At 32.2% G+C, this 65319-nt stretch overlaps 7 protein-coding genes across 10 annotated transcripts; 5 read left to right on the plus strand and 2 right to left on the minus strand.

Annotated features, from left to right (window-relative positions):
- Nucleotides 1–2202: 2202 nt before the first annotated feature.
- PNSL1 (PsbP-like protein 2) lies at nt 2203–5961 on the plus strand. Of its 3 annotated transcripts, none has more exons than XR_848619.3 (9): nt 2203–2338; nt 2425–2515; nt 3657–3758; nt 4027–4100; nt 4179–4301; nt 4389–4460; nt 4660–4756; nt 5429–5695; nt 5767–5961. XR_848619.3 is itself a non-coding variant. In XM_011093184.3 (9 exons), the coding sequence occupies exons 1-8, from the start codon at nt 2285–2287 to the stop codon at nt 5530–5532; spliced, it is 717 nt and encodes a 238-aa protein (XP_011091486.1). In that variant the 5' UTR covers nt 2203–2284; the 3' UTR covers nt 5533–5575; nt 5767–5961. The 3 variants fall into 3 exon arrangements, 2 of the variants coding, with proteins under 2 accessions (XP_011091486.1, XP_011091485.1); XM_011093184.3 differs by having other exon boundaries at nt 5429–5575; XM_011093183.3 differs by lacking the exon at nt 5767–5961 and having other exon boundaries at nt 5429–5712.
- Nucleotides 5962–9384: 3423 nt separating this feature from the next.
- Nucleotides 9385–12547, plus strand: LOC105171922 (glutathione S-transferase DHAR2-like). The gene is given in 6 exon segments (NM_001304412.1): nt 9385–9499; nt 9614–9704; nt 9822–9965; nt 10974–11091; nt 11209–11349; nt 12248–12547. Coding segments are annotated over 6 exon segments (639 nt in total). The 5' UTR covers nt 9385–9441; the 3' UTR covers nt 12335–12547.
- A 4276-nt stretch (nt 12548–16823) lies between these two features.
- On the plus strand, nt 16824–28196 carry LOC105171921 (sulfate transporter 4.1, chloroplastic). The gene is made up of 17 exons (XM_011093181.3): nt 16824–17248; nt 17340–17388; nt 17663–17864; nt 18348–18516; nt 21472–21537; nt 21630–21737; nt 21884–21991; nt 22118–22183; nt 22553–22613; nt 22741–22868; nt 23238–23279; nt 24531–24647; nt 25969–26020; nt 26928–27066; nt 27184–27272; nt 27485–27561; nt 27647–28196. The coding sequence occupies exons 1-17, from the start codon at nt 16946–16948 to the stop codon at nt 27947–27949; spliced, it is 2079 nt and encodes a 692-aa protein (XP_011091483.2). The 5' UTR covers nt 16824–16945; the 3' UTR covers nt 27950–28196.
- Nucleotides 28197–28494: 298 nt separating this feature from the next.
- On the minus strand, nt 28495–34901 carry ERCC1 (nucleotide repair protein). Of its 2 annotated transcripts, none has more exons than XM_011093178.3 (10): nt 34659–34901; nt 33214–33513; nt 32962–33046; nt 32370–32473; nt 30977–31076; nt 30821–30897; nt 30201–30300; nt 29974–30045; nt 29819–29887; nt 28495–29241 (listed from the first exon to the last, which is right to left on the minus strand). In XM_011093178.3, the coding sequence occupies exons 2-10, from the start codon at nt 33486–33488 to the stop codon at nt 28912–28914; spliced, it is 1212 nt and encodes a 403-aa protein (XP_011091480.1). In that variant the 5' UTR covers nt 33489–33513; nt 34659–34901; the 3' UTR covers nt 28495–28911. The 2 variants fall into 2 exon arrangements, with proteins under 2 accessions (XP_011091480.1, XP_011091481.1); XM_011093179.3 differs by having other exon boundaries at nt 28495–29229; nt 34659–34895.
- Nucleotides 34902–39426: 4525 nt separating this feature from the next.
- LOC105171919 (exocyst complex component EXO70H1) lies at nt 39427–41551 on the plus strand. The gene has a single exon (XM_011093176.3). It carries the CDS (start codon nt 39583–39585, stop codon nt 41419–41421), a length of 1839 nt encoding a protein of 612 aa, XP_011091478.1. The 5' UTR covers nt 39427–39582; the 3' UTR covers nt 41422–41551.
- A 2662-nt stretch (nt 41552–44213) lies between these two features.
- On the plus strand, nt 44214–48284 carry ITN1 (Ankyrin repeat family protein). Its single transcript, XM_011093175.3, has 4 exons — nt 44214–44438; nt 45220–45714; nt 46412–46821; nt 47243–48284. The coding sequence occupies exons 1-4, from the start codon at nt 44417–44419 to the stop codon at nt 48068–48070; spliced, it is 1755 nt and encodes a 584-aa protein (XP_011091477.1). The 5' UTR covers nt 44214–44416; the 3' UTR covers nt 48071–48284.
- A 2674-nt stretch (nt 48285–50958) lies between these two features.
- On the minus strand, nt 50959–56867 carry LOC105171917 (ubiquitin-conjugating enzyme E2 7). The gene is made up of 6 exons (XM_011093174.3): nt 56652–56867; nt 56430–56532; nt 53486–53583; nt 53296–53396; nt 51521–51598; nt 50959–51176 (listed from the first exon to the last, which is right to left on the minus strand). Exons 1-6 carry the CDS (start codon nt 56698–56700, stop codon nt 51099–51101), a joined length of 507 nt encoding a protein of 168 aa, XP_011091476.1. The 5' UTR covers nt 56701–56867; the 3' UTR covers nt 50959–51098.
- Nucleotides 56868–65319: the final 8452 nt, after the last annotated feature.

Raw genomic sequence — 65319 nt, forward strand, 5'->3', positions numbered from 1 at the left:
AATTAATCTTTTAATAAGATTAATTAAGACTTAGTTTGATAGTGATGGAGAAAAGAAATAAAAAAAATGAAAGGTTGACATATTCAAAAAAAGAAGGTATCCAAGAAGGAAGTGAATCAAAGATAAAAGAAAAAGTCGACATTATGAAAAAAGGAAGGTATTAAAGATGGAAAGAAATCAAAAGAAAAAAGAAAATGTTAAACTTACCAAATCGATTCTAATGTGTAAATTACTGAAATGACTTTGATCAATTAATTTTAGTCATATAATAGGAATAGGCAAGGAATAAAGTAGTACTTTACCTTATCTACCTAAATAATATTGTATTAGTATAAATACCCTATTCATCGTTGAGAGGAGGAAGAGAAAAAAAAAAACTTGTATTGAACTCTATTCTTAATTTCTAATGGTGGTGAATTGCATCCCAAATAATAAAATTTAATTGATCTCATTTTTTTATTTTATTTTTTTTACTATAAGATAGTTTAGAAAGTGAAAACAATACAAACAAAACTTAAGTTAGTCTAATATTTGAAATAGATTAAAAATGTAACTTGAATGATATAAAATTATTAAATCAAAGTTGAACGAAATTCAAATGGTTAAGAAATTTAAGCAAAGTTAAATATATTTTCATACTAAACTTATTTCATTTTTATTTTGAATTTGTACTGATATCATAATTAATTAATAACGATTTATTAATTAGACAAAGTTAATATCATTATTCAAATTTCGATGATGATTGGACTTTTATTTTATCAATCGTAAACTCAAGAAATGCTATTAATAAATTAATTCAACAACATATTCTTATAATAAATTATGGAAAATACATAACAAAAAATACTTAATTTGCTTCTATAAATTTTATTTTTCGAGATAAACTTAAGATTTAACTTTTTGCAATCCATTAAAAAAAACACCCCAAAAAATTAATGGGTAAGGCTCTGACCCTATTCGATTTTTTAGATATATTACAAAAGGGCTCTATTGAGGTTTGCTTTAATTACAACTATGAAAAAATTATTTTTTTGTCCTTTAATTTTACCCCCTATTAATTTTAATTTTATAAGTGTGCATTTTATTTATTTAGTCCTGTAAGTTACATAAATGATGAAAAATAGTCCTCTAATTATCGAAATTTTAATTTTTGGCTGAAAAGATGACATGACAACTAAGTTGGATAGCTTTTAGGGGATTTTAATTCTATGTGGTTTTGAATACAAGTTAGAAGACATGTTGGACATATTTCGAAGAGGATCAAAATTAATAAATTTTAAAGTATATTATATGTATATTTATAATATATAAAAATCATATTATTATTATTTCTTTTAAAAAAATTACCTTCTCCCCACCCCACCCCACCCCACTCCATCTCCGTCCCTCCTCTCCAATCCTCCGACATTCACGCAGAGTGTGACCGCGATCGCCCAGTCACTCTCCTCTACAACGGCGGCCGCGATCTAATCGTTGTTGCTGCAAATTAAAAAATATATATATTAATTAAATTTATAAATATAGTTAATATTAAAATATAATAAATAATATAATTACTAAAATAATTTAAATTTAATTTTTTAATTTAAATTATAAAAATTTTAAATTTTAAATTTTTTTTGTTGGAATTTTGGCATTTAAATAATACCTAATCAACATTGATGTCCATGGGTCATTACACGTGGCTAAATTGCCCAAAATTCAACAAATTGTCGCCTGTCACTTGGAAATTTTTTGTTGATTTTCAAAATCACACCAGAAAATTATGTAAAAAATCATAATTCGGACAATTTGTTATCATTTTTGTAACTTATAAGGCTAAATAAATAAAAAATATACTTATATGGCTAATACTAATAGGAGGTAAAGTTAAAGGACGAAAAAAATAATTTTCTCTTACAACCATCGTTATTCCAAAAATTACAAATATCATTAGAATTGACGGTTGTTTAAAAAATACCCCTTACAATGGGCTGTCACGAGAGGATATTTGTTAGACAATCATTAATTTTAAGAATATTTATAATTTTTTAAATAATAAAAGAGTTTGTAAATGACAGATATCATAGGAGTTGGATGGAAATTATCTTATATTATAATTATTTTATTAGGTATAAACCTGGACAAAATAAAATCCATGAATTGACAGATTTACCCTTCCATTTATTTTAAAGACATCTATACAAATGACAGCTCTTTGTGGCCAGTCATAAAGTGCAGTATATATCCATAGCAAGATAGAGAAATCAACAAAGCTTGGGCTGTCAGTTAGTCTGCAGAGATGGCAGTTTCATCACTCTCACTCACCTTCATTTCAGAACCGTTAACAAAGAAGGTCATCTCCATTATTATTCATATGCCAAATCTTGTGTTTTTGCATATCAATTTGCTGAAATTTGAAGTGGTTCGATATTCTCTCAGTTACTCGTCCGCAGTTGGACGAGCTCAGCTGAGTGCGGTGCAGTTTCTTCGCATGGTGTTACTAAGTGCTCGAGGAGCGCTTCAGATAAAAGTACGAATTGATCTTCATTCGTGGTTATCTCTGTATTATGATCAATTTCGATTTTAGTAGTTGCTTTCTCGGTTGTTTTAGAAAGGTGATTGAATTTCACCAGCTGATATGATAGTTTTGTGTGGACTACCTAACGCATTTATGTTTCGTGGACGATGTGTTACTGTGATGAGACAATTTTAGTACTAATTTTCATGTGAAAATTGAAGAAATTGTGTGTCTCAGTGTGTGTGTTAATTGTGTGACAACTGACGAATTTCGTTACTGAGATCTTGAAACATGTCTTTGGTGTTATGGATGCTTTTAATTGTTTGAGTCAATAATAGAAATTAGTCCAGTGAAAATCTTATTTGAGGTGCTGGAATATTAGTCATTTGTTGGCTTACTTTCCAATTCACGGGCTACTAAACTTCTTTCTTGGTGTCTGCAACTTACTGACTTAGAGGCTGCAAGAGATAAACAGGCAATTTAGTTGATAATATTCTACATCGAATGTTTCAATTGTTCCAGTTTTTACGTAGTGCCAGCAAGCTTTAGACTAGCTTGTGTTTGGGTACTCTTAATTATGACTTTTATTTGAGTAAGAATTGATGAAAAATGATTCTAGGATGGATTTTTGTTGTCTTTGTTTGAGGCTTTGGACTCTGGAGTTCTGGAAGTGTTTAAAGATTTAGAGCGTGCGTTTGACCCATAAGACAATAAGGTCCTTAGGGGCGTGGAGTCTCCACCAACTGAAAACCTTCTCATACCTAAGTTGGCTAACGTTATGAGATCTTAAAAGTATCTGGACTTGTGCTGAATAGAGAACCTACATCTTTTGTTGTAAATGAAGTATATTTATAATTTTCGGCAAGGGTAGTCTTGATTGCTGCACTATGCTCTGGTGAAAAAGTGTGCACTAGGTGCAGTTGTGTCATATCCCGCGCTTCACATCCTGTATTATTATTATTATTATTATTATGATGATGATGATGATGATGCTGCTGCTGCTGTTGTTATTACTGCTATTATTTTATTGTTGTTGTAAAACCCATGCACATCAGGGATTTTTATAATTCCTTGGCACCAACTGTAGAGAACGCTAAATTGACAAATTAGCAATTCCATATCCGGAATAATTGTTTGTTTATTTTTGTAACAGCTAACTGTACAGTTTCTGGGAACTGTAGAAGGAGGGAACTTATACTTGGGATAGGAGCCCTGACTGCCAATTCATTACCTGCAAGCCCCCTTCTCGCAGAAGGTATTGGTACTTGGTTTGTAATATCTCCATGGCAAATGTTCTCAGTAACCTACTTAACTTGTATATTATCAACCATTCAATTGGTTGTATATATTTTCATTTACAACATGGTTTCACTTTACATTCTTTATTTCAAGCTTAAATCAAATTAATTCTCTTTAGTTCCATTACTTTCTACGACAAAAGATAGCAGTCATTTTTGCGTCATCCTTCAAGCTATTCATGTCTTGCTAGTTTGTGAACTTAACTTTATTATTTGGCCATGCAGGAAAACTAGAGAATTATCAAGTTTTTGTTGACAAAGTTGATGGTTATTCATATTATTATCCCTCAGACTGGAGAGTAAGTTCTACTAGCAACTGAGTTTGATAGCAAATAGCATGTTTCTAATCTTTCTCGACTCTGTAATTTCTATTACAGGATTTTGACTTCAGAGGTCATGATTCGGCATTCAAAGACAGATATTTACAACTTCAAAATGTAAGATTAAGTTTTATACCAACGGATAAAACTGATATCCATGATATGGGACCAATGGAAGAGGTGAATACAGTCATCTTTTGTTCTTTCTTTCATCTTGATAAGGATCCCATCAAAATCTCTAATAAGATTTTACTTTATTGCTATAAGGTTGTGGCAAATCTTGTAACAAATGTATACTCAGCACCAACTCAAGTAGCAACGATACTGGATATGCAAGAGGTAATTTGGGCTCCATGATCTGAAGTCTCATCTCTCTCTCTCTCGCTCTGCCTCTGTTGGGCTTGCATCTGTTTCTTGCTACTGTTACTCTGTTGGTTGCTTGTAAAACTTTTCGATGATGACCACCTATGTTCTTATTTTACTAATGTAGTTATAGGAAGAATAAAGTCATTTATCTGGGTCAATCTTCTGGGTGCAGAGAAACATGGATGGCAGGAACTACTGGACGTTCGAATACATACTCACGTCCCCAAATTTTGCTCGAGCAGCTTTTGCAACAATAGCAATCGGAAACGGTATGATAACTGTACCATGGCATCAGTATTGAAGGCATTTCTTAGTCAAAGTTAAAATCTTATATGAACAAGAATGACTGCTAGAGTTCTTCTGTCAAATGCTTTCCTTCATCTGTACACTAAGTTAGAATTATCCTTGTGTCTCTTGATATTGTGAAAATTCCTGCTTCATATCTTCCATGTTTCACTTCTATTTATTTTTAATACCTGCAAGAAGGGCATGTACATTAAAGTTTGTCATAAATAACACAAGTGAGAATGGGTAGGGGAACGAGGGCAAAGTGAAAACAATCAAGAGATTGTTAAATCATGACATCTTCTAGCGCATATATATATGATACTAATCTTGGTCGAGATAACATGATTATACATTGAAGAAGTGTAAAATTTCCAACTTTACAGTCTCTTAAGACATCATAGTATTGGGAGTCATTGTCATTATATCCACATATAAATTTTAATGAAAGAGACTGAAAATGTTCTTCTTCACACCAAATACATGAATTGCCATGAGCTCAAATGTGCTTTCAAAATGTGTAAGATACAAATATGTTTGGAATTTTTAGTTTCTCAAAACTAAAACATGTACTTGTAAAATATCAAGCCCAGTACATATACTTTTGCATAAGTAACTCGGATTAGCACTCCTTAACGATCTCTGCTTTTCTGCAGGAAGATACTACACATTAATCGTCGGAGCAAATGAAAGACGGTGGAGAAAAGTCCGAAACAAGCTCAAAGTGGTGGCCGACTCCTTTAAAGTGCTGGACATTTGAATGCTCTTGTGACCACAATCTTACACGGAGCTGTTGTTACCAGGTCTTTGCTCTATACATAACCAATGAATTCGAAAATGCGTGAACACAGACACGTCTGTTTTTGTAAATGATGATATATGTTTCCTTGGCTCTTCCTCTTTCGAGTCAGAAAGAATATGAGGTATATATTTTGATGTTTCTAGGTGCTTCCGACTATAAAACTGATAACTGATCTTTGCTATCTTCATGCAGGCAAGTTTTCATACTTGAGATTGTAAAACCGAAACTTCACTTTTCCATCTTCTTATAGTCCATTCGAAATTGTACATTCGCCAGGAGTTTGAGGGAATGGAGAGATGTGCATCTCTTGTTTTGTCTGGTAAGAAGGAAAGACAGGGAAAGAACAGGGCTGAGACAATCCCTCTATAAGAACAAATTTTCTGTCCATCTTGGTTAGGCCCGTTAATGGACGGGTATTGCCCTACCCGGATTCGAACCCAACAAATACCGATAGCAATTTTTTCATGCCCTACCTATACCCTAGCCTATAATATAATACTCATAGGTGCTTACAAAAATTATAACTTAATATTTATAATATTTAAAAATATAAGTAATTATAACAATAGGTAAGAGACCCTACCCTATTCCAGACTCCTTTCTTAGAAGAAGTTTCTAACATAATTTTTTTGAACAACTTCATCTAACTATTTTCATGTTAAATACAAAATTATCTTTATCAATATCTTATTTTATCTAAAAAGAATAAATACCATAGTCCCTTATGTTTGTGTTTAAAATCACTTAAATTTCTAATTTTTATTTTTTTATCTTAGCATCCCTAAACTTCATATTTTATTTCAAATTAGTCCTACTGACCACTTTCTGACAAAAGTCTAGCCAGAATTGCTTTTTCAGATTAGTCCCTTAAGTTTTAAAAAATATCATATTGATTCTTATTTTTTGTGGAAAAATTGCTCTAGCTTCCACCTAAAATGCTGGTTGTTGGTGCTTTTTTAAGGGTTGCTCCGTTGGTAGCCAACAACACACTAAGAAAAAAAATTAAAGCTAGAAAAGTTGAAAACGAGAAAAATGTACCATAGCACTGTGATGTTTACCCATCTAAAAACATCAATAACTTATTTACAAAATATGATATAACATCTTATAAAATGTACGAACTTATGCAATATTTTAAATAAACTTAGCAAAATACCCTCTAAAAACACAACCTTAAGACCAAAAAGAGCAGCAAAATATAAGCAAATCTCAAGATCTATATATGATTGTACAAAAGTAGTAGTAGTAGTGGTGCTTGATTTATATAATCTAATAATAGGGGGTGAATAGCAATTTACTCCTATGTGATATTAAAAATGAGCACATCATTCCTTTATGAAAATAAATAGCAATTTACGCTCCTATATTTTTTAAAATGAAGCAATTTACCTCTTTATACATGGAGGTAAATTGCTTCATTTAAAAATCATAAGGGGGTAAATTGTTATATTTTAAAGAATACAGGAAAGTAAATCACTATTTATTTTTTCATAAAGGAGATCATTTGCTCATTTGCAATATCACAAGGGAATTGCTTGTATTTTTTCCTAATAATAGGAGTTGTGATGTTCAAGTTGTGGTAGAGAAAGCATGGATATAAAGTAGAAATCTTGTGCACCATATTTGTGGGGAACATCTCAATAAAGGTGCATAGTTGCTGGAAGATAAAAGGCGACAGCCCAATAATTCGAGCACAAAAATTCCCTATGAAGGTCTTGTATTTAAATATTGAGTGCGTGAATTTGAATAAAAAAAAAAGGCTAAAATTTATATAATTCTCATCATGTATTTTAAAAAGTTCGCTAAAACTCTTTCTCTATTTTCTTAATCTAGCTCAATTGTGCCTCTTCGTTAAATTTAACGAACGACATTATTGCAGAATTGTGGATGTTCTTCACTGATTTAAATCGTAATAAGAGATTTATAGTTATACCACCAGTCCTGGCGCACTTGATGTGTGAATTTTAAAATTTATTTTATATGGTAATTTTTTTTATTATAAATAAACTTTTTGATTATTTATGTGAAAAATATGATTTAGATAGAAGTTTGATTAATAATAAAGTTGGAGATGATGGAAGAGAGTGAAACTTTAAATTTGAAACAAAAGATAAGTTATTGGAGGTGTAATTTATATACTAATTTATTATATTGATTTTTTATTTGTTTTGAATTTTATAATTAAGTTAATTATGAAATTAAATAGTTTATTAAATTAATATATAATATTTAATTTCATTAGCGTATTAAATATTGCTAGATTCTGAGTTGAAGTATTCCAACTAATTAAATTGTTTTGTAATTTGATAAAATAAAGTTTAGTCAAATTGCAACACTTTGGAATACATTCTCTATCCATCACATCAACATAAATATTCAATATTATCTTTCCTATGTACATAAAAATAAAATATGAAAAATATTCAAGTCCCAAAATTCTCCTACTTCTACTTTATGGAATTCTAGGATGAATAGTAATTTATTTGCCTGTGATACTATTGTAAATGAGTAAATTATCATTTTTTATGGAGAAAAATAAAATAGTAATTTATTTCTCTATATTTTTCAAAATGAAATAATTTACTGCGCTATGTCTTTTCAAAATGAAATAATTTACCTCTTTATACAGTGAGATAAATCGTTGTATTTTACAAAACACAAGAGATAAATTGCTTTATTATTTTTTTTTTGTATGAGGTAATTTGCTCATTTACAATATCACAAAGATTGCTTCCATTTTTCCTTGAAATTATTTATGAAATTACGTAATATATGGTTGAGGATATGTGAATTTTGAAAAGGGTTTGCCGCTACTATATGATTGTTGTCGGGTTACTTAGACCCAAAAGTTATAATCTTCCAAAGAAAACGTAATTTTCCGATCAGATGGTTCTGAAAGCAGCACAAAAACATATTTCAGAAAATACTATTATTATTTGCAATTTCTACAAAAGAGTAAAATAATTCTCAAACATAATTTTTGAAAATAAAATAAAATATTGGGTCTCAAGAATTTCCAAAGAATTCAAAATTGTATGCCAAAATTTTGCTCCCCTTTTCACACTCAAATTAGCTCAAAAGTTCATGATATTCAAGCAAAATGCATGTCATTAAAGTTTAGTGTATAGTTTAAAAAATTACGTTTAGTATTTTTTTAGGTTTGCTTCCATATAATAAATAGATATTTTAATTAGTTAAATTTTATCGAATTTGTTGATATTAAAAAATTTTTTGAATGGAATTCGACATTTACCTCAATTGAGTTATTGCAAACAATTTTTTCCTAATTAAACTATCATTTAAGGGTGAAGATATACCCATTCACGTGCATTAACGTGTGAAAATATTTAAGGTTAGTTTGACCAGTAATAAGTTAATTAGGGATAAATACGGATTTCAACTATTTTTTTATTTAATATCAGCAAATTTAGTGAATTTTGACTAATAGAGAGATTTATTTGTCAGACGAAAGCAAACTTCAGGAGTATTAGATGTAATTCCAATTACTCAATACTTGATTTAAATCAATTGATAAAAAGTTTGTTTGAATTTAATTTGTTAAATATATCAACTCCAACAAAAAAAATTATGAAGTTTTTGAGTTGAACTTAAAAATAGTAAAATATATTTACAAATATTTTATGGCAAAATAAAAGTTACCCAAACATAAAATATGGTCCAAGTTGAAAGTGGGAATCGGTTCTTGCACTCAATGCGTATGGAAGGGACCAGATTTCACTCTTTATGTTGCACTTATTGCGTATATATACACATCACTTGCCGTAGTGGTTGTAGCTCAACTTCAACACCCCACACTCTACGTTCGGCGAGACGATTTCACAAACACCAAACGCTCACAATCCGGCCATGGCTGTGGAAGTATGCGTCAAGGCTGCTGTAGGCGCTCCCGACATTCTTGGAGACTGTAATTTGCTGTTCTTTTCGACATTCCTCTCTTAATTGCAACCATAAACACACACAGGAACGAGACGAATTATGATCGTTTTAGTTTGGACTCATTACTTCTTTTTGACTCCAGGTCCCTTTTCCCAGAGGGTTCTTTTGACTTTGGAAGAGAAGAAAGTCCCTTATAAGCTGCATTTAATCAACGTTGACCAGAAGCCCCAATGGTAAACGCCTAAATGCTGCTGGATTCAGCGTCGTTGTAGTTTTCGGTTAATTGGTTTGGTTCTTTGAACTTTTGTGTTTGTTATGTAAATTCAGTCCTTTCCATTTGGGATTTTTAGGTTTTTGGAAGTGAACCCAGAAGGGAAGGTGCCAGTGATAAAATTCGATGATAAATGGATTGCAGACTCTGATGTGATTGTTGGTCTTCTTGAGGAGAAATACCCGAACCCTTCTCTATCTCCTCCTCCTGAAGTCTCATCTGTGTATGAATTCATTCTTCCCTCCTCCTTCTCAGAACTATATACATCTAGATATTCCTTGGAGGTGCTAAAATTTTGATGGAGCTTTTGCTGATGGAGTCTAATGATGATCTTGAATTTGGTGGTTTAAGTCACTTTCTTATTCATGTTTATTGTTTGAGGTGATGATTTAAAGATGGGTCTATGAATGGTTGTCTCATAGGCACATCTTTCAAGAAATCTTTGGACAAAATACGTTCGTGGACATTGAGAATTGTTTCAAAAGTGACTTTTTGTTTACTATTATGCTAAGTCTTTAATAAAGCAACTGGTTTACATTGGCACCTGTGTGAAACAGTTTTCTTTAAAACTTCTTACTGGAAATTAGGTATATTCAGATATCTTCTATTTGAACTAAATATTCTGACTGTGACTATCACAATAGATGTATGTTGTAGATTCTGAATATTTGTAACAGTGGACTAGTGTTGCCGAGAGCAAACTAATTAATCTGAGCCCATCATTGACCTATTAGTAGTTTATAATATAAATTGATGCCTAATGCATGAAAACTCCAAAAAATGGTCCTATGCTATGTAGGACATGGGCGGGACACTATGTCGGCTATAAGAATTGTTTTATAGCACATCAAGAAGAAAGTTTGACTTCAACATGGAACTAGGTGTGTCCAACATGCTATTTCACAGTTTCTGGTAAAATTATAAAAATATGAATGGTTTTAAGTTTTGGGTTTGTCTTTACTCCTTCAATTGAGATTTTGTACTGCTCTCTCATTTTATCGCCTCTCTGTTTCTCTAAAGAATCACCTCAACATATTAATCTAATCACCATTGGCAAGCATCAATGACCTTTAGACTTCAATTTATAGTATGCTACTTCAGTTTTTCACATTTGGCATGTTTAATTTTTTTTATCCATATATATACGTCTCATAGCTTTATATATGGATCATCATCTCCATGTTTAATGATGTGCTTACAGAACAATTTATCTTTTGACTTCCTGTCTTAGGGGCTCCAAAATATTTCCTTCTTTTGTCAAATTCTTGAAGAGCAAGGATCCTACTGATGGATCAGAACAGGCTCTGCTTGATGAATTGAAGGCATTGGATGAGCACCTGAAAGCTAAGGTGTGAGTCTTATATTAAGGACCCTAGACATTAAACATGAGATAAAGATTATAGGGCAAAAACAAGTGCATATTATCTGCATTTGCTCATGAAAGTTTCTTCCACATGTGTGATCAGGGACCGTATGTCAATGGAGAAAATATTTGTGCTGTTGATTTGAGTTTGGCACCAAAGCTTTACCATCTTGATGTTGCTCTTGCCCATTTCAAGAATTGGATTGTTCCTGAAAACTTGACCCACGTGCACAACTACCTGAAGGTATTATAACGTGTTATTCTTAATTTCTTTTCCCCTTCTGTCTTCCTCTCTTTTAATGCTCCAATTTTATGGAAGGCTCCCTTCCAAGTTACAACTAGATCAGCAAATCAACATAAACGAGATGTTTCGATATAAGACATAGAAGATTTCTCTCTTGGTTAAGAGGAGCTGACTTAGGACAGGTCAAGTAAGAAATGTATGGAAGATTCCGACTCAGGTGAACTTATGTTAGTCAGTCAAAAACAGAGGAAACTGGTTATAATAACATGTTTTAGTAAGTATTGCTCTACAGAAGCTGCCAGTCAAGCAAAATCAATAAAATATTTATGTTGTCTCAGTATTAATATGTTCGAAGACCAACCAGCTAACTTCTATCAATTCGAGCTAAAAACCATGGTCTATGTGCAAGAAGAGACATATGCAAACATTTGCCTTCAATTGTCATGTGCTGTGGAGCCCGCTGCAACAATGCTTTTCATACACCAGGGAAATTAGAGGCTGTTGCACTTTCTTTCTGATGATGTGAGATAACCTTTTCCACTGCCTTTAAACAACTTGAACGGATCATGCTATGGATTTCGGTTCCACCGCACAAACCAAAAGAAGCTCAAAAGCTCTTAGAATGTCAATAAACTCATCTGCAGGTCCAATCCTATCAACCAAGATATTTTTGAAGGTTTTCTTGTTATGTTATGCTCTGTGAATACATAGCACATGCAAAGCGTCGCAATATGGCAAGGAAATGATTGTTCATACGTATATCTTATGTGCAAAGTCCTTGTGCATATCTGCCAAAAGATGCCTCTGTTTGTGTAGTTGAAATGTGGAAGACCTTGAATTCTTAGTTATTACCGTCAACTTAAATTGGCTAATATGTCTTCTCCTCCTCACTTGGCAGTTGCTCTTTTCTCGGGACTCTTTCCAGAAAACAAAGGCTGCAAAGGAACACGTTGTCGCAGGCTGGGCACCCAAAGTTAATGCATGAACTTGTTGAAATTTACGTAGATCAGGCTATTACTCTTTTCCTGTGGCGAGTTTGCTGTGAAAATTCTAGAGTAATTTTTCTCAGCAATGCTCGCCCTGAATTATAATAATACATGCTTGTTGTATGTATAGTTTCTAGGGATGTATTTGATGCTGAGTCCTGATGGATTTGGCAAGGAAATAAGATTCCGAGGAGACTATCAATTTTATGCCTAAAAGTATTGGATGGTTGTGACTCTTATATCATCTTTACTAGATTAGATTTAATTCTTTTGCCTTTGCTATACTCAAATGTTCAATGTAGAATATATCAGGTAGTTAGATGCTTGACATAAATGAAGGGTATATATCAATTATAAATTATATACATTCAATGCCAAAATATTGAAATTAGCATAAATTTAGCGGTTATTAATTTGTTTAGACCTCACAGTAGTCGAGAGGTTGTGAGTTCGAGTCCTATGAATATGGGTATATGGTTTACTTTTTTACAATAGTGTCTAGTTTCTTTGTTTATTTTGAATATGTTTGTTGATTTAGAAATATTGATATGTTGAATTACGAGTCTGAATGGAACGAATGATATAGTAATAAATTGAATTTTATTTAAAATTAACAAAAAAAAAGGTCTTGTTTGGCCTTCACATTTGCGGTTCAATTTTATTCTTCCTACCACTTTCCCAAACCAAATTTCTCTCAAACGAAAAGGATATTTTGTTTTTTTCCTATTTTAAGTCAAATACGGGTTAATTATATCCAAACCTTCTTAAAAAACGCTAAATTATCAATTCTCCCCTCAAAACTCTTAAAAACTCATAGTTAGATTAGATTCGCCACGAAAATATTTTATTTGTAAAATTTAAAAATTGGAGGGTCTAAAATTACAATTTTACAACATATTTCTACAAGATCAGTATGTTGATTGGTAATATTTATATTTTACAAAAGGCGAATTTGTAATAGGTACAAGTCCGACTAAGAATCATTAAATTATGTACAATAATAATATCCGAGTCATAAATTTTGAGATAATTACATTTATACCTCTAAATTTATTGTTTTTTTATATAAATTATTCCTGTCTTCTCAAAAATTATAGAAATCACACCTAACAAGCCTTTAAAACTCCAAAATATCCTTATTGACTAAGTCAAACTTTAATTTAATTTTTCAATGACAGAAATGGGTGTTTTGTAATTTTTGAAAAATAGAAGGGGTGTAAAAGTAATGTTTATGGGATAAATGATATGAAACCCATATATTCTTTTTATTAGTATAGTTTAAATTTAAATTATTTAATTAATATATTAATAAAAATTAATTACTAGATTATAAATTCAAATTAAAAAATTATCACACTTGTATTTTTTAAATTCTTATAAAAATTTAAAAATTTATTTTTTATTTTGTTTATAATTAAATTTTATTAAGATTAATAAATTATAATTCAAAATAATATATGCAGTTTATATAAATTATTTTAGAATTAGTAAAATAAATAATGTATTTATCAAAAAAAAATTTAAGGTGTCTTTGTTTTATAAATTTTTAAAACTATTCCCCACCTTAAATCTATTTTATAAATCATCACATTTTCATAAATTTTTAAAAACACTAAAATTAAAAAATTATTTTTCCTCTATTTTTATTTATAATTAAATTTTAACTAAATCAGTAAATTATAGTTCAAAATTTTTATTTATGATTAAATTTAATCAAAATTAATAAATTATAATTCAAAATAATTTATTGAGTTTATATAAATTATATTAGAATTAGCAAAAAAAAACTGTTTATTAAAAAAATATTTTAAATTATTAAAATAACTTTTTTTAAAAATTATCCCTTCTTCCTAATCCTGTCGCTAAGCCCACCCTCAACTTCTGCCTATCCTCTCATTCCCACCGCCCCATTGCGGCCTCCGGCCTTACCCCAACCCAACCTTTTACCCTTCTCTGCTTTTATTGGCTATCAAAATATGTATATATAAATATATACATATAAATATGTAATTTATTAATTTTAATAAAAATTAGTTGTAAACAAAAATAAAAAATAAATCTAATAAGTTTAAGTATTTAAAATAGTTTATAGAAGTGTGGCAACTTTTCAATTTGAATTTATAAGCTAGTAACTAATTTTTATTAACAAAATTAATTAAATAATTTGATATTTTAGTTATTAAGATGTGTAAATTTATATACAGATTCAATAAAAAAAATTAATAAAATAATTTAAGTTTAATTAAAAATTAGTATAAATAATAATAAAAAAATATACGGGTCATATTATTTATTCTCATAAATATTATTTTATAAAACACTTTTAAGGAAAATTTTTGTTATTTAATAATTAAATTAAAATTTAACCTAATCAACGGGGCATTTTGGATGTTTTAAAAACTATTGGGGATAATTTTTATAATTTTTAAAAAATAAGAATAATTTATATAAAAATAATAATAAATAAAAATTATAAATATAATTATTTATAATTTTTTTTAATTCAAACTGTTGAGCTGTACCCACGAAACTAATAATATTAAGATTTGAAGTTATTCAGAGTCGGAGTGTAGCAAATAGCGACATAATGAGTATAGTATCATAATATTTAAGGTGGCGTAGCAGAATCGTGCTCGTGTCATCTCGCACGTCTCTTCAAATCATACTGCACCTGCCCCATAACACGTCCACATACATCACGACCGCACACTGCCCTCTTATCATATCAAAATAAAGAGGAAAAATACAAATACACAGTATAAGCGTTTGAAGGGTCTTTGCGATTATTGCTTCCCTTTTTAAATTGTTTCCACAACTCTTACAACCTCATTTTTGGTTTTTTCTTCACCGCACAATATTTCTTCTTAAAAATTTTAAATTGCATTTATACCCTTAATTTATAAAGTATTTATACAAATTATTCATATCTTTTATATAATTACAAGAACCATTCGTAGTCGAAGCCTGCTCAAAATATAAACATAAATTTATAATTATATTTTTGGTTATAATTATAATGTATTTATGAAGAAAAAAGTTTATTTATGTCAATACTTGGTGCTATATTTTTTTATTCAAAATAGATAATATTAATAACCATAACAAGATTCGCTTACATACACAACGTTGGATTTAGTACTCTGTGGATTTACGTGGATCGATAATATTTTAGTTTAATAGTTAAGGTTAAAATCGAGATTTTATAAATAAATTTAATATCACAGGTTTGAATTTTATCGGACATGTGGGTATTTGACTTATTTTATATGAGTTACTTTAGTTTGATGTATTAGTTGAACAGATGTATTGCTGAGTGTTTGTCTGGCTTTTTGTGAATTATTATAGTTTATTTGTCATTATTAATTATATTGATGTATTTATTGAATAGAGATTTTGTTAGTGTTTTTTCTACTTTATGTGAATTATCGTAATTTATTTACCGTTAATCATATTGATGTGTTGGTTGAATGGAAACACAGCTCAATATCAAAATGGGGTATTGTAATTTATTTTACTATTATTAGTACTAAGAGCTATGGAATAACTATCTCGACATATATTTTATGAATGGACTAAATTAACCCTCTACGAAATAAAAAATGACGTGTAATTCCAACCAAATTGAACACAGAGCTAAGTAAGAAGGGAGAATAGTCATAGAAGATAAGTAGCCGGATCAAGAAAAAATCAAGTCAAATTTTGCATGTCCATATTACTTTTAAACTTTAAATATTAATATCCAAAATAACAAATCACAATAATTTTGAAATTTTGAAATTAAATAATTCTTAAAATTCATAATTACAACTGCATAAATTAAATTAAATTATATTGTTACATATGATTAAATTAAAGCATTCTAGAATACTTTTGTTAATTTTAATCCAAAGTCTATATATAATAAAATAATATTATTGATGTAATTCAAGTAAGTGTCCAACTGGTATATTTTTAACCAAATTGTGATTGGTCGAACTAAATCATTCAGAGAGTACATATAATACACTTAGTACGTGATTAGTTAGTTTTTTTAAATTATACACCAATCACACTGTAAATGTATTTTATTTGCCATATAATTAATTAGGCCAAAATATTTGCCATAAAGTATCATTTTTTTTGTATTTCCTCCCCTTAAACTTGATTTGTTTATCTTTATTTAAAAGTTCTATCATTTTTTTTATAAATTACTTTTATTTATATTAAAATTGAAATTGGGCATGATTATTTATTTTGATCCAATATTTATTCCATTGTTTTATACTATAAAGTTATGAATTCGAGTTTCACTTACATGCGTATTTATGTGGATAGATTTAATGATCGATTTAATATATTGTTCAATTTTGATATGATAATATAATTACAACTTCTAAAAAGAAAATAGGATGAAAATGAATTTAATCCTAAAATAAAAATTGAAAGAACCCTAAGACAAAGATTTTGACACAATTAAATTTACTAAAAATGCCTAATATGGAATTTGAAAGTCACAATTTCCATATAAAGGACTGAAAGAAACAATTGGTCCATGTTCTTTTCCGCCAATCGGAACAATTTTACTCAGTTGTCCGCACGCGCCACCGGTATTCCCGGCGGCTGCCTACGTTATGGCGGAGATAAGCTACTCCTCGCCCAGCGTCGGTGACCTCTCCTCCTACTCCGCAACCGCGCCGCGACCTGTCAAAATTATCCAGTTACAGCATCCGACCACGTCCACCACCAGCACACCGCCGCAGTCGTCGTCGTCATTTTTGGGGAAATGGAGGGGGAAGATGAAGAGGATGACTTGGGCGGAGTGGATTGAATTGTTCCTACCATGCTACCGCTGGATTCGCACCTACAAATGGCGAGAGTATCTGCAGCCAGACCTCATGTCTGGCATCACCGTCGGCGTCATGCTCGTCCCACAGGTCTAGTCCAACTTTTGGTTGATGATTTAAGTCCTGCCTATTCTTTCTTCTTACTTGTTATTGACAATAACTTGTTGATGTCGAAAAACAGTCTATGTCGTACGCAAAGCTAGCTGGACTTCACCCAATATATGGACTTTGTAAGTTTCCTCTTTGCTCGTGGTGCTATTGTTTGTTTTTGTTGTTCTTATCTTTTTGGTTAGTTAGTTGAGTTTAGCTCTCAATCTTGTTCATGGTGTTCCAGATGTGTGATGCAATCGGTAATTACTAGTTGATGATGCTGTTAGAGTTATTTGCGATGGCTGGTTTTGTTTGCTTTTAAATTGACTAGTTGAGGCGGGATCATGTTGTTCTATTCAGTTATGGATGCATCTATGTGGCTAACTCGACCCACTTTCTGCACTTTTGATTCAGACTCCGGTTTCGTACCTATATTTGTGTATGCTGTTTTCGGGTCGTCTCGCCAGCTTGCTATTGGGCCTGTTGCACTGACGTCCCTTCTGGTGTCTAATGTACTGGGAAGCATTGTTGACTCATCAGAAGCACTATACACCGAGCTTGCGATACTATTGGCACTTATGGTCGGTGTTTTCGAATGCATTATGGGGCTTTTAAGGTGCTGATTCTTGATTCTTTATTCTTCATTTGAATTTGTACATCATTCAATGTAAATCGTGTGCATCAAATCAGTATTTACTGGTTTAACTTTTGCTTCTGATAGGATATCATTTTCTCAACTAGTCACCTTTTTGACATGGTTAAATATTTAAGGAATGTATGATACTAATGGAGTGTTTACTGACCATAGGACTTAATGGATATCATAATAGTGCTTTTTCTGGACTTTTAAGCTTTTGAAGTCAATAGGCTTGCAAACATTAATAGGAAATATGCAGTCAGGCAGATATAGGTCCCAATGTGCAATTTTCTTGAATAACTCAACACAAATTGAGCAAATGTAGAAATGGCAGCAGCAATGAAGTTCTATTCAAATCTCATTGCAAACTGCCAGTTTGATATCTTTTTTTTTTTCTTCTTAACTTTCATTTGATATTTTTCCGTTAACAAAAGTTCTTATAATGATTTTTTCTAAATTTAGGCTTGGATGGCTTATTCGATTCATCAGCCATTCTGTGATTTCTGGTTTTACTACTGCTTCAGCCATTGTGATTGCGTTGTCTCAGGCAAAGTATTTCTTGGGCTATGAGATAGAACGTAGCAGCAAAATTATTCCACTGGCCAAGAGCATTATTCTAGGAGCGGATAAGGTATGTTTGTGGCGAGTGTTATAACCACTGGTTAGGAAGAACTCTGTTCCTCTGTCTCTTTATCTTTGTAAAACTTCAATTGGCACGATTATTTCTCCAATGAATTATTTAATATATAGTTCTCTTTTGGGAAGCATGCATTGTATTATCTTATTTGACTGAAATTATTTTCACTGAAAATATCCCATGTTTTTATCTGCTTTCTTATAGTGAAATGAACGTGCATTACATCTTTAGCTTCATCACTATATGCACATATACTCAATATCATATTTGCCCGAATGAGGTCAAGGAGTTAAGAATTTAGTTTTCTGTATGAACCAACTCGCTCTGGTTTATACCCATTTTATCTACTCGGCATAGCAAGGAAACTCCCTAGGACGCTGATCTGATCAACAAGTCTATTAGAGATGATTAGTACTTTGAGGATTTCTACTTCTAGTAGTTTTCAGATTATTTGCCCTTTGCCTCTTGCAAGCGTCTGCTCCAATATCAGTTTCACACATAAGTTTGTTATGTTGCTGTTCTCGACGTCAAGTAGAGTAGTCATCTATGATCATTCATTTTTGCAAAAAATTATATAACTTTTTGCCATGAAAAGCCAATTGGCAGTGAGGGGAGAGGTAGCCTAGGCTTATATATTGATATGCTCATTTCCTTTATTGAGCCAGTATTATACAAGTGCAGGAAATGAGGGATTTGTCAATGTGATATAAATTATAATCATGATGAACCTTGTCATTATGAATTAGATTAACGATTTGGCTTGACTTTAGGCTCTACTTCCAAGTTTATTCTGTTGAGACCAAATGCTAATTAAGTCCCTCTCATGGCCTTAAATCACTTGAGTGGATATCCTTGATTGGCCATGATTATCACTAGGGATCTTTGTTCGTTCAAGTCTGAAATCCGCCTAGCCGCTTGCCTAATTTATGATATGTTTTGTGTCTCTCTGGCATAAGCAAAATAAAATGGGTTGTAATAGTGCCATCAGTATCTAAGATGATGTTTCAAACTGTTCACGGTATCCTGCATGGGAAGGGAGAAAGTATGCCCTATGTTATTATGACGTGTATATAGAATGCACTAGAGCAAGGCATCAGCTTTGTTTATGGAAAATGTGTGTGGAATTCCCCAAATTTGTCTAGCTCTTCTACTACTACCAGAACATGTTGGGTGTGGTTTATTAAACTTGTGGGTACAAAGAAGTATGGGAGAAAACATGCTGTTGGAAGTTACAGACTGCAACTACAGAAATGAGGCTGGTTGGTGGGTGGCATAAGCGTGTGAAAGAGCAGTGTTCAAAGACATGTTGCTTTGTTCTTCATTATTATGCAACAAGGGTTAATCTTTATATGGAATTAAACAATTCATTGAAATATAAGAAAAGTTCCTGAGGAACATTGCACCTAGTAGGATTACTGTGGAGAAACTTTGAATGGGATACAGCTGAATAATTTATTCTAAAACTAGTTCTGTATTATAGGACTTCAAACAAAAATCAAATTGGAAAAATCCTTACATGAAAAAGTTTGAAATCTGAAAATTACTGGCATATCTGTCTCCCAAATTTCATAAACTGGGGCAAGAGTTAGTTGATTGCTCTAAAATCACCTAGGACTCGCACTCTTTTAACCAAAACTACTTCATGGTCATCACATAACCATCTTGGATCTTCACTTCCTAGATTCATCTCCATAGATGCCACTCTGCCGATCTATGGATAATTTTAAGCCATCATGAGGTACAAGATCTAACTTCTGAATTCCCTGAAACTTTGCTATTTCTAAATGATGCCAATCCAGCTTAGGGTTATGAAGAATATCCCTATTTTCTTCTGTTTTATTAATTGTTTATTTACAGGTATGAACTTCTTAGCCTAAGCTGCAAACTTCTTTGCTGTAGAGGATTAGCTACCGTGGCTATACTGCAAGTGTAATTGTATTACATAAGATTTTCCACATGCCTTGCATCTGACTGCACTTACCAGTTCCAAAAGGGGTATTGAGTCTTGCTTTTTTTGGGTACTTTCAACCTAGAGCTGAGAAACATATTCTAGTTGTAGATAAAGAACCCAGCAAAGCACAACTAAGTTGCAGGTAGAGCATTTTGTGTCAATCACGGCACCAATAGTAAAATGATTTTTATTGTGAAGCTGCATTTGACATGTTTCTCACATTCAATCAGGCTTGCTTTATATTTTAGTTTATGCATAGGTGATCATTAAATAAATTGAACATCAGAATTATAGAATAGTTGTAGTTCACACCTTCCATTACAATTTTTATGATGCAAGAAGCCTGGTTTGTTTAAGTAGACAATTGTGCCCAGTCAAAAAAACTTGGAAACCAAGTTCCGCATTAGAGGTTGCCAAGATGTTTATATTTAATTGCTTTGTAAAAGGAAATTCTTTCATCTTATTTTGGATATCTAGAAGATAATTTGTACACTTAGCTTCTGATTTGTTTTTGGAAATATTTCCACGATTAGAAAAGTGCCAAAAGATATTGCAACCTCTTTTTGCTTCTTCCTTTCCTTAAAGCTCATATTTAGATTTTGCAGTCTCTACCTGCAAGGCCCTAGAGAGAAACATGTTGATTTACCTATGAAACAGGAAAGCAAGTCATCCTACTTTTATCTTTAAAGCTATAAGGGTCAATTATGTTGTGGTAGTCTCTACATAATCTAAAATCTCGAACAAGATAAACAACTAAAAACGGAGTCCCTTGTTATCCCATGGCTCTATATTCTAAATGAAATTATGACCCTTTATCTCTATTTGTTTTCTTTCTTAGTGGATGATGGATAGCCACCAATATGCACTTTTTCAAGTTTCAATAGACAGATATATGCCTTGATTTATGTTTATTGTTATGTTTCATTTGTTGTTTTATGCTAGCTTGCTATTCTAACTATGAATTTCATCTTTACTCTTGTTTCTTCTTTTGTCTTTAGTTCTTATGGCAACCTTTCGTCATGGGCTCTATCATATTAACTATCCTTCTGACCATGAAGCATTTGGTAAGTCTTCTGTTAGCTTTAGGTCAAGTATCTGCTTTTCAGTGTTTGTGCCTCTTTATTTTGAAAATGCTTTGGCTAATCTTTGTTTACAGGGAAATTCTAGGAAATCTCTGCGGTTTTTACGAGCATCTGGTCCCCTTACAGCTGTAGTTCTGGGTACAACCTTTGCGAAAGTGTATCATCCATCTTCAATTTCGTTGGTGAGGACTCCATTAATTGATGAGCAGTCCCGATATAGAACAGTAAAGAATAGTCTGAATAATTAGTTACTGTCTTAAACTGTCACTCCGAAGAATTTAGGGTGAATAGATTTAGCTATTTGTAAAGCTTTTTGCTGCTATTCTAGGTTGGTGAAATACCTCAAGGGCTGCCAAAGTTTTCCGTCCCAAAGGAATTTGGGTATGTACAGTCTTTGATTCCTACAACAGTTCTCATTACTGGGGTGGCAATTTTGGTAAGAGAAAATAATAATCATTTGACATCCAATATTACTCTATTTCTACAACTTATGCCTAGCACTTTTTGTTAATTACATGCATTCTTTTGGTCAAGGGATTGATGAGCATTTTTTATGTGATAGGAATCTGTGGGGATTGCCAAAGCACTTGCAGCGAAGAATGGATATGAGTTGGATTCCAATCAAGAGGTCTGTTTTCATTGAATTTAACTCTACTGCTCTTTAAATTACTGCATTTTCATATTCCTTTCAGTGGAACAAAGGAGAAGGCTCCTTTCTATGATTATACTCTCTGAAAGTGTATGAGTAGTTATCATTGACTGGGTCTGTTGAGCAACAAGGGCTCTGGACTTGGTTACGAGGTGGATGGACCTGGTTAAACATGTCACATGACTTCTATATATATGCATCCAACTTGAACTTGTATAAATAAATTAACACATTGCAATATGGTGCATTCTTCTATTCATTTGGAATCTCATAATTATAATAGTATTTGATATTGAAATGGGAATTATTCGCGGATATACTGTTTTACATGTGATTTGTTTCTGGCAGTTATTTGGCCTTGGCGTGGCAAATATTGTTGGCTCTTTCTTTTCAGTCTACCCTACAACTGGTGAGTTTTCTTTTCCAAGCCAACAAGCTGCTTTCTGTGGTGGCTCAGATAGTGATGCTTGTAAATTGCATAGAGCATACTCCAGTAGGCTTCTGAAATTTCTTCTTTGCAATTCTCGTTGATGCAGGATCGTTTTCTAGGTCAGCCGTGAATCATGAAAGTGGAGCCAAAACTGGTTTATCTGGAATAGTTATGGGAATTATTATGGGATGTGCACTTCAATTCCTGACCCCATTGTTTGAGTATATACCCCAGGTTGATACGAAGACTTTCTATTTCTTTTGCTGTTGATGTTATTATATGAGTGAGGTGCTAACTGAATATCTTGGGAGACTAGTCTAGTTGACCTTCTTCATTATAATTTAGAAATTTGTGTTCGTCGTGCCATGGTTTAGTCTCTGGGCTTCCGAAAGCACGTTTCCAAAAGCTTCCACTCTATGGTGCATAAGATCCTAGCAATTGTATGAAGCCAATATGGCATAGTTTCTTGGAACCTCGCAAGTATACTTTAGTTTAGAATATTTGAAATAGCAGTGCAGCTAGAGTTATTTTTGTTTCTGATTGTTAACTTAGTTTGTATTTTGTTAATAATTCCATTTTCCTTCATTCCCTGTCTCTTTGCAGTGTGCTCTGGCAGCCATTGTAATTTCTGCTGTTATTGGACTGGTGAGTTGTACTATTGTTTTGAAAAATATACAGGGGACGCACTCAGGCTTTTTTACTGTTGAAACTATTCTGTTTGCCTTCTGTATGGTTGGTCGAGGATTTGGATTTGGAGAGAACATAGACTTTCAAGTGAATGGTTGAAAATTTAACCTAATGAGAGCGAGGGAATTTTTAAACAAATTGTTGTGGATTTCTTGGAAAATTCAGTCAAAACTGGCACAATTTCTTTTTGTAAATTAAGCAGAACAGGCTTGTGCAGTTCATTCTTTTTTACTTGAGTTAATGTAATGTGCCTAGCTTAGGGGTTTGGCATGGCCCCACATTTGTTAATCCAATCCTGATGAAAAAACTATTGCAGAGGCGGTTTATCTGACCTCCAGATTTAGTAGGAGAGTTCACATTATGTATGAGGATAAAATATTCTATCTGACCTGTCCATAAAATTGATATGGCCTACACTGTTTTTTCCGGCAATATTATCTATTGCATTCACAAAGCACCTTTCTTGATGAGATAGACTGTGCAAGTTCAAAGGCTTCTGTAGTTGTTGAGCTGTTATTATGATCTTAAAGAGTATATGATTTAACTGTTTGTTTGACTTAGTAGTTCATTGACATAAGTGAGAGTGGATTGATGAATGAATTGTTACATTACATGCATATTCTAAGGAAGGAACTGAGGGGTTCAAAGAATTATTTGATTATTTATAAAGAATAGACTGGTGAATTAACAACATCATCTTGCTTATTTGCAATTTCAAATATTGGTTTCCACTATGGTACTAAACAGAGTCCGGTTTTCAGGAGTCCACACTTATGAAAAATGAAAAAATGCATGTATCATCAGCCATCACTTGTTCCCAAGTTGACCTTTCAGTCAAGTTGACTGTCAAATGCCCCCTTTGAGACTTTTTTTGGATTAATTGTAGTTCGTTTTTTTTCTTTTACAAGGCTTATAATGGTTATTACCTTGCTTTTATCCTATGAAAGTGTGTGGATTTTCAAATGAATAGTCTTTCATTTTGGGTGAAGTTCTTTTGGTGTCTTGTTAAAACCCATTTCTAATGGGCATGGACTCATGATGGATGGTTGAAGCTTGTCTAAAATCTAAACTCTGACTCCTTATGATGATTGTTATTTGATGAATAATTCTCTTCACTAAATTAAGTAGATGGAAGATAATTGTGTATTGTTTTTGTTTCTTCTGATAGAAACATTTGTTATCTATTATTATACACTTCATTGTTTTCAGGTGGATTATGATGAGGCTACTTTCTTGTGGCATGTGGATAAGAGAGACTTTCTCCTCTGGACCATTACCTGCACTGTTACCTTGTTCCTTGGCATTGAGATTGGTGTCCTTGTTGGTGTACGTATAGATATCATATTTGATGATTTCTGGAAATAATTGGAAGTCTGATCACCGGTTCCTTGTTTTTCTTTTTATTACCATTTGTGGTAGATTTTCCTTGTAGTAATGATTCTTATTTCTTAACACTAGATCTGCCGCATATGCATAAATGGAAGTACTCCTCCAAGGACTAGGATACCATAAAAACTTATATTTTTAAAATGATTATATGGAAGAGAGTGGATTATTGGGACAATGAAAAAGAACTTATTTACTCGCATCATTTCTGTCAAATTAAATCTCTTTAAAATTCAGATTGCTGTAATATCATGTAACCTTCTAGAAACAGCCATTTGCTTTGCCACATTTTTAGTAGATCATTTTCATTGACATAATTTTTTGCTTTTAAAGTGTATACAGTGTTACTACATTGCTGTTAAAATAAAAAGAAAAATTTTAAGCTCAAAATTTTGGCTATTCTGAATGCCATAGAGTATCTAATAATTTAAGGAGAAATATTTATGAGTTTAAAATCTACTTTATTCCATGGAATTGATAGAGCATCCCTGAAGATGAAGAACCGAGTAGCTACTTCTTAAACCTTGTGTACTTCTCTCATGCCATTAGAACTCATTTGGAACAATTGTTTTTGCTCCTTCCTTTCTCCTTTTTGATTTTCTATGTAACATCTTCCGCATTGGTTTTATTTCTAGAAGTTTTTTTTATCTTTTCAAAAACCTCTCACATAGATAAACATAGCCACGAGCATGTCTATAATACAGTATAAAAATCTTTTGTCCTGCAATTGTTTGTAATAACTTGATTGTGTCCCATTTACATGGGTTTGCCATAAATTTCATTAACCATCTTAAGACACATTGTTAAACTGTGACCAAGTTAATAGATCGAAACAGATATCCCACATTTCATTTGCTTTTGAGCATGCTTTCAGTTAGAACCTGCTCAATCCATAGAGAAATGTTTATTATGCTTTACACGTAGAAAGATTATTAATATCTCAAGTTTAGTTTTGGGCTATCGTCTTCTCTGTCTACATCTTTTTATATTCTACCCTAATTGTTTCTTCTGTCCTAGATTATTAATATCTCAAGTTTAGTTTTGGACTATCGTCTTCTCTGTCTACATCTTTGTATGTTCTACCCTAATTGTTTCTTCTATTCTAGCAATAGTTCGTTGTTATGTATATTGGTAGCTTATGTGCCGGATAATTAATTGCACTCCATTATGTTTTAAAATCTAACTCTTGTGCAGGATGTTTTTGCTTATATTAATTTCCATGTACTATTTTTCTTATTGCTTCCCCTCAATTGGTATTTAGGTTGGTGTTTCACTTGCTTTTGTCATCCATGAATCAGCGAATCCACATATTGGTAAGTCTTGCTCTAATTCACAAGGATGTGCTATGCAGTTATAGTGAAAGCTATATCTATATTTGGTAATCTAGATGTGGAATACACCTTACCTCCATTCATATTTGGCTTCTTATTTTCAATGTACAGTCCTCTATTAATTCTTTGTTCCTAGCTCCCAAATTTTTGGGTTATGAAGTATTGTTTATCAGAGCTATATTTGCCTTCCGATCCTAGCTGTAGGAACATGTGGCCCTTGTGCAAGTTTAGCCAAACCATGAGTTGAAGCTACTGTCTGTATACAAAATCATTACTAGAACTAGCAATACAAGCTGCAGTTTGTGGTTATTTTCTCTCCTGAACTGGGCTCTCTTGAATCTTGTGTAACCAAGTGAATGTGCAAGCCGCTTCTTTATCTTTCCTATTGCAATGTTTCCACTGAACTTCCATTGCCCTCGTTACTTAGTTCCAAGTTGCCTAAACTTATTTAGATGATCATATGAATTTTTACATCTAATCACATGTTTTTGAATCCAATATGATGTTAGATATTATTTTTCAAATAAACTCCTAATATTTTTGGACAAATAAGACCCATGAAGTTATGAGATGTTTTCAGTTAACGAGGATAATGTTGCATATGTACATTATCAAGCTAAAGGAGTTTATTACATCTTAAAAGATAGTCGGGGGTTCCTTACTTTGTCTAAGGAGCTTTAAACTCCACCAAACATTATGAAGTATGTTATCAGCTCTAAAACTTTTATAAGATGGTCAAACACACCCTAAGTTGTGTACTTTGCAGTTTTTCTGTTGGTCGGTTTTGGTTTGTTGATAGATTGTTTTCTAGTAGAGGAACTCTGAAACTGGTTTTGGTATTGTTTCATGGTTTGTTTACTTGTTGCGCTCCATATAATTTGTTTTGCAGCTATCTTGGGACGGCTGCCTGGCACTACTGTATATAGAAACATCCAGCAGTATCCAGAAGCATATACATACAATGGAATAGTGATTGTTCGGATTGATGCACCAATCTATTTTGCCAATATAAGTTACATCAAGGACAGGTGAGAATAAGCTTTTCCATTAGATTAAATTGCAGGAACATTGTTAAAAATTAATTCCTCCACCATATTCATCTCGTATTTTAATGAACTCTCATGCCATCCAAATTCTGTTCCTAGGCTCCGAGAATATGAAATTGAATCTGATGGATCTACACGACGTGGCCCTGAAGTCACAAGAGTTCATTTTGTAATAATCGAGATGGCTCGTGAGTCACAATCTATAACTTGTCTAGTTTGTCAAGTATTTTAGCTTGCAATGACTTTGTTTCCCTGTTGTCATCTACTTGAATTTGACTTGTGAAAATCAGTTTCTCTGAACTTCTAACATCAGCTAGACTCATTGGTTAACTGAAAATAATGTACGTTCCCTGATTGCATCTCTTGTTTGTATATTTTACTAATCAGTCTTTTCTATCAGCCACCACTTACATAGACTCTAGCGCCGTTCAAGCTTTCAAAGACTTGCATCAGGAATACAAATCAAGGAACATTCAGGTGCGCAGCCAAGAATTCACAAATAATGTGTATCATGATCATTTAGATATATCTCACCGTAACATTTTGGTTTAAAAATTTCTAGATTGCTATTTCCAATCCAAATGGGGATGTCCTGCTGACCCTAACAAGATCTGGGGTGGTCAATCTAATAGGCAGAGAATGGTATTTTGTTCGAGTACATGATGCTGTCCAAGTTTGTCTGCAACATGTTCAGAGATTAAACGAGTCCCCTAGGACCCAGTCGTCGTTGCTGGAAAATAAATCAAGCCTTTTCCAGAGAGTACTGAGACAGAGACAAGAGGAAGTGTCTCTCTCTCAGTTGGAGTCAGGTAACAGGGAAATTGATACCAGTCATCTGGAGCCCCTATTGTCAAAGAAGGCCTGAAGAACTCATTCTTGTGCTCTTTGTATTATCAAGTTTGGCTATGGCTATGTATGTATAATTGTGTATCCATTGTTTGAATTCACTGATTATGATGTATGTTGCTGTAATTGTATTCATATTGATTGTAGTACGGATGGGCTGATCTGTTTCAACCATCCAAGTGTTCATATGGTACTTCCGTTTTTGTTCTATAATGGTGCTTTCTGGTAAAACAGATGTGGAATAATAATTCTATTGTTCTTTTGGATCTCAGCTTCAAATTCTAGACTCAATAAAATTTTTACAATTTTGTAGCAGTAGAAGGGTTAAGTACAAACATATCCCCGTATACGTAACTTATACCTAAACCACCTAATCAACTTGCCAATTTGTCATTCAACTATTTTGAGAGAAAGTACTTGTAGTGATATACAAAAACAAGGGCCATAAATATCTTTTTGAAGCATAAATATTAATATTTTCAATGACCTAAAAGAAGATCAATTATCATCACATGCATAATTTTTAAACTTTATATAACAAACATAATACAAGAATAGGGGCTATTTACATATGAAAACAAAAGAAAATAAGAACTGGAACTATGTTAGACTGCGTAATCCACACAAATGATACTTCTACATCAGTGGTACCAACATGTATAAAAGCACAAGTACACTGAACTACATGCTCACAAGCTTAACATGCATTTCCTTTATAAAAGTCACAGATGACATAAATCAGAAGAGTGCTCCAATGTCAGGATTGCCTCAGTGGTTTGTAATCCATTTTATCTGGGAAAAAGAAGCAAATTTCAGTCATTGGTCATATGCTAATATACAATACGACCCAGAGAACCAATATCTATGATTTATCGGTGTGAGAACAACTTGTACTTGATAAACGTGTCGTCTCGAAAGCTACCATTTTCCTGAACATGACTCGCCATGGTGCATTAACTTCATTTTCATGAATAAGATGAACTAACATGCATAGTCGTCCTTTTTATCAATTTGTTGAGCAGCGACAGTCTTCTCTTCCTTTTTATCTTGCACTATGGTATTGCTCTTTTTACCAATTGCACAGGGATACTTCGCGAATGCAGCCTTCAGTGCAGATCTTACACTTACTTCTGCTTCTTTCTTTTGCCGTTTGCTTGCATCTAGAGTTTCCTTCTCATCCTCATTTCTTTCACTTTCAGATGTATGTCCATGGTTATCAATGGGATTTTCAGAAACAGGTGCATGGTTGGGAACTGCACGCTTGAATGGCTCATGGAAAGTGTCGTACAAGCGTTTTACCTGCACAATCATCTGGTCAAATGTACTTCCACAATTATGAGGAGAAAATGATGGGTAATAGTAAATGAAAGATAAATACAGGAATCGTCATGCAACCACATAAATAGTAATATAACTGCAAAAAAGAATACAATAAAAATGTTGACATTGTGATCCTGTTCTACACACAGTAAAAATGGCATATGAATATAGCATACTAATGCATCCACATGAACAATAATATAATTGTCAAAACAGATGCAATAACTAACTGGCAATATGGCCTGGTTCAGCCAGAGTAAAGAGTTTACAGAAAGCTATTCGAAATGTGGTTCTTTTGCAACATGTTCAATCAGTACAATGTCTAAGATTCACATAGCTAATCTCCAGAAAGCATGAGAACAAGGATTTGCAGAAATGACTTGATATTTTCACAAAAGATTTACCTGTAACCCCACAAAAAAAGAATTACGACTAAACTTTACAGAAACAGCGATAGATCAAGTACAATCACCAAACTCCGTGAGATTACACTGAACAGGAACTTGCCTCAAATACTAAGCTGCCCAGCAAATAAACTTTTATCATAGACAAAAACAATGAAATTTACCTTTCTTTCTCCTATGCCAGGGCAACGAGCTAAATCTTCCATTGACGCATCCATGATATGAGAAAGAGACTGGAGTAGTAAAATTAGCTTCAGTATAATGGAAGGAAGTTACTGGCAAACAATAATGCACTGTACAATACAAATAACAGGCTTACCCCAAATGTAGACCCAAGAGTGACAACATCGGTCTTGTTAACATGTCGTACTGCTGTAAGTGCATGGTTTAACTATGATAGAAGAAAAATTGAATTCTGGTTAGATCATTTTACCAACAATTTGACACAATTAAGTTACCAAGTTCTTTGATGTAGGTCACTGATTCTACCATGAACCTCTCAATAAAAGAGTTGATTGCTGACCAAAAATTATATAAGAGTTATACCCGTGATTGGTAGTCCATATCCATTTGGCCCTGAATAAGATCAGCAGATTTATTTTCATAAACTTTAATGGTCTCCAAGTACCGACCGCATTCTTCCAAGCTAAACAAAAATGCCCAAACCAGTTAGCAACAGAAAACAATAGCTATTAATGGATGACAGAAAATAAAAGGAAAAACAAAATTTAACATTTTAAGGCTTTCCATGTGTGGTAAGCAGAAAACAGCTGCAACCAATTTCTTGCAGAGTGGTTTACCAGTTCGTCTTTTCCTACCCATCCAAAAAGCATATGGAACTGGCGAGAAGTTTTCAACAATCAATTTTCTCAAAAAGCCATTTTCCTTTGGCTCCCCATACAAAAATTGAAAATCTATTAGCTTATCGTTCGTATTAGTGAGTCCAATAGGTAGTCTCCTGTGTACTTATCCTGGCAGTCAGAAAAGCTTTTCAGAATTCACACAACTGAAGAAGGCTATGCCAAAAATGTCAGGCTCATATATCTTTGTTTCCCCATCAGCAAGCAAAACTAAAGAATGACGAAGAGCCAATTATAATAATTTACTATATACCATCTTATTGCTCCTAGAATTATGAAATGTATTACTCAGAGAAAAAAAGATACCTCCAACCACATAAAAGAGTGCAGTCATGAAGTAGAGCTGTTTTTGTGACTTCAAGTAAGGGCTTAACAACATCTTCCTGATACCGACAGTGAGAGAATTAGAGAACGGAACAAAGATTAAGTCATATAAGCTGATAGATTTTTTTGAAGGCTTACCACATCAACATGGCACAATACAACACGAAGCTTGAAGTTCTTCTGCAATTCCCTTATCCGAAAATACAGGTAATCTGGGTGTAGAAGATGATATCGGAGACTGAAACGAACAGAACAAATCCTTAGGATGTTGATAACGTTCATGTTAAATTTCATGAGTCATGCAAGAGGATCACTTCGCAAACCAAATACACGACCGAAAGCTACACCTAAATCTGAGTTCCAATGCCACAAGCTCCACTAAGGCATGTGATTATTTCACCATGACATGTTAATGGTATGAAGCTGGGTGACGAAGCATCAGAAGCAAGGGAGATAACTATTTACTTTTTGAATGCTAAATAAGCAACTATCAAGCAAACCATGCAAAATATAGCAAAAGGTGGAAGTATGAGGGAAGACATTGCAATTCACACAATGTCGCACAAACCACAACTCTTGGGGCATAAGCCCCAGAATTTTGATAGCATAATGATTCAGGATAAAATTGACAGGATGCTTTAAAATTCACGAATGCAAAATATTATCAGGAGTTGAAGGGCGGAAGAGCAAAACAATAACAAGGTTATTTACAAAAACAGTGTGGAAGAGCAAAACAATAATAAGGTCATTACAAAAACAGTAGGGCATATGTTTACACAAAAACTATGGAAACAGAAACACAACACTGGACTCAATAAAGATATGGAATTTCAAGAAATGAATGAGATTTTTGTTTTGCAAAAAATTTACAGGCATTCTCCCAGAAGTATAAATAGCTTAAAGATCAGGCCAGGTTCCATATAATTTTGTCAAAAAATAAGAGAAACCCTCAAGAATCTTAGTAGGCTCAAAGCCAACAAATATAGAGAGAAAACCACTATGAAGAAACTCATCAATTTTTTCAATTTCTCACTTGAGATGGTTATTAGCTGAGAAAGCAGAAGTCAGACTACTACAGCTGGCTTTATGATGTTAAAAAAATTATTGCAATTGCATTGGAATGTCTCTTTGGTTTTTTAAAGTTAATCCGCCTTTTGAGAATCAACTTATCACGCATAACCACGTCCCTCATGTAATCCAAGGTATAGGGAACCAGCGCAATCCAACTTATGCCCTTCATCATCCCACCAAGGCCAAATATTAGATGTTCATGCCCTTGGTCACATTTTGAGACATGTACTGAGGATGACTTCTAACACAATGGTCCGAAGAGATTCTTAACTTAAACTCCATCGAAGAATCATTGAAGGAAAAATAAATGTACATATCTCAACAATAACAAATAGCGACTAATCTAAAGAACATTGGTGTTCTCCAACCACCCCAGACCAGACAAAAGTTTGACTTCCAACATATAAAATCCTATAATTGGTTAGACACTAACTGAAATTAAATAAGTCAAACTTCAAACCTCAAGTAAAGAGCACAAGCATTCTGGCCCAACAAGTAGTCACAAACAATATCGGCAAAAGCCCATCGAACATTCCTTATATGTTTCAGTAAAGGGTTCCCCTTCTGCATTACAAGACAAACAAAACAATACTTTAAAATCATTTCATCAAGTTTGTAAAACCGGCCTTATTTCAGGTTCAGGGAAGTAGAAGGCAAGGTCAGCAATCTACTCCATTTTGAACTTCAAACGTTAACAGTTTAACAATTCAAGAAGCCAAACTAAATGGATTTAGCATACAACATCTAGCAGCCATCAATTCCATGGCCAGAAATAAGATTTTTCAAGTGCAGATGCATATCCTCAACGGTCGCTCTCATTCATCATTGCTAGCTAACCTCACTTACCACATTGCTAATCCGACAAATTTGTTAACATATGACCAAATACATAGTCAAAACTTAGTTGCTTACTTTACCAGCTACATTTAGCCATTTGAGCTATCTACTCCGATTGGTATCTCTAAGTTAAAAATTTGTTACCAAATGCATAGACATGCATTAGTTCCCATAACGATAGGACCAAAGAGTGCTGCAAATATGCAATAACTGACCTGTCTATGGCTGACAAGTATGGAATTCCGACTCCCACCAGCTGAAGAAACTGATGTAGATGGAACTTCAGACTGAACAATTTGTCTACCCCAGTATAAATAGCCATCAATATGACGTCAATCCAAACATAAAACATTGCTCTGTAGAAAGAGCCCATATAATCGTACACACACACACAAATAGTATGTATAGATATATGTGTGTATATATATATATATATATTTAGAGAGAGATAGAGAAAGCACCAGGACCTTGGAGGGTGCGCTTGAGAAGGTGAAGGGGAAACTTCGGAGGGTTGAGAGGGAGATGGAGGCGGTGGAGTTGTGTAAAATTCAGTGTTCTTGATGAAATTGAAGGCCTGAGAAAAGGATGGGGAAGGATTGAAGAGAGAATGCTGCGTTGTCTTGGGTTCAGAGCCCTCGACCACTTCTTCATAAGATGGTATTCTTATGACGAACGATGTATCGTTCTGTTTCTCATTGTCGTTTTTTTGTTGCCTGTTTTCAGGGCCGCCGCTGTTTTCCATTTCATTCCTCTGCTTTCTTCATTCCCTGAATTTTGAATTTTATTAAATGTTCTTTGCATTCCAATTGAATTATTGAAAAGCAGACCCAGTCAATGTACTTAATTTGTGCATTTGAATAAAACTAATGTAAATATTTTTAAACCCTCTGACTATACTTTCGTAAACGATGCAACTGAATTGTAGCGGAACTTGTTGGATTGGGGAGAAAGTACAGATAAAGTGACACTGCAATTATGTTGAGAAGGCGGATAACCAGAAATTACATTGATACAATGAACAAGACATAGTTTGTCGCGTTTCATGATCAATGAAAGATAAAAGTACAATTGTCAAATTGACCCCATAAGACAATAGAGACCAAAACTTGGTCTGCCCCCTAAGAACTAAGCTCAGAAGCAAAATTACAATAGGAAAATGTGTTCTGACCTAAAGCTTCATCTTATACCAAATTGTGAAGCATAAAACAAATCAAGTATCATGCCAATTCTTGTAGGATATACCACAGCTGTAATTCATTCACAGTTTCATAATGTGGACAATAAGTTAGATCTTTCCTGAACAGAAAAAGGAATTTCATGATGAATCAGAGATAAACACTGAGATTGTGAAATCTGACCATCATAAGTATGAGGCAGAAGAAGACCTGCTATTTAGCTTAGTTTTTGTTACAACATGAGGCAACAACTATGACCATCATGATACAAAATTTATGTATTCTAACAAAATTCTCAGTAGGAAAGTAAAATATAACTGATATTTTGACACGACCCAGATTCCCAGCTAGTAAGAACATATCGCACTTATATTTCTCACATGCCAGAACAAATGGACGAACTTGCCGTTTATTGATGAGAGGAGCAACACAAATGGGTTCTTTTACATATATATCGGCAACATAAATACTTCCAGTAAATTTAGCCATCAAGTACAGAAATTTTCAGCAAATTCTAACTGATTTCAGTGCATAATCTCCAAAGAGAAAAACAGTCCATAAAACCACTTCCAAAAGCTCTTACTAAATACACTAAGTACAGAAAAACCTAGTCTTGTAGAGATTTCTTAAAAAACAAGGAATAAAATGAAATGAATTCACCAACCTTGAGGATATTTATTATATTTCAAAACTTTTCAGCGCATTTGTATCTAATTTTAATAAAGAAGCCATAGTACCTCGTTGAAGGCTCTGTCAGCAACGGCGAAGGAGCGGTGACGGGATCGGACGTAGCTCGGAGGAGGAACGCGGGAAAGAAGACGATATTTTTCTGAATAAGTAAAAGGAGAAAGATGTTAATTGAATAAACCCCCTTGATATGGAGAATGGGGGGAAACCCCAAGCCCATGTTTACTTGCAATGATCAGGTTGTATATACAATTCAATTTCAGTAGATGGGCCTGCCAGAATTTCACTGTAGCACTTATTACAATTCATCCCTCATTTGTTGTTGTGCAGAAACAACGTAGGCAACAGATTAAGCTGAAAGGTTGGTTTGGTCGTTTGTAGTTCATGGGCTAGTTTATTGACTTCTTTTTCTTTTTTACAGATTATTGTGGTGCTTATGCTAAATTTTTATTATTTTAGGATGGGATTATTGTTATATATTTACATTTATTTTGAGTATTGTTTTTTTTATTATTATTTATATTGTATTTTTTGAAATTAATATATTGGTACATGGTATAGAAACGTCTTTGTTGGATAGTAACTACATCAGGTCCATAATCTTTTGACGAAATAAGGTTGGTTTTGTAGTGTTACATTTTATCCTGTTAAATAGACCTAGTGTTTTTTGGTCATGGTTCATGGGAACCATAAACAACATCAGAAAAATAATATCAGAAATAATACAAGTATAAATAAAAGCGTACGCTCGACAGTATACGCCTTGCGCAACTCGGCACTTAACACTAGAACTTCCTCAAGTTTCTCCTCATACCCATTAAGCTTTTTTAGTGATCCAGGAATGACAAAAAAATTCCGGACACACATTGGAGGATCAATCCATTCGAACGTCCCACAATAAGTACCCTGCAATGTCACAATATAACAGTGAAAGTCATATTAATGGCCGTCCAATAAACTGTGGCTTGTTATATACATGTTGCAATTTAATTATGACTATAAATCTTAATAAAAAAATAATAATTAAAAGATACTCAACTAACATTAGAACCTAGGGAACCACGAAATCTCCGTCCAGAACTTGATGTAATCCATAATGTTCTTGTCACAGCATAATAACCACATCGACAAACAACGTCCAAACCACTGCTGGATGTATTATAATTTCGTAGTCATAACAAGAATTTTGCTTAAATTATCGCTACGAAATTATAATAATTAAACTACAACAAAAATATAATTATAACTATGTTTCTTTCACTAGCTTTTTTTATACATTTGTCACTAATTATTTTTAATAATAATTTTATGGATACATATACATATGTTATCATTAGTTCTTGCTAGTTAAATTTAAAGATTGTTTACTAATTAGTTCATTGTTAGTAGAGAGTGAGTCATGTAGTCAAATATACATCTTGTGGAAAGCACGACATTTTATCTACTTGACTTCGACCAACACTAAACAACATTATTCATCAAACGCGACTTTATCCCCATCAGCGTGGCAAAGGCTAACATAACCTCTTGGGAGACGGAGTCTACTTTTTCATTATAAAGTTAGATAAGTTGACTGATTCACTATTTCCAAGTGTTTACTTTATATTATGGGAATTTAATTTTTTATCCTCATACTCGATAGAAATTAATCTTTTTCAATTAAATATAATGTAATTAATACATTTTTTTTAATTTTATCGATCATCCAAATAACTCATATTACAAATTAAATGGAGCCCGAGTCTTTTTTACAAGCACTTCTTTATTAAGAGAGATATTTTGTTTATTAATATTTTAAAAAAATTAGATACATCTAACATAATAAAAAAATGTATATATATATATATATATATATAGTTTTTTGACCAGATGTGTGGTCAACTCACATTGGAGATGGACTTTTAAAGATGGGTATATTATAACGGGCTCTCATGAGGTTTGTTATAATTATAATTATTATTTTATTATTCAAAAATTATAAATATTCTCCCTTGGTATTAACGATCATCCAACAAATACCCGATTCTGACTGCCCATTATTGAAGGATATTTGTTATACATCCATTCATTTTATAGGGTATTTATAATTATTAAAATAACAATAAAATACTTTTAATTATGACAAATTTTAAAAAAATTCATTATAATGTACCTTTTAAATAAAGAACAACACAACATTCTCAACATAGGAGGTGGGCTTTTTTTACAAGTTGAGGGTATCATTTCATTTTGCCTTTTGTTTTAAAGCAAGAGAGATTTTATGTATTAATATTTTTAAAAAAAATAAAATATAATTAAGATGATGTAATATGTGTATTTATAATGGAGGACTTTGAGTCTTGGTATGGGGGAATAAGACAAGTGGGGGTTGACTAGAAAATATGATAGTTTTAAGTTGTGGATGGAGAATTAAGGGCCATTTCTAGATGGCTGCCAAGTCATCCATTCCAGAACTACTTAGTGCTGTTTGACTTAACTTATAAGGTTTTTGCAATTACTTAACATTTATTATTCATTCAAATTTCAATTATAAAGAGGAACAAAAATATAATGTAATGAGGAAGAATTATGATTTTGGTCCCCGTAGTTGACTGCTTATTTATTTTTGGTCCTCATCCTATTGTTATTGACAGTTTTCTTTTCTCAAACTTATCATTTTTTAACATTTTTCGTCCTTACCGTTGATTGAAACGTTAAAATAGACGGAAGTCAGGGTTGGAGGGGAGAAAAACCCCTCTCCGACCTGCTAGTTGGCTGCTTCCTTATGGGACTTCAATAATTCAGTTTTCACTATTTTTGTAAAAGCAGAACTTTTAGTTGAGAAAAATATGACATCTTAAACATAATTTCTGTCGAAACATGAATGTGAATGTGACACAAAATTTGCCTATTGACCAAAACCTGAACAAAGATTTGGCGGTAATTTGATCTCATAAACATTCATAAAAATCTGTCTTTGAAAACATAAATACCATCCAACCAACTTTGTCTGAAAAGAACATCCATCAACAGTCGAGTAATTAAACATCCAACAACAGGCACACCATCCCCATCACTCTCATTTCACTCTACCTCACGAGTCTCCTCGATCCCCTCCATCCTATCCAAAGCCTCAATCATTTCAAGTTCTTTCACTAACCCTAGAAAGTTAAAAAACGAAAATGTTAAATAATTTAAATTACGAGACAAAATATGTATTTAATAGTGCTTAAATGTTAAGTCTCGTGTTGTTAAATTAGTGTTATTGTGCAAATTAAAATTTAAACACCTATTTAATTTTATTATTTATAAGAGTGTTGTAATACATTGAATTAGAAATTCTTCTTATTATAGTTGAAGGGTAGGTCTTAGATTTGATGTACCACTATAACTTTATATTAATCCTTAAGAAGAAAGTATATAAAAGAAAAGAGAGGGAGGAAATGAATTTAGATGAGGTAATTTTACTTTTCCTCATAGTTTTAGGGTTTCTCTTAATTTTATAGTCATTGAACTCATAAATATGCAAAAAAAATTTAGGGTAAATTACAACGATCGTTTCTGAGATTTTGTATAATTACGACTACCCCTTTGTTATTTAAAAAATCATCCATATCTCTCTAATTTTAACGGCCGTCAAATAATTAACCTAATTCGTTAGGTTTTCATCAACTTTTTTTGGTGAACTGACCAAAATACTCTTGTAGATCAAAAATTATAATTTTATTTTATTTTTTAAAAGTTTCTGATTTTTTTATGGCTAAGTGGATAAAAATTGGATAAATTTTTATAATTTTTAAAAAATTTTCATCCACTACGTTCGATTTTTTGTAAGTTTTTAATTTTTAAAAAATATAAAAAAAAATATAGTAAGGACAAAATTGATAATTTCATACCTCAACTAAGGATACATAATTTCATCAAACACTAGGAGATATTTGTAATTTTTCAAATTATTATAATTGTGAAAAATCTTAGGAAATGTCGCTGTAATTTACCCAAAAAAATTATTGTATGTGCATCCCACATGCTAATGTCAGTCCTTTCTGTTATGAATTTTGATTTTTTGTTTTAATTATTGAACGCTCTAAGTCGTATGAACACATATTGCACGGGTGATTTTTAGAGTGTACGGAAATTATAGGATCTTATTATAAAGTATTTAAATAAAATAAAGTCATGAAACTTGTATCCTAAAGAAATTTGTAATGAATTTATTGGATTTTAATAGGTAAACTTTTATAATTATTAAGAACTATTCAAAGACTTTTCCTTGGTGAGGAAGATATTATTTTCACCATATTACAAAGTATTTTTCTGAAAATTCTCCTAACTTGTAAAAGCTCATACAAACTTTTAAATATTAAAGACCCAATAGGAATTTATATTACGAATTATTTTTATTCAAATTAGATTTCATAGAAGGGAATTCATTTAATTATATTAATAGGTGTAAGTGTAATTGAAAGTATCTCACCCTTATAAAGGTAGTTTATTCAAAAAAGATTTGTTTACCCAACAATAAATCATAATAAATTAATTGATGGTAAATATGAATTTTCATTAAATTTTTTTGCTAATATCAACAAATTTGATAATTTTTTGCTAACGGAGAAATCTATTTATTATACAAAAATAAATATCAGAATACTAGATATAATTTTTTAAATTATAAAAAATTTACGTACAATTATACTAAATTACAGCAAATGGTGGTGTAATTATACATTAAAAAAAAAAAGGAAAAGAAATTGTCGTTTACATTTGCATGTTGTCAATATCCAAGAGTCAGTCAAATCTAATAGGTCCACAATCCTCAGTCAGCCGTTTTGGAAACTGCGGCCTCTTCTTGCTCTGCTATATTTTAAATTAAACCAACAACTACTACTACTACCACCATATCACCCTCCAGAGTTCAAAACAGCTGAAATTTTCAGCAGATAAACTCCATAATTGTTCACAATCAAGATCGATAACTCAAGGGAGGTTCATCAAATGGAAATCCATGAAATCCCAACAACAACTACGCCCCGCAAAGCCATGCCAAGTCTCATTCATTCATCAAAAACCAATGATGCAAATCAGTTCTCTCCTCCAACAATTTCAACCACGATGCAGGACGTAATCGTAAATGCAGATACCATCATCAGTAAATGGGATCCCAGCAGACCTTCCTTGGAGAAATTCACATCACTCTTCCAAGAAAACCGAGAAGAGGCCGAGGTATTTGTCAAGTGCGTTGGGGACTTGCGCAGAGTGATGCATTTCTTGGTTTCACAGCATGCAGGGTCCAGTCAGCTGGTGCTGGCGAACAAGCTGATGAAAATTGCGATGCAACGGCTTGAGAAGGAGTTGTATCATATCTTGTCGACAAGAAGGGAGTGCTTAAATCCTGAATCAGTTTCCGGGGGATCCTCCTTGTTGTTGAGTAACTCAGATGAGGAAGAAGATGATGATCATGTTGGCTCAGATGGTGTGTCGGATGTGGAACGAGCTTTGTTGGACCTGAAGCTGATTGCTGGAAGCATGATCAGTTTTGGGTACAGCAAGGAGTGCAGCAAGATATACAGAATCACCAGGAAATCGATCGTCGATGAAGAACTCTACCGTCTTGGAATCAGAGGCTACACTGTGTCGCAGATCAGCCGGATGGATCAGGATGCTCTGGAGCATCAAGTCAGGAAGTGGGTCAACACAGCAAAGGTTGCAGTGAGAACACTCTTCCGTGGCGAGAGACTGCTATGCGATCACGTATTTGCTGTCTCTGAGACAATTAAACAAACATGTATCGCTCATACAACAATGGAAGGAGCCATCAACCTGTTCAGATTCCCCGAAACCGTGGCCAAGAGCAAACGATCCCCTGAGAAGATTTTCCTTGTGATGAATCTTTTCGAGACCTTGTCGGAGCTGTGGCCCGAGACCGAATCGATCTTCTCCTACGAACCTCTCTCGCCTATCAAACTTCAAGCTCTTTCCTCTATGCACAAACTCAGTGACGCAGCCCAAACAATCCTCTCCGAGTTCGTCTCATCAATCCAGAAAAACTCATCCAAAACGCCGATCCCCGGTGGTGGGATTCACCCCTTGAACTGTTCGGTGATGAACTACGTATCATTACTGGCAGACAACAGCGGAATCCTCTCCGATATCCTCGCCGACGAGCCCGAAACCGTAGCCCGGTCCCCTTTCCCGGAGTCCTACTTCGACAGCCGGAGCCCAACCTCCCGCGTAGCCAGCCAACTCGCCTGGATCATCCTCGTGCTGCTCTGCAAGCTCGACAGCAAAGCCGAAATCTACAGAGACATCGGACTATCTTACCTCTTCTTAGCGAACAATCTCCAATTCGTGGTCGAGAAAGTCAGCACCAGCGCGCTGAAACTTCTCCTCGGCCAAGACTGGCTATCCAAACTCCAAACAAAAGTGAAACTCTACGCCGGAAACTACGAATCGGTGGCTTGGGCTAAGGTACTCTCATCTCTTCCGGTAGAGACCGAAGAATCGGCCCACAAAATCAAGGAGCATTTCAAGCAATTCAACTCAGCCTTCGAGGCGGAGTACCGCAAACAAAGCTCGTGGGTGGTTCCAGATCCCAAACTCCGGGACGAGATCAAAGTGTCGATAGCAAGAAAACTGGTGCCGGCGTACCGGGAATTCTACGACAGCAACTTGGCGATACTGAGCGGGGAGAAAAACCTGGAAATCTTGGTGAGATTTTCGCCTGATAATTTGGGTAATTACTTGTCGGACTTGTTCGACAGTGGTGTTGTGATTTCCCGGGATTCATCTTTATCATCATCATCATCGCAGTCCGGCTTGTCACGCTGTCTTTGATCCTCTAAATGTGCTAAAATGACATGCACATCATCTATATAGACTTCAACTCTTATTAATGTTGTATGAAAGAGTTCAAATTGTGGCTTTCAAAATTAATCTATGGAATAAAGACTTTCTTATTTTTTAAGGTTCTCTCTTTCTGTGTTTTTCATTCTACATTTGATATGGTTCCAAATTTTTAGGTAAGTTTGGTAGTGTTCATGTAATGGTTACCAAAATAACCAAATACATATAAGTATAATATATAGAGGATGTAACGAATTATTTAAAATAAATTATAAAGCGTCATCACGAAAATAGCCCATCAATTTGAGCTCAAAATTTTCTAAAAACGAACATTGTATTACAATCTAAATGTGTATATAAAAATAAATTATAAAAAAAGTTTTACAATCACATATTTTGATGGTGGAAGCATTGCGTCCCATGCTAAGGGGACCCATTGCAAATTTTATGACTGCTACAATATGATGGTCCAATAGTCGATTTGTCGCTTAAATGTTATGAATTTGAATCTCTCTGAAAATATAAAGTCCATATATTACATAATAGTAATATCTAACTCATAATACTTGATTTAGTGGATGTTCGTGTTAATGGAACTATTACAACTGTTGAGCAATTGAGTTCTTTTTTTTTTTTTCAAAAAAAAAAATCATTCTATGATGATTAAATTCTTTTAGTTGGAATCAATCATCAATGCAGTGAATTCATTCCAACCTAATCTTTAACCATTAAAAGAAAAAGAAACACAATTGCAAGTGTAAGGGTAAATCACATTTTTTGTCCCATAATTTGAGTCAAAATTAATTTTAGTCCTTAAATTTTTTGAAGTATGGTGTTGGTCTATAATTTTTGTAAACTGTTATGATTTTGATCTCCAAACGTTTCGAAGCACGATCGTGGGCCCTAATTTTCACGAATTGTCATGATTTTGGTTCATCCGCTTCCCTTATTCTTAACATTTTTAAACCTCATTTTTTTCAAAGTGGACCAAAATCACAATAAATTATAAAATTTACGGACCAAAATCGCATCTCAAAAACTTTAGGGACCAAAATCAATCTTAGTCCAAAGTATTGGAACCAAAAGTGTAATTTAGCCTAAAGTCCAATCATGTTTGTAGGGATCATGGGCTGGAGATTCCCAATCCTCAAAATATTTGTTAAAGCATGGGCCCTTTCTCCTGTGCCAACCCACATTCCTTGAATGCAGATTTGGAGGACTATTCAAATTGTCTCTTTCGCTCACTCCATCATAAAATTTCATTCTAAATCATCAAATTTAAATTAATTAATATACAATTAAAAAAGCATCATCTATATAATAAATATATTTCTAATATAATTAATTCGGCTCAATCAAACTTGATTTGAATAAAAAAATTTCGATAAAAAAAATCGATGCAGTGATATCACAAACTGATAATTGCGGATGAAAAATATCTTTATTTTTTTATACTACCAGCTGTCTTGACATGCCGTTCCCGTTTGAATATAATAGATAATATTTCATATTTTAAAATATATTATAAATAAGGATAAAATATATAAACTAACACATCATCTATACTATTATTAAAAACAAAAGTGTTATAGACCTAAAGCGACGGTTTTGACAGAGCTATACTAATTTTTTGAGATTTCAAAAATCTCCTGCAATTTATAATATAATTGACTTATTCAACTTTAAGGTTTTATATTAACCTAGGTGCTTAATTAATATATTTTAATTTTAATTCTATTAATATATGTTTTAAATCATTACAGATTATTTCTTATATATACGTAAAACGACGCACCACAACGGCTAGTATTTCTTAAAGAAAAAAAGAAAGAAAGAAAAAGAAAAGAAAAACAATTTTTATGTATTATTAACACAAAAAAAATTGATATAATGGTGTCAAAAATCGTGATTGTGAGTGAAAAGTGCATTTTTTTTATATTAACTAGCCGTAGTGGGAAATCGCTCCTGTGTGCATACAATAAATTATTTTTACAATTTAAAATATATTATAAATAAGAATTAAATATATAAACCAACCAATCACATTTAAAAAAAAAAGGAACAACTTAGTATTATCAACATAGCAAAAGAAATGGAATAGTGGTGCTAAAATGACGTAAAGTCGCTTTTTTAAAAAAAATAATTATAATTAATTTTTAAAATTATCTAAGTAACAGTACAGTTGTCATATTCAAAAATTGATAAGACACCTTTAATTGTCGCTTCGAGAGAGTAAATGGCGTTTATTTAAGGACTTAATACATTTCACCCATGTTGCTAACGAACAAATTACCCCTTATAAAAAAATAATAATTTATCTTTCTATGTTTTTTTAAAACTAAGTAATTTACCTCCCTAGACAAGGATATAGATAGCTTCACTTTAAAAAATACAGAGAGATAAATTATTTTATTTAAAAAAAATTATTTTTTTTTGTAAATAGTAATTTACTCGTTTGTAATATTGCACAAAATTTGGTTCAATTTTTTCTATATTTCAATGGTTAAATGCAATTTAATCCCCTGTGATATAAAAATGAGCAAATACTATCTGTAAAAAAAAAATAGTCCTCTTGTATTTCAAAAAATGAAGCAAATTACCTCACGTTAATGGTTTATATAGAGGATAATTTATTTTATTTTTTAAAATATAGAAAATAATTTGCTATTTTATTTTTTATAGAATGAGTTTTTGGTCGTTTATAGTATAACGAGAGGGTAAATTGCATTTTTCCCTATATTTGAATATAAGTATAGATACAGAGTATAGAAATACAATAATGGAAAAGCTCTCCCCATCAGAGCCAAAGTTTGGGTGGCTTCGCAACACTTTCTCGGCCAGTGTCGTTTAGTTTGCAACTTTTCCTTCCTCTTTCCTCATCAACAGTCACCCCCACTTTCCTCTTCTCTTCGCTTTCTGCATCATATGTCCACAGAATAAGGACTTAAGATATCTCAGCTCTTTGGCTATCTCAGCACAATCAATCATGACCTCACATGTCAAACAAGGTATTGCATACTTTGTTTGTTTGTTTGTTTTTTTTTTTTTTTTTTGTTTACCTGTCCATCTGCACAATTTTGCATCTGTGTGTGTGTGTTTGAAGTTTGGTATGGTGAGCAAATTATCTTGAGCGTAGTTCTTGTAACGATTTTGGGGTGGGTCTACAGGATCTCTTTTGTTTCTTTGATGTTATTCTGAAATATTAGTTCTAAATAAATGAATAAAGTGATGCTTTTGTTGAAGAAATTATTTGAACTGTAGAATTGAATCGTTGAGGTAAATGATACTTTGTGCTATTTAGGATGTGGATTTACCGACGTAGCTGCAGGTGTGTCGACTTCCACTGTTATTAAGTTTGCAGTAAGTGGTTAAAGCGAAAACAAGAAATTATTCGTACTTTTAAATGGAATTGATTGAGAAGTTTTTCAGGGAGGCTTTTTTTTTTCATTTTCTTTGGTTTCGGTTTGATATTAGAACTGCCTGTTGCTAGACATAGCACCCCACCCCCAGATGAAATAAGGAAGGAAAATTAGTTAGTTCATGTTAGTTTTGGTGATGACTGTCTCTAGTATCTATGTTTAATGGTGATCTGCTTCATACTATGATGTGGGAAAGGTATGTAAATTGAAGACTAGGTATACAGGTAAGTGTTTTAGAAAAGAAATTGAATGTTGAGTGTATATACATATATCAGGAAAGTGTCCCCCCCCCCCCCCCCCCAAAAAAAAAATGCTTATGAAATCTTAAAAGCATAGTTTATTTTGATCTAACTAATAGACTAAATGACAGATGATGGAGACTTTGAGAAAGTGTTTGTTACTCCAACACCAAACCAAAACCCCTTGGCTGAGCCATCGCCCTCACCATCGCCATCCGCATCTACGGCACCCGCTCTGGTTCTATCAAATTCAGGGAAGCGAATTGACCAAGCTGGAAAAAAGAAGTATGTAAAACAGGTGACTGGCCGACACAATGACACGGAGCTGCATTTGGCAGCTCAAAGGGGTGATCTTGTTGCAGTCAAGCAGATACTTGATGAAATTAATTGCCAAATGGAAGGGAGTTCAAGTGGAGCAGATTTCGATCAGGAAGTTGCCGAGATAAGGGCATCAGTTGTAAATGAAGTAAATGAGTTGGGAGAGACGGCACTGTACACTGCAGCAGAGAGAGGGCATATTGATGTGGTTAAAGAGCTACTCAAGTACTCAAATACTGAAACACTCACTAAGAAGAACAGATCAATGTTTGATCCTCTGCATATAGCTGCATGTCAAGGACATCATGGTGATGATCTTATTTTACCAGATCAGTTCTTATGTTTCTCTATGTCGTATTGCCTTTTTGGTTTTGTATTATCACTCTTGTTCTTAATGGGAAATAGAGGTCATCAAATGAGACCGTTTAGAAGGTTTATTATCAAAGTCTCTTAATATTACACTTAAATGATGAGTATATTGAGAATAAGTCCCTGATGGAAAGTATGACTGAAGTTTGGATTCAGTAACCTATAGAAAGTGGAATATGATTTAGCACCAAGTCAAGTGAAGGAAATGCTATACAGGCATTTATAAAACTGCATGTTATACTGCATGTGCCAGTCTCATGGAAGACATGTTCATACTTCAACCCCATGTAAACTACTGCACTCTGTTTCTTTTCAAGATTCTGTGGGCCTTTATAACATTCTGTATTGGTCATCGGAAGAAAGTGTAAATGTGCCATCTATATGTCTTGGTCAGCACCTACTTGTGAAATTGGGCTAGTGCTTAACTATGTGGAATGTCCTTGAAGTTTACTTATAGATCTGATCATTGTGTCCTGCATATTCTAATTGTTCATCAGAACATGAGACGTTAAAGCTGCATGCATGTGGTTTGAATTTCTCAATTGGTTATCAATCTTATCTAGAGGCTAGGGACATAATCTTTATCACACTTCAGGTTTATGCGCCTGATACTGATGTTCAATTATGTTTTTGTAGCTATTGTCCAAGTGCTATTGGATCATGACCCTGGGTTAATTAAAACAATTGGTCCATCAAATGCAACCCCTCTTATAACTGCAGCTTCTAGAGGGCATAGTGCTGTGGTTAATGAACTTCTGTCAAAGGATTGCAGCTTATTAGAAATTTCACGGTCAAATGGAAAAAATGCATTGCACTTAGCAGCTAGACAAGGGCATGTGGACATTGTCAAAGCATTGCTCGACAAAGATCCACAGTTGGCTAGAAGGACAGACAAGAAAGGGCAGACAGCATTGCATATGGCCGTGAAAGGGGTTAACTCTGAGGTTGTTAAATTGCTCCTAGAAGCTGATGCAGCTATTGTGATGCTGCCTGACAAATTTGGCAATACAGCTTTACATATAGCGACAAGGAAAAAGAGAGCAGAGGTATGGTTTGTATCTTCTATTATCTGATATCCTGTTGCAGTACAATTGATTTTGAAGCCATCACTATAAGAATATGCAGATGCTGATATGACAGAGCTGCACTTGAGATCCTAAAAGATGGCTATTAACTATTTTCTTATGATATATTTTTTTTCTGACTTATTGAAGCTTTAGCAAAAGCTTAAAACTTGAGTGAGGAGAACCTCTCCTGCCATGTTCTCTATGATATTTTAACCCCCACATATATGAACTAAACTATGATTAAAAAATATGTTCCATTGCTTTTCCATTGTATGATGGGTTCTTTCATTTCAGTGGTCATGCTGGTTGCTCTGTTATCCCTACCCTTATGTATATATTTATTTTTTGCTCCATCTGCTGTAATTTACATTAACCTTTGGTGATCTTTTATTCCTTACAGATAGTTAGTGAGTTGTTACGCCTGCCTGATACCAATGTGAATGCACTGAACCGGGATCACAAAACAGCTCTTGACATTGCAGAAGATCTTCCCCTCTCAGAAGAATCATCAGAGATAAGGGAGTGCCTTTGCCGTTATGGTGCTGTTAGAGCTAACGAATTGAATCAACCAAGGGACGAGCTGCGGAAAACTGTTACACAAATTAAAAAAGACGTTCACATTCAGCTTGAGCAAACAAAGAGAACGAACAAAAATGTCCATGGAATCGCGAAAGAGCTGAGAAAACTCCATCGAGAAGGTATTAACAATGCCACCAACTCCGTGACGGTGGTTGCGGTCCTGTTCGCTACGGTTGCCTTTGCAGCTATTTTTACGGTGCCTGGTGGGGATGATGACAATGGAATGGCTGTGGTAGTGAGTAGTGCTTCCTTTAAAATCTTCTTCATCTTCAACGCCATTGCACTTTTTACCTCCCTCGCTGTCGTTGTAGTCCAGATTACATTGGTTAGAGGCGAGACTAAGGCTGAACGACGTGTAGTAGAAGTTATCAACAAACTGATGTGGTTGGCTTCTGTATGTACTTCTGTGGCATTCATGGCGTCGTCTTACATAGTTGTCGGTCGTAAACATAAGTGGTCTGCTATACTGGTCACAGTCGTTGGAGGAGTTATAATGGCCGGGGTTCTTGGAACCATGACTTATTACGTGGTGAAGTCAAAGAGGACGAGATCCATGAGGAAGAGGGAGAAACATGCTAGGAGTGGCTCAAACTCATGGCATCACTCTGAATTTTCCGACTCAGATATCGACAAGATTTATGCCCTCTAAGGTAATGTCATGGCTCAAGTAGAGGGACATCAGATTGCTAAGTAACTGGAGCGATCATAACATGTCATAGATTATTTACGAGTTCAACCACAATTCCTGCCTTGTAAACTTGGGTGATAAAGTTTATCTATGTATGAAAGCACTTGCACTGGGCACCTTTGGTTCAAGAGGCTGGGCGCAATTAATAAAATACTGCACCTTATCTTGTTTTATAGTCGCTTTCTCTGGAATTTGATATGTGATTACAGGCGGGTTCTGTCTGTTTGTTCTGTTATTAGTAATCGAAGCATACTGGATGCATCTGCTTTATTTAAAAAACTAAGAGGGTGTCTGGCTAAGCTTTTCCAAAACATCTATAAGCTCCTACATCTTATAAGATGTTTTAGGAGCTTATAAGATGTTGGATCTTATTATAAAAATAAGTTCCTAATGTGTTTAGATAAAATAAGATGTTAAAGCTTTTAAGATGTGAAAATATCTTATAAGATGTTATAGTGTTCGACATATTAAGGTTTTTAATTGGGCAAATGACTAAAATGGGCATGATACCGTTAGACTCAAATAAGTTGTTATTTCTTGACTACAATAAAAAAAAATGACAAATTATTATCTAAACTCTTGAATAAAATAACATATGTGCATTCATGCTAGTCAAATATTTAGATATATAATTGATATTTTTTTATTAATGGAATAATTATTTCTAATCATATAATTTATAATATTTTGAATTTATATTTTTCAGTAAATATAATATCAATAACAATCTTATTTTTATTTAGTTATAATAATTTATTATTAAATAATAAAGTATTTTCTCTTTTTCGAATATTTAAAAAAATTAAATAGCAAAAAAAATTCCTACAAAGAGAGTGTGTTTTTGTGTGTGTATATGTGTGTGTGGGTGTGAGAGAGAGAGAGAGAAAGAAAGTGAGGAGAGTGTGTGTGGGTGTATAAGAGAGAGAGTGTGTAACTATATGAATGGGAATATTTTTATTTTATAATATATTAATTTTATTTAACGTATAAGATTTTATAGAAGAAATTAAAAAAATTAACTTTTTTTTTAAAGGAATTTATAAAATTCAAAACATCTTATTTTAAGATGTTATAAGCTCTTTAAAAAAAATAATCAAACAAATACTTAGAGTTCATAAAACTCAAACATCTTATAAGATGCTAGGAGCTTATAAGTTTAGCGAAACACCCTCTAATGCCTATATGATCGGGTACATAAGTAGTTCACATAGTCAAAGTTGCACAAATGGAATCGTTGATTCCATTTGAAATGTGAAATGGACCATAAAATTTACAGTTCCTCGTAATTAATCTCGAAATATACTGGTAATGTAAGGATAATTTATGAAGATCATGTTAGAACTATATCCTGGGCTCCAAACTTGCTGGTAGCTTTTATTCTGCCATCCATTTTGGGACGTGACAATCCTGTCTCGATACTCTTGAAACCCTAATATGTATGAATTCATCGTAACTGTACAATCATCTTATGTGAAATCATACAATTGAAAAAGTCTATCGTAATCAACCTTATGCTTAAGTGCAGTTTTGGTATGTTCAAAATTCTATCTTGATTTATACGCCAACATATATTAAATATTTTTTCAAATAAAAAAAGTAATATAGATTTCATAATTCATATGTACATCATCATATTGAATATAATAGAAAATCTAATCCACTAATAACAAACACCTAATATCAAGTCAAGTACATTGCCCTAGAATTGCGATTATTGGATTGGATTGGACGTCCCGCCCAAATTGTATTAGTAACTTTTATTTTTATTTCTCTCCCTTTTCAACCTCCACATCCCTTTTCTTCTCTCATTTTTTCTTTTTAATATTTTCTCACAACTTCCTTATATTTTTTTGAATATTTTTTTCTCTATCTACGTACATTTAAGTGTGCCACATATATTGAACAATTATATATTAATCCAAATAATAAACAATGTATCTTTAATATTTATTAGTATCCCCACTATTATACAACAAAATAAACACTGTTATAAATATGGAATAATCCCATCACTCATTTTATCCAACGTTTATTTACTCTAAACGATCACCCATTATCCCATACATAAAAGTAAACGAGTCCTAAATGAACATAGGCAATAATTAAGTTCTTGAACAGTCGTCCTCCACATAGAAACGACTCGAAAAGTCCATGGAGTTTACTTCTAAAGCCCTTTAAAACTAGAACTTACACGTGAAAGAATAGAATGATGGGCTATGCAGTTCAATCTACCATTACAGTCCAGAAAGCACACAGCCATCTCTATAGCACTAAGAACTACTTGTGCACTAGAGTGTTAATATACTTCATGAGTATAGTGCTAACAGAGCATCAGTTCAGTACTTGAAAACAGTCGTAGACCAGAAGATGAAATGAGGAAGGTCTGCTGTAGGATAACGAGATACAGCTTTCAATGGACTTCCAATATGCAACGATGCGTAATTTCAAAGCATATAAAAATCTTACACATTGAGACAATATACTCATCACAGTTCAAGGACAACAATACAGTACAAGATAGAAACAAGAGCATGATTAGCCCACCCTCTGCATATAACAAAGAAGCCAAGACGGTGGCCCTCATGGAAAACCTGCTCATTGTACAATGAAGAAATAATGATATATCCTTAGTAATTTGAAACAACGGATGCCACATTGATGAAATATACACGCTGTAAAACAGTATATAAAAGGAAAAAAGAAAACTTGTAGTCAACAATTACATAGTCTAAGGGCAGCAAAGGGCGACCACCAGCAGTCAAAAACAATATCCCCACAGACGTTCATTGTTCATGAGCCGGGTTCTACTTAAACGACTTTAACAGAATAGGCAGAAACACAAAGAAGCATTTGGAGAACATAAGATATGATCATTATAAAATTGTACTGTTTGCACAAGTTGGTAACTCAAAGGAAGCCAAATTCTTCAAGTTGACACCAGATTCTTTTTTCTTTTGGAAAATAGCTTGAGGCAGCATCCGCGTTTTGTTTACAGCATTTCTTGTGACCGTCTTACACAACGACTAACTTTCTTCTTGAAATCATCCCTCCGTTCTCTCCATTCCTTCTGCAACAATCAAAGAGAAAACACAGGAAACTGTGATCAACTTAAGGACTCCAGAACCCAGACGCTGAAAAATTCACATGCTATTGGTAAACGGAACACGATTAGAAAATCCCAATATAATTGATAAATTGACTTTTTAGAAACCAATGACTTGGCTGGAAAAGCAGAGCATTGTATAGCTGAAAATTCAAGCATAATATCATCTAAAAAATGATCAGGTTCATTTATGTATCATGGAGGAGCCAAAACCTGTTCTTAAATTGAAAAGTCAAAGAAAAGGAAAGAATAAACAGAAAATCGATAATCAAATAAAACACAATAGGATCTTATGCATTTGCACTTACAGCAGCTTCAACATTAGCAGGAGACTCATCATTAGGACTTGAGAGCATTGATATGATGCTTAGAACTATACTCTCCACCTGAAAATGAAAATCCTTTAGATAAACCTATGTCTTACATATCATGAACCTTGGCCACAAACATACGCACTGCAGAATACTTTATGGCAATTGTGGATTAAGGCATACACTTGGACACCGTAAGAGAAAAATACTTGCACATGCACACGCGCATACACAGAACCTCCTTCAGACATCAACAAACCACTGGAATCTAAAAAGAAAAGGTAACAAAGAGATAAATCGAGAAGAAATAAATAATCCATAAACCAAAATCCATTTCACGTCAAAGTTCACAACCCAGTGAGCCATGCTAGTCCGACCAACAAGCTGAACATAAACAAATGAATTAGTCAAGACTTCCCCTATCTGAAACTCTTACCATCAATCTATTTGTTGCAACAGCAACTACCACAATAAGCATAAAACCTAAGCGTGATTCTAACCCCAAGAGACCATAAAATTGCCCTGTACCAGAATCTTGCAGATTATGTAAATTGACAAAGATTAATTGCAGCTTGAATGATCAAATCTTTCAGTAATGACTATTAACGATTTCCCTATCTGAAACTCATCACTATAAATCACATCTATCTGTTTCATCAGCAATTAGTGTAGTAAACACAAGACTTAAGCTCAAAATGAACTGTCCTTGAACATGAAAATGACCTATAGCGAAATCTAGTCGATGACTTACTTTTGGTTAAAAGATAAATTAGCATTTTGATATGATGGCTTAATGGGCTTCTCCAAAAACAACTTTCCTCTTGAACACACAATTTCCTTCAGTAGAAACAAATATTGTAGAGCTTTCATGATTTATGATACTTTCTTGCAGCATAAATGATATTTAGTAGAATGCAAAATAATGCAATAGGGATCTCAACTAAGTGCTCAACAACAGCGGGGGATATCAAAAAGAACCATGGTTCGTATTCGTGCATTTTCAAAGAAAAACCTGACAATGCATCATGTACATGGGAAATTATTTGAATTTTCATCCACCAGCGTGACAATCCAAAACCATCAATTTCTCCAATTATTTTAGCTTCATCAAATTGTTTACTACAAATGCCTTTATAATTTCTAATAGAAGAAATGATGATATATATGAAAAAAAGACCTTATCAAGTAGATCAAATATGAGAAACATTCAAGTGCCATCCTTAATTCAACCCCTACATCAGATACTAAGACTCATAACCAGTAACCAAACAGACGATTCAGAATATGTCTCCCTTTTCCTCTCTTCTGGCTGGTGAAGAACACTGAAAATTTTGACTCATTCCCACACTCTGGATGGTCCTTAAGTCAATCTTCTAAAATGTCGTTTCCTGATATCTATTGTTTCCATTCTTTTACATCTAAAAGAATTTATCATATGCATTTATACAAGGAAAAAGAAACCCAAAAAAGAAGGATATCAACCCAAAGTCACCAAATGCCTGCGACAGAAAGCAATAACCAAAACTTTTACAGGTTAATTTAGTTGTTCACATGGAGATTCTAGAAATTAGACTAGAAAATCTAAATATTAAAATGCGAAGTTTTACTCAACTGAATTACAAGATAAATAAGGTTTACAAAGTTTACAAAATTAATAGAGCACCACTATTTAATAGAGAATTTTGATCAGACAGGGTACTGGAAGTCTTGGACTAGAATAACCCACTGATATAACAGGAAATCTGATAAGGCAAACTTATTCATGATCATACCGTGTGAACGGGTGACCATCGCTCACTAGCAAGCTCATAGCCATTTGGATCATCTCCTGGGGGATGAAGAATTGAAATGCAGACCTTCCCATCTGGGTAAACTGCAAATCATGTGAATTCTCAAATTAATAGATCAAAAAGTGACAATGAAGAGTATCAAGCCAGTGGAGAATTAAAAAAGATCACAAACCATTAGGATGCCAAATCTCAGAAGTAAATCTCACTGTTGGAGGACTGTTTGGGTAATTTGGAGGGAAGCTCATAATAGCATTGAAGAAACCTCCTTCACTGCATTCAGAATATTAGAAGCATAACATCAAAACCGAGACCAATGAAATATGTTTCAAACCTAGAAACCACTGTAAGAATGCAAGAGTGAAAAGCCCAATCAGGTTGAAACATGTATAATAAAGTACACAGTTCTTTAAGCTCAATCTGGTCAGCAAAATGTGTTTCCCTCCCATATCACTTACTTGCCCCCCCTCCCCGTTTCTCACACAACCATTAACACACATATGTATGTATATATACATATATAGTTGTATGTGTATTATATATCTGTCCTAAAAACTTATAGATATGCCGCATATTGCATCCAGCCAATATTTATAATTAATTTTACTTGTGAGAAAGACATGCCACTGTTCATACCAATTATTGTAAGACCTGCAGAGAAGTATAACTGCAATATTATTTAATCAATCTCTCCTGTCCAGGAGGGGCACACTTGTTCAAGGCACATGGCATATCATGATGCGAAGGTGCTCCAGAGCCATGGAACGTGGCGTTGCGCATGCCTGTTTGAAGCATGGCGCATATTTGCAGAAATAATGTATATATTTATACCCTTACTATTTCTACCAAAGTCGGCAGGGTCAAAAATAGCTTTTTAATTTTTTAGCCTAAAGTTCCATGAAAAAGCAAATTATAATCAGAAGTTGGCAAGAAAAATTACAAATTTATTTATTTAGAAAAATATTTTATATGATAGCAAGAAATTGAATTATGACATCAAATAATAGCAATAAATAACATCATATAAGGTAATCTGCAATTTACTAGAATTCCAGGCGAAAGAACACAAATATGAGGTGGAACTACTATCTTTGACACAAAAGAAAGGACCAAAAAGAAGCACATGTAGAAAGAGAAGGCAGTAGTATCAGGGAAAAAAGAAGAAAGGAAGAAAGAAAAATAACAAAGACGACATCACCAGAAGAGGCTGAAGAAAAATGTAATTGCTTGAAAGAAACTAGCTTAAACTAGGGTTTCTTCCTTCAGCCTTTTTTTTTTATAAACCCAGCCCAGGTCTTCAGCCAGGCGAGCATCCGCCCCAGAAAAAGGAGCCTAGCACGCACCATGGCTGCATCAGGCAAAAGCCCAGAGCCATCCTTTGAGAATGGTGTTGGGCTCTTGCATTTTACATCATGCCCCTCGATGCGCCATTTATAACTATGAATAGTATAGGGCCAAGCAGCCCCATTTTTAATGGTTTTTTACTTTTACTTTGTTATCATTTTCAGTAGTAACCACACACAGTTGGGGGACCTTTTGTCATCTCTAGCTCAATTAATTGCAATAGGGTTAACATGTCTTTTATTGTAAAAATTTATCCTCTTCCAATATGAACTGAATGTTGGTGCTATAAAAGATTTAAACAAGCAGCATTAACCAAATTGAGAAAGTAATGCCTACGAAGAGATTGACTAGCTCCGACCTTGGAGATTCTCTTTTATAGAACAGGAATAAATTTCAAGCATTAATTGAATATCACAAAAGGATGTGATATGCTTAGGTAATGAATCTCCAATCAACATATCATTCTTTGACACCAAAAAATGAGGAAAATAGGCAACCATTAATTTGATCTGCATTACTAACACAAAAGTGCCAACTGGTCTGGAACGCAACATAATTCTACTTATAAAACAGTGACTAACAGTTGTATCATAAGACTACCAAATACTTATTAGTAATAATATTGTTAGAATAATAACATTTGTTCATTAACTTTTAAACAGAAAAACATTTTTTACAGCAAAAGTATGGTAATTCTAGTGGTTGAAGTCTGATCTTGCTAACCAAATATTTCTCATAATAAATTCGAATGTAGTATGTACAAGTGTGAACACTTCATTAGTCAATGGCTGATCCTCTCATCCCACCGAATGCAAGTGTTATTTTTGTCTCCGCGTTTCATTTTAAAAATGCCAACTAATTCAAAATTATTTTTTGTCTCCATGCTTCATTTTTAAAAACGCCAACTAATTCAAAATTATTTTTTGTCTCCACGCTTAATGCCAACTAATTCAAAATTATTTTTTGTCTCCATGCTTAACGCCAACTAATTCAAAATTATTTTTTGTCTCCACGCTTCATTTTTAAAAATGCCAACTAATTCAAAATTATTTTTTGTCTCCACGCTTCATTTTTAAAAATGCCAACTAATTCAAAATTATTTTTTGTCTCCACGCTTAACACCAACTAATTCAAAATTTCTTATGCTATCGAATATTCAACACTTTCAAACTCAATAAATGATGGAATCTAGATTCACCTACTAGGGCAAGAGATAAGTATCAACATTAAATGGCTAGCCCAACAGCGGAGGGTAAACCTAAAGTCATAAGGAATTACGCCAAAATCATTGTGGTTTTAATACGTAGATGACCAGGAAGATGCAAACAGACAAAGAGAATCAACTTCAAATAACCATAAAAAAGTTTTCACTGAATTGGGTCCTTCACTCAACGTGAGCGAACGCAATCAGCACCTAATTTCTCGAACCGCGGGCAGCTCAGACAGAACCCCAGCAAACCCTCACTAATACTTCATAATGCCATGCAAGGAATGATAGCTTTCTAATACAGCAAAACCTCTGCCACATTGCAAACAAAACCAGCACCACCAGAAACATACACATAATTAATCTCATAAGAAGAGTTCAAAAAAAAAAAACAACAAGATGAAATTACAGAAGCAAAAATCAAAAACAGCAAAAGCAAACCCTTCACATCAAAACCAAAATTGACACAGAAGAAAACAAATTCAACAATTAAAAACACAACGAAATAAAGATTCATCCAATAAAGAAAGAAAACTCATACACAAAAATAACAAAAAGATACACTCACTATAGCGTATCAGGTGGCCCAATTATAGTAACACTCCATTCAAACAGGTTGCTTTCATCCAGCAAACCAGCCGAAAATCCATCCACTGGGTTTTTGCACAGATCTGAGTATAACAAGCATAGATCATTAAAACCCACAAGATTTAACTCAAACCTAAAAATAAAAAATAAAAAAAGACAAAACCCGTTTTAACCTCAAGAAAATCAAAATGGGTAAAAGTACCTTTGAGCTGTTTCTGAAGAAGGAGGCTAGCTTGCGAGGGTGAAGCCATGGGCAAGAAAAATCAAGAGTTTAAAGGAAATTCTAAGGAAAGATGAAAGAGATTGGAAAGAGGCGGAGGCAAGAAATGATATACAGAGTTATATGAGGCAGAGAGGAAAAGGAGTTGATGTTATAAGAGAGTAATGCTATTATTAGTCGGCGGTTCCTCTCTCCCTCTCTCTCTCTCTCTCTTTCTCTTCTTTTTTTCTCTTTTTGTTCCTACTTTTGGTTTTGGACTCCAACCAGGTTTATATCCGGGTCGGGTCACCTCTACCCTACCCATTTTATCTATCCGAAATTACGGGTTTTATATTCAAGTGCCGTAGAAAGTTGTAAGTAATCAACAGTCAAAATTGTGAGTATTTTAAAGTAAAGTTAAAAATAAAAAAAAATTGAAGTTTGAGTGTTTGAAAAAACAGCTTCATATTAATAATTTTACTAATAAATTATAAAAGTTGGTGAGAAATTACTAATAACTTTCGACGTAAATAAACTCCATTTAAATAATTCAAAAATATAAACTATATTATTTGCTTCTGTAAGGTGTTTTTCTTTATTTTTTATAAATAGAAAAAGCAAAATAATGTGTGTGTTATTTTAGTATTTTGGTACGTTTGATTTTGTGTTTTGTATTAACGTAAGTTAAAAAAATATTATATTGTGAATTTTATAAAAATATATTTGATCGACGGTGAAAACATGAAAGCAGATATAACTATATTTTTTGTTTAAATAAAAATATACATTGATTTGACCCTATTAATATTAATTTTTTTAGCCAAATGAAAAATATAAATTTAACACATTTAACAACATAAAATGCAATCACATATTTTTAGTTCGTGTAAAAATCTATGCAAAATCAAAAATGCATATTCCAATTGAAAATTGGGAAAATGAAAAAAAAAAGAAAAAACAAATTTATACTTAGTTTCTCATGAAGTTAAAAACCCTTTATATTATAGATGTGGTGTTTACATGTTAAACGATACAATATAATTTAAAATAGAAAATTCAATCAGCAAATGGTTTCTATTGTGCTATTAAAAACGTTTCGACTAATAATATTATCAGTATAATGTCTAGTATTTGTTACTCTATACACACACGTATATGTGTATGCGTAGTAAAAAAATTTAAATAATAATTTTTAATATTATCACTAATTATATATTTTAAATGATAGGAATTTATATTTCATTGCAATAATTTTTTTTTTTAATTTTAACAGTGACAACGACTCTGTAAAAGTCGTCGCTAGGAAGATTAGCAACAAAACATTGTTCATAAAACTTTCACTAAAATAATTAATAATACATCTATAATCTATATTATTATAAAAAAAATATTTTACCATATCAATTTTTGAACTTAAATACACCCTTTATTTCATTTTTTTTTCTTAAAAGAAATTGATCAGAATGGTAATCCCAATATTTTTAATGGTCTTATAATGCCAATTTTTTTCTCTCGACCCACTGCTCTAAATATTTATATTTTTAATAAAATTATAATTATAATTTATTTTTCTCTCCCACATTACTCCATGATACTTTTTCTTGCGGATTTTTTTTCCTTTTTCATCCCCTCATACAATAATTTATTTTTTTTATTAATTTTATAATAAAATCCTTTTTATATACGTAGGACTACGTGCGACAACGACTAATAATAGATAAAAGTTAACTGAATGTGGATACCAAGGGCCAAAGTCCAATCTAATTGTTGACACACATCAATTGATTTCATAATCTTTTTTTAGAAAAATAATAACTTATACTATTTATTTAGACAATAATTCCTATTTAATTTAAATGACAGTCATACCAATGGAGATAAGATTAGATTTCAAAATTTAAGTAACAGTGGAGAATTCTCCCATCTCCATGTAAAATTTATATGCCCTGATAACAAAATTAATCCCATCATCTATTATATAATATTTGATTTGACATATTTCACGTCTGTTATCACATATGATAATATAATATCGCGTCCGATTAAAAGGACTGCAAAGTATGATTAAATATAAAAAGACCATTAAGGGATCATTTTTTTAAGTTATTTTTATTTTAATATTTCAGTTTGTGAATAATAATTTTTCTTCAAATTGTTAATATGAATGGGAAGGGAGTAAGTCTCAAATAGTTTATCTTATTTGGTACAAGAACAAATTAAACTAATTTTTATAATTTTATTGATTAATCTTTTTTTTAAATTGGAAAATAAAAAAGTTACACTAAAATATTTTGATATATACAAAATTTTTAAAAATCTTATTAGTAAAAATATTCATTAAATAACAAAAATATCTTTTTGTTAATAATAATATTCAATAGGATGAGTATTGTGTATTTATTCTAAATTATTTATTTTAAATAAAAAATTACTATCAATGATCGACGACGCATTGTTTATCTGGTGATTTGGTTATCTTTTCTAAAAATTTATGTACCAATTCTATCTGCAAGAGGAAAAAAAAAATTGACCAGGGATTATATATATGTTCAATAGAGTAAATAAAAATAAAGTATGTGTATTTTTGTCTTTATACTTTTACTTTTGCCCAATTTTGGACAAAAATGAAATTGGGTTCTGGAGGTGTTTCATATACATCCAAGTTTTACTTTCTCTCCAACTATTATTCCAAACTAAACACTAAATTTTTACTTATACATCCATTTTTACGTTTATTTTTCTTATACACCCACTTTTTACCATAATTAAACAAATTCTTAGTTTAAGGTAGGGTTAAAAAAATTCTTCTTTATAAATTAGGATCGCTAAAATCCGGGCCTAGTATTAAAAATCGATCTCTAATACTGTGAACCAAACGTGTAATTATGCATGAAGGCAATCTTATCATGCTCAATCACAAAAACCAAACAAGACCTATGTTATCATATTATTTTAATCTATTTTTTAATTTTTATTTAAATTTCCTCTTGATGTGGTATGCTATGTAATTAATATAGTGTTACTCGGGTTATTATTCATTGAATACGATTTTTGTCCTGAAAAGATCCTTTTCTAGAGATATCAACAAGTCTTTAGGCTTTTAAGCCACTATAATTCTCGTCTGCAACTGATATGGGACACGCGAATACATTCTCAGCCTTCAGACGAGGAGCTTGAGATGGGCACGTAGTCTAGTTCCCACGGACGATGCAAAATGATAAGGGGGTGCGGCATGCATGCCCGATATTCGATTATAAGAGGTATTGGGACAAAAGATTTTAAAATTTATAAGCACTTAAATTCATTATCTATAATTAATTAATATGGAACGTATATCTACATCGTTTTGAGTATATTTTGAGACACTTCTTATTCTCTCATTTACTTCACATAGTCATCAATCATCATGCAAAGCCATGCAATTAAGAACTCGGGCCTTGCTTGTTTGTTAAGCTATTAAATAAATTTGGATAATAATAATAATAATAATAATAATTTATATTAATTGTTAGGAATTTAGCTTTTTTGTTTGATAAGAATTCTTTTATTAAAGAATAAAATCTGTTGAACAGGGAAACATATCACGCAACTTACAAAAGCAAATAATTTAGATTCTTATTCTCTCTATTGGTATTTTTTTAAATAAACTTTTTCTTCAGAAATATTATTTAAAAATTTTCCAAAACTGATTTTGTGTTTAAATATACACTCTCAATATATAAATGTAATAATTATTTGTCATATAAATCTCAATATTGAGGATGCCATATATATACACATAAAAAGAAAATGAGACTATTGATAATAAAAATTGATGAAATTAAAATTAATCACTAATTATATGCATTAAGTTATAAAAAAATCGTCTATTATCATGCTGAATTTCATAGTTTTTTTAATAGCAACAATTATTGTGTGAGAGTCGTTATTAACAATAATTAGCGACAAAAAAATATACATAATATTATCACTATAAATAGTTAGTAACAAATGTATAGTGATAATATAATGAAAACAAGTATAATTATTGTTATATTTGTATTTTCAGTATAGATGTACCACTACTTATTTATAAAGTGACATAAAAATACGTAAAAACTCTATTAAAACAAAGTATATAAAATAAAAAAGTGCAATACCATCCCAAGAATTAGGGGTGATATTACATTTACATTTCTTGATCAATGGTCTATTTACACAAATCATTCATGTGTCATTTGTGTAATTACAAAAACCACCCGCGACAGTTAAAAAGTGGGGTAGTTTATGTAATGATATTGATGTTTTGGGATGTATGTATAATTTTTTAAAAAAGTATGGATGATTTGTGCAATTTATTTTAATATTTTTGGTGGATGTATATGTAATTTTTAAATGACAAAAATAATTTATTTAAATAAATTATAAATTAGAGGGTGTAGATGTGAATATTCCTACGAATTAAAGGAGAAGTACAAACATTTAAAAAAGAAAAGATAAATATTAAATTAGTATTGGTTTTGAATGAGAATATCAATTAAAAAAAAAAAGAAAAATCTACACGAATATAAAAGTTATATTCTAGATAGAGCATCAACGAAAATGTTATATATGTATTTTATTGGAAATGTTCCCAGAAAAAAAAAAAAAAAGACTGTAAGCTACAATTTTAATGATTATGGATTAAAAATTATGGTACATAATTTTTATTGACCACAGTTAAATAAAATCGATGCAAAAACATAGATTTTCCACCAAGAAAAAGTTATTTGTCATGACAAATGTTTTACCCATCATCGCAGATATTGCATAGCTGTGGTTAATGACTATTTCCGATAAATATTTTATTTTTAATCATGATAATTAGCCATGGTCAAATATTATATTTTTTGTAGTGCGTTTTACTATTATTCTTATTACAATAAAGTTTAATAATGACAAAATATCAAGTAATAATTCTAAAATTCTCGACTAAAATTAGATAGTGAGTGACACAAATTTTAATCGTGTTACTATATTATTATTAGTGATAAAATTTGTGCATAAACTTGTCGCCATAAGTAATTAATCATATTTATAGTAAAAATTTAGCGACAACATAATAGAATGGCAACAAATAATTGTTGTGAATAGGTCGTTGTTGTATATGTATTACTAATTATTTTGATTGACAACTCTATGTACAATAATTTATCGCTAATTCTTGCTAATAAAAATTTTTATAAAATAGTAATCACTATTAGAACTATGAAATTTATTATTGTGATAAAATAAACATTCTTGTCACCAAATATATATAAGTAGTGCAATATTAAAATTTATTATTGTTGGACAGATGTTAGTTTCACGGTTTATTGATAATCTTTCAAATACGGCCAAATATTTACAATTATATCAAATTTTTTAAAAAAAAACTGATGTAATTTATCGATGGGGACATGCAACATTTGTATTATCGAGTTTGGGTTTGGAGATGAATTTTAATTTTACGAATCTAATCTACCCAAATTTGAGTATTAATATCATTTTGGTACCGAATAATTATAAATGACTCATGAGTAAAAATTATTTTAGTACTCGAGTTTTAATATTATTGTTAAATTGATACATGCATTTTTGTAAATGAAATAATTGATATCCGAGTATTTCCATAAATATTGAATTGATACATGAGTATTAATAAATGCCGCTATTGGTACTTGAGCTTTTACATAAAAATCAAATGGATGTATATCTCTATTTAGAATATTTTATAATGATAAAATTACCCTTTTAATCTAATTTATTATATATATATATATATATGTTTTTATAGCACAACATAGTCCAAAGATTAAATAAAATATACTATTATAACAATGAACTAATAGTAAATTAGTTTAGTATATAACAATATTTAATCAATAATTAAAATTAATATTTAATAGATTGGGTAGGAAGTGATGCTTTTAAAAATAAAAGTTAAAGACATTTTAAGCAAAAAGTAATTTTTTGGATTTAATTTCTAAAATATTATAATTTAAGAAAATAAATATATTAAGACAGAGAAAATATAAAAAAATAATTTTACCGGTCTTTCCTTAAGTTCTAATTTTTATAAATTAAATATAAAATCTCATCTTCTATATCCATTCTTTTATTTAATAAGTTGGACTTATTATTTAATAAAGGGTTTATTGGGCTCGTATATTTAATTAAATTAAATATATGATGCACTTAATTAAGTGAGTTTTAATTAAATTAAATACAATTAATTGAGCCTTGTATTTTAATTAATTAAAATTGGCCCAAGCTCATTAATTAAGTTGGTGGAAATTGATAGAAAATAAAATTATTAACTAACAAATTCACTTTTGGAAAGTGTCGTGTTAGGCATCCTTTATTTGGAATAAAGGATTTTATTACCTTATGGATGGTTAAATAAACCAAGACATATTTTAATGCATCCATTCATGGTATATATGTGTATTAGTCATTTGGAATGACTAATGAATGAATATACAAAAATAATTTTCTACTCTCCTAATTTCCACTCGGCCGACCCTCCTCTTGAATGCACACTTGATGTGTATTTTTCTCCTTAATTTTCTTCTAGTAAAGAGAATTGAGGGACCCAATTCTAGTGTGGTGTAGACACAACTTTAGAGGGCTTCTATATTGAAGTCTTGCGTGAATTGATCAAACGAAGATGGCTCAAAGTAAATCAAAGAAAAAGGTAATTCTTGATTTACGTTCTTTGTATTTCATTCAACCATTAGTCCCCTTATTTTTATTATCATTTATTTTTATTAACTACATTGAACGCTCGTGAACTCCAAGATTACGTCCCTCGGAACTATGTTCTATTGCGATCTCATTTTAATTTATGCATTTTTATTATCGCCGCTTCCGCTTGCACGTTCCCGAGCCGATCCACTCGCACCTCGCGGTGCCTTTCAAAAATGCCTTACTCACTTATCCCTATACTTTTTTATTCTATTTCCTAAAATATGTTTGATTAAATTATCTCTCCCGAACTATTTTAGTGATTTAAAATTTTACTCACATTTTATTTTAAAAATAATATTTATATTTATAATTTTTTGTAAATTATGAAACACAAAAAATATTTATAAACTCAATATATGCAAATATATTTTACAAAATAAATAAATTATATTGAAAAGTATATGTAAATATGTGTCAATACATAATGCATATAACATTATAGAAAAAATATGTTATATAACTTATAAATTTTTATTCAATTACATGCCCACATAATAAAAATATATCATATCATTACTTAAAAAATATAACATATTATGTATTAATTATATCATAGATTTGCATATTTTACAGTATATATATGTTCAATATAATACTTTAAATTTGTGTCGATAATTTTTTCTTAAAAAAAATTCAATATATGTAACAATACAGACAAAAATTATGTAAATTTTTTTTATCAATTATGTAAAAAAATATAAGAATTGTAAATTTATGGAGTTTATACAGATTCTATACTCAGTATAAAATTATAAATTTTGGGTAGTGTTTATTTTAAATAAAAGAATTTATAATAATTGATATTATATTTAGGAGAATGATTGTAATAGAGATATTTTTGGAGTGTAAATAATAAGGATATTTTTATCATAAAAAATTAGTGTATATATGAGGGGCCATTTTATTACGTTTTATAGTTCAGGAGTATAAATGCACTTTATGCATAATTCAGGAATGCAAAGTGTATTTAGCTGTTTTATTTATAAAACTAGTGGCTCCCATCAAGTGTATTTTTTATTTTTGTGTCAGTAAACAAAAAAATATTTATATATTACTATTTACTAATATTATTATTATTATTATTAAATGATATTATTTATTTAATCATACAATGCACTATGATAAATAAATAAATACTTAGGACTAATTTTGATCCAAATAAAAAAAAGAAAAAAAAAAGAGAAGCTATGTTTAAATTAAAGGATATATTTATTTTTACAAAATATTTTAAAATAGACATAAGTATCTATTCAACAATTATGGAGAAACTCAAGTATCAATCAAAGCATTTACAAAAATTCAAATATTAATTTGATAATTATGAAGAAATTCGGGTATCAATTAGATCATTTACAAGATTCTTCATAGTAACCAAATAAATCTTAATTCATAATAGTTTTCAAACTCGAACAACTCATATCAATTACACATTAGTAACAACTTCTTCGTCTTCTACTTCGTCAAACATCATTAAATTAGTTAAATTACATACAAAGTGTAAATATATATATATATATATTAAATTAATCTTACGAGAGGACCCTCATAGACCTGAGAATTGCATCGAACCCGAACAAATTCTAAATTTTAGCAATCCGCTACCTATCCTGATCTCATTTTTTTGACCCAAATTCGCTCCAACCCTCCCCAATGACCACCGATAGTAATAGAATTTATACTATATGTAAAGTGAGAGTACCCTTTTAGTATCTCACTTAATTTTGGTATGTCATTTATTTTTAAAATTTTAAATTAATTAATTAATTCTTTCTTAACTTCTCTATTTATTATAGTCTTCATACCTGTCCTTTGATGGTTATTTTCTTTCATACAATTTTTTTAATTTTTCTACATTATTTATTATTTTTTATGTCAATTTTTTTATAAAACAAAATTTTTATCTTAATATATATTTTTAAACTTC

This window comes from Sesamum indicum, linkage group LG10 (genome assembly GCF_026168435.1).
Source record: "Sesamum indicum cultivar Baizhima isolate 11 linkage group LG10, ASM2616843v1, whole genome shotgun sequence".
Classification (NCBI taxonomy): Eukaryota; Viridiplantae; Streptophyta; class Magnoliopsida; order Lamiales; family Pedaliaceae; genus Sesamum; species Sesamum indicum.

Excerpts from the sequence above, each read along its gene's own strand:
- PNSL1 (XM_011093184.3), top strand. The coding sequence starts at position 2,285 with ATGGCAGTTTCATCACTCTCACTCACCTTCATTTCAGAACCGTTAACA. Across the intron at positions 3,759-4,026 it reads AAGCCCCCTTCTCGCAGAAG|GAAAACTAGAGAATTATCAA; the intron begins GTATTGGTACTT and ends TTGGCCATGCAG. Across the intron at positions 4,302-4,388 it reads ATATGGGACCAATGGAAGAG|GTTGTGGCAAATCTTGTAAC; the intron begins GTGAATACAGTC and ends TATTGCTATAAG.
- LOC105171921 (XM_011093181.3), top strand. The coding sequence starts at position 16,946 with ATGGCGGAGATAAGCTACTCCTCGCCCAGCGTCGGTGACCTCTCCTCC. Across the intron at positions 18,517-21,471 it reads TTATTCTAGGAGCGGATAAG|TTCTTATGGCAACCTTTCGT; the intron begins GTATGTTTGTGG and ends TTTTGTCTTTAG. Across the intron at positions 22,184-22,552 it reads AGTTGGATTCCAATCAAGAG|TTATTTGGCCTTGGCGTGGC; the intron begins GTCTGTTTTCAT and ends TGTTTCTGGCAG.
- ERCC1 (XM_011093178.3), bottom strand. The coding sequence starts at position 33,488 with ATGGAAAACAGCGGCGGCCCTGAAAACAGGCAACAAAAAAACGACAAT. Across the intron at positions 31,077-32,369 it reads GCTTGTGCTCTTTACTTGAG|TCTCCGATATCATCTTCTAC; the intron begins GTTTGAAGTTTG and ends TGTTCGTTTCAG. Across the intron at positions 29,888-29,973 it reads CTCTTGGGTCTACATTTGGG|TCTCTTTCTCATATCATGGA; the intron begins GTAAGCCTGTTA and ends TTACTACTCCAG.
- LOC105171919 (XM_011093176.3), top strand. The coding sequence starts at position 39,583 with ATGGAAATCCATGAAATCCCAACAACAACTACGCCCCGCAAAGCCATG.
- ITN1 (XM_011093175.3), top strand. The coding sequence starts at position 44,417 with ATGACCTCACATGTCAAACAAG. Across the intron at positions 44,439-45,219 it reads GACCTCACATGTCAAACAAG|ATGATGGAGACTTTGAGAAA; the intron begins GTATTGCATACT and ends ACTAAATGACAG. Across the intron at positions 46,822-47,242 it reads CAAGGAAAAAGAGAGCAGAG|ATAGTTAGTGAGTTGTTACG; the intron begins GTATGGTTTGTA and ends TATTCCTTACAG.
- LOC105171917 (XM_011093174.3), bottom strand. The coding sequence starts at position 56,700 with ATGGCTTCACCCTCGCAAGCTAGCCTCCTTCTTCAGAAACAGCTCAAA. Across the intron at positions 53,397-53,485 it reads TGAGATTTGGCATCCTAATG|TTTACCCAGATGGGAAGGTC; the intron begins GTTTGTGATCTT and ends CATGATTTGCAG. Across the intron at positions 51,177-51,520 it reads CTGCTAATGTTGAAGCTGCT|AAGGAATGGAGAGAACGGAG; the intron begins GTAAGTGCAAAT and ends TGATTGTTGCAG.